Source organism: Medicago truncatula, chromosome 3 (genome assembly GCF_003473485.1).
Source record: "Medicago truncatula cultivar Jemalong A17 chromosome 3, MtrunA17r5.0-ANR, whole genome shotgun sequence".
NCBI classification, from domain to species: domain Eukaryota; kingdom Viridiplantae; phylum Streptophyta; class Magnoliopsida; order Fabales; family Fabaceae; genus Medicago; species Medicago truncatula.
Genome location: NC_053044.1, coordinates 33,247,829 through 33,319,917, shown reverse-complemented (window position 1 = coordinate 33,319,917; position 72,089 = coordinate 33,247,829). Strand labels below are relative to the sequence as shown.

General features: G+C 34.2%; 5 protein-coding genes and 2 long non-coding RNA genes across 7 annotated transcripts; 4 read left to right on the top strand and 3 right to left on the bottom strand.

The window, feature by feature from the left end:
- The first annotated feature begins 766 nt into the window (after positions 1-766).
- On the top strand, positions 767-1,105 carry LOC25489232 (F-box protein SKIP19). Its single transcript, XM_024778923.2, has one exon. The coding sequence runs from the start codon at positions 767-769 to the stop codon at positions 1,103-1,105; it is 339 nt and encodes a 112-aa protein (XP_024634691.2).
- Positions 1,106-6,748: 5,643 nt separating this feature from the next.
- On the top strand, positions 6,749-19,321 carry LOC112420084 (uncharacterized). Its single transcript, XM_039832059.1, has 6 exons — positions 6,749-10,230; positions 10,520-10,883; positions 10,929-11,290; positions 11,456-13,207; positions 13,304-13,663; positions 18,982-19,321. The coding sequence occupies exons 1-6, from the start codon at positions 6,749-6,751 to the stop codon at positions 19,319-19,321; spliced, it is 6,660 nt and encodes a 2,219-aa protein (XP_039687993.1).
- A 2,456-nt stretch (positions 19,322-21,777) lies between these two features.
- Positions 21,778-22,626, bottom strand: LOC25489231 (putative F-box/LRR-repeat protein 23). The gene is made up of 2 exons (XM_013605125.1): positions 22,475-22,626; positions 21,778-22,300 (listed from the first exon to the last, which is right to left on the bottom strand). The coding sequence occupies exons 1-2, from the start codon at positions 22,624-22,626 to the stop codon at positions 21,778-21,780; spliced, it is 675 nt and encodes a 224-aa protein (XP_013460579.1).
- A 4,240-nt stretch (positions 22,627-26,866) lies between these two features.
- Positions 26,867-28,093, bottom strand: LOC25489229 (putative F-box/LRR-repeat protein 23). The gene is made up of 2 exons (XM_013605123.3): positions 27,736-28,093; positions 26,867-27,660 (listed from the first exon to the last, which is right to left on the bottom strand). Exons 1-2 carry the CDS (start codon positions 28,077-28,079, stop codon positions 27,060-27,062), a joined length of 945 nt encoding a protein of 314 aa, XP_013460577.1. The 5' UTR covers positions 28,080-28,093; the 3' UTR covers positions 26,867-27,059.
- Positions 28,094-43,730: 15,637 nt separating this feature from the next.
- LOC25489225 (uncharacterized) lies at positions 43,731-44,455 on the top strand. Its single transcript, XR_003010349.2, has 2 exons — positions 43,731-43,871; positions 43,957-44,455. It is a non-coding gene; the product is annotated as an uncharacterized lncRNA (long non-coding RNA).
- Positions 44,456-49,178: 4,723 nt separating this feature from the next.
- On the bottom strand, positions 49,179-50,263 carry LOC25489224 (F-box protein SKIP19). Its single transcript, XM_013605118.3, has 2 exons — positions 49,983-50,263; positions 49,179-49,641 (listed from the first exon to the last, which is right to left on the bottom strand). The coding sequence occupies exons 1-2, from the start codon at positions 50,261-50,263 to the stop codon at positions 49,179-49,181; spliced, it is 744 nt and encodes a 247-aa protein (XP_013460572.1).
- A 12,974-nt stretch (positions 50,264-63,237) lies between these two features.
- Positions 63,238-64,035, top strand: LOC120579396 (uncharacterized). The gene is made up of 2 exons (XR_005645189.1): positions 63,238-63,386; positions 63,537-64,035. It is a non-coding gene; the product is annotated as an uncharacterized lncRNA (long non-coding RNA).
- The last annotated feature ends 8,054 nt before the right edge of the window (positions 64,036-72,089 follow it).

Sequence of the window (72,089 nt, the reverse complement as noted above, 5' to 3'; positions counted from 1 at the left end):
TTCTCTTTTACGTAAATGAAAATTTGTTCCTTCTAATTTTAGAGCTAATCGAAAGCATGTAAGGGTAACGAAGGTTCTTATTGCCTGAATCACTATTCTCCATCTCATCTCCACATTATTCAGTTCCCTCGATCTCCATTGTATTCAAATTACAAGGTATAGTTTCCAATTTGCATTCATCTATCTCCTTTTAACTGTTTCAATTTTGATCTGCAATTTGTAACTTTAGGTCTTATTTTCAGCTTCTTTTATTGCAATTTAGTTTGATTTGGTTTTGATCCAAACATCAAAAAATAAAAGAAAAAACTAACCAAATTTATTGGTTTGAATTGGAACATCGATTCATTTGAGCCTTGATTTGGTTCTCACACTGCTACCTTTCATAACATACAACCGTATCTTTTAGGAGCAATTCTACACTCTCTTTTAGGTGCAATTCTACAATAGAGTGTGCTCTTAATAAATTATTTAAAAAAAAATAAAATTATGGATGTTGGTGTATCACTATCACAATTTGTATCTTTTTAGGGTTTGTTTTCTTCTTTCCTAGCTCTTTATAAACTAATCGAAAGTGTGTGAATCACTTACTTTGTTGGACTGCTTCAATCTTGCGCTCTCCATCGTATACCATATTCATCACTTCATCTTCGTCATACAAATATATTACAAGATATAATTTCCAATTTGTATGCATCTATCTTTTTGGCTATTTCATTACTGATGCAATTTGTATCTGTTAAGTCTTATTTTCAGCATCGTTTGTAGCATGAAGGGGTCGTGTATCAAGAAAGCTAAAGTTGATAGCACGACAAAGCCAAACTGGCTTGAACTTCCGATAGGCTTGACAAAGAACATACTTCAGAGACTTGGTACTATTGATATTGTGACAAGTGCACGCAATGTTTGTCCTTTGTGGCGGAAAATTTGCCAGGACCCTCTAATGTGGCGTACCATTCACATAGCTAGTGGTTTCACCATTGATTGTTTTGCTTACATGGGGAAGATTTGTCGCAGTGCCATTGACCTAAGTAGCAGTAATCTGGAAGACATTACTATTAGCTGGTTTGCAACTGATGAACTTCTTGAATATTTGGCTCATAGGTAATTAATTAGTTGCATTTTGTTTGTTTCAATTCCAGTTTCATAATAATACTATATTTTGTTATCAACAGCATTGATCCTTCTTGCTATGCCATCTTGCTTAACCATGATTATACTTATACATATTCTAAATTATAATTTAATTTAATATTTTCCGTCCCATATTCTCCTTTCCAGCTAGTCATTCAGCATAATTTGCAATGCACTCAATTTACCTTCAATGTTATGCCTAATATGCAACAACTCAAATAGATAGTTGTCATACCCCAATTTTGGACCGTTTAAAATCTCTTGTCCGTATTTTAAAATGGTTCACGTTCCCTTTTTATTCGTTTTTTTTACCATTTAAAATTCGGGTTTCTTGTCTTTAGTCATTCAAAAAGTTTTTATTTTTACATTTAAATCAACGTTCGCATTTCACAACAATTAAAACCGTCTCACTTTCATTTTTATGACGCATTTTTGTTATATAGTCTTTTAGTCGTAACGATCACGTCAAAAAAAGAGAAGGCCTAATCGCATTTTAAAAGGCGCTTTTTTATTAATCTTTTCAAACAAAATTTCGGCAGGGAGGATACTTTGAAGTACCTTATGTCGGATTCCGAAGGGACTTTTTATTTTTTTTTCTTTCTTTCTTTTTTTTTAAGCTAGTTTTGTTTTTTATTATTTATTTTCTTTATTTTTATAAAAGTCACTCACGTGACTTCTTTTCTTTCCTTCTCTTTTCTTTTCTTTTTATTTTTTTATTTTATTTTATTTTATTCATTTTGTTTTTTTATTTATTTATTTATTTATCTGTCAAATCTTTTTCCCCAAGTCTCAGCTGCAGGGGTATTTTTGTCATTTGTTTGTACCAGAGCCAACCCTAATTTGTCACTATAAAAGCCTGTCAATCATTGGGAAATGGGCCAGAGAAAAAATCACTGTTCACAGAAAAATCAGCAACCACACATTTTTTCCAATCAAGTCACAAACACAATTTCCTTCTCTCTCTCCTCTTTACCAGATCAAACACAAAAATCATAAGAACAAATATGAATATCACCAACATTCACCAACAACATTCATGAACATTTGTTAACATAAACAGCACAAATTCACAAAACCAACTCAAATCAACACATAACAAAACAAAGCAAACCGAACCGGAGCAAAAGGGGCGCGCCGGAACCGAATCGGAGAGAGAGCAGATCCAAACTTGGAATCTGCGTGAGGTCGCGAAGAAGAAGGAGGAGAACCGGACCGGATTCAAACAAAGAGAGGGAGATCGGAAAAAGAGGTAATGGTTTTGTGTTTTGTATGAAGTTTTTTTTGAAACTAAATTTGTAGATCTAGCTCAAATTTCTCTACCCTTTTTAAAACTAATACCGGATTCGAGTAGAGGAAGGGAAGAGGAGTGGTTTGATGTAAAAAAATTCGAAAAAAAGCAAAAAAAAAAAACTCCGGCGCGGCGGCGCTCCGGCCGACCACCGCGCCGGAGCAGCTCCGGCCGCCCCTCCCCCACCTTCTTCTCCGGCGAGATTCCTAGAGAGAAGTGGGAGCTTCTCTCTCTAGGTTTTTTAGAAAGAGTTTTTTTTGTGAATTGTGTTATGTTTTTTTTGTTAGAACTCTTTTATAATGCTTTCTTTTTTGTTGGATCTTGTGCACGTGCGCATACTGCAATTCAGTGCTCCATCGCGTTACAGCCCTTGGATCTGGATCATTCCTTGATCTGAGGGCTCCTGTGTATCTTGATTTTGGATCAGGTGGATTTTTTTTCTGCGTGAGTATGGTGTGGTTTCTGTTTGGACCATCAGATCGTTGATCTGACAGTCACTGTGTTTTCAGTATAATCCCTTTGTTTCTATGTTGTTTTTGTGACCCTTGGATCGTTGGATCCAATGGCTATGATGAATCCAGGGGTTTGAACTTGGACCATTGATTTAATCCAATGGTCCAGAATTAATCCTGCTGAGCCATTTGTTTATTATTTTTATTTGTTATTGTTTTTACTTTTTAAATGCTGTTTTTTATTCTTTTTGACATTTTTATGTTTAGAAAAAATTCCAAAAAATGTTTTTCTCACTATTTTTTATTTTCTATCATTGTTAAAAATCCATCCTATTTTTTCCTTTTAATTTGTTTTTTTTATTATTTCTCATATGATGATCTTAAATTTTTTATTATCTTAATTCTTGCTTATTATTTCTTATGTCTCATTCATCATAATATTTCTTGTGATTACTAACTATTTAATTTTTGTTTTGAATCATAGCATGCACATTTAATTATATCATTTTATTTTGTCATGGATTTAGTATGTATAAATAGGGAATTGATGTAATTTTATTTCTTGCATTTTATTTTGGCATAAAGGCCTTAGGGTTGTATTTAGGAATTGATGTAATAATGTAGGTAACACAAGCACCGACACATGCACCGACACTACCACATTTTATTTACCGCTTTCCGTTAGTTTTTTACGACGTTACGTTAGTTTTCACCGTTAGTTTAGAAAAATCATTTTTCACAAAAAAAATCAAATATGTCAAATTCAAAAAAAATATTTTTTTCTTAGCAACATTTTCCCTTTATTTTCTTAATCAAATTTTTAATCAATTTTAATTCAACTTCAATCATTTTCAAAATTTAAAATCAATCAACCTCACTCATTTCTTTTATCTCATGCCTTGAGGCCTCTTTCTCTTCTTAAAACCATTTTCAAAAAATCTTAAAATCAACCTAACCCACCAAAGAAATTTTTGAGTGGAACTACGTCGGTTTTGATCCCTTTCCCAAAAGGGTACGTAGGCAGAGGACTTGTCCTTCCAAATCAAATAAAAATAACCATAAACATACCTCTTCTCCCTCCATTCTTTCGCTTAGACATTAGGCAATAATTTTTCAAATAAACAAGTAGTTTAGCACAAAATAATCTAGGTAAGAGGTTCCTATGGAATACCATAGACGCTTAGGATGCTAGCACCTTCCCTTCGCGTAACCAACCCCCGAATCCAAAGTCTCGATAAGGGTTTTTTTACTCATTTTTTCCCTTCCCAAGAATAAAAATCGAGAGTTCAAAGATTGACGATTCAAATCAATCAATGGTTTGATATCCGAAAATCGCGAGCACAGAAATGGCGACTTCACTGGGGACTTAGATCCTATGCGGGTTAAACCCACCTCACTTTCTTTATTTTGTGCTTTATTATTTGTTTATGCTTTGTAAATATTTTGCTTACATGTTTGCTTTATTACGTGAGTGGTGCGATAAGCTCTACACCCGAGCTTGAGGGAAACTTAAGATAGGACGGTGGTATAATCATAGTTCCATGCCAAGAGTACTCTTCGGTATTGGCACATGTGATAACCCCACTCAACGGAGGGATCTTGGAAGTATATGTTGTCAACGTGAGTACTCATGTTTGGCATGCTATTTTCAAGTGACCTTTGAAGTTGAGGACCTTTAGTCACCTGTAACCCATCTTGGCCTTTTAGGAACGTAGTGCGGTGGCTAATCGAGAGTACTCTTGAATTAGTTGATACGCGATACTACACCCAAACGAGACTTTCCGACGAATATAATTGGAATGGGAGTACTCCCGTCACCCGATAAATATTCGGAAGTGGTTAAAGACTTTGGGAACTTGGTAGAACCCTTGTTACAAGTGCAATCTAAAAACCTTAGTCCTTACCAAATGGCGTTGTTACCCTTTGACTCCAACATATGAATTTAACTTCATCATGCATACATGCATCCATCCATAAATATTTTTTCCATTCATCATTTTTTTTGAAGGACTTATAAAAGCTTTGTTGTAAACATTGTAGATATGAGGAACCTTAGGCAGTATAGTTTCAGGAGGCCAGATCTCTTGAGTTTGAGGAAGCTAGAGAAGAAAGTGGTTTGTATGGACGATTTCTACAAGCAACATGGAAATTTGATGGGTGTTGTTAAGACAGATATCGACGAAGGGCTTCTCAACGCTTTTGTTCAGTTCTATGACCCGGGCTACCATTGCTTTACTTTTCAAGATTACCAGATTCTCCCCACCTTGGAGGAGTACTCTTGTTGGATTAATCTACCAGTGTTGGACAAAGTACCTTTCAGTGGCCTCGAGGAAATCCCCAAGCACTCAACCATTGCCGCAGCTCTCCATCTTGAAACGGACGAAGTGAAAGCACATCTCATCACTAAGGGAAAACTTTTGGGTTTCTCCACCGATTTTCTTTACGAAAGGACCACATTCTTTGACAAAATGGGGGTTGTCTATGCCTTTAACTCCATCCTTGCCTTGCTTATTTATGGCCTCGTACTCTTCCCTAGCCTCGACAACTTTGTGGACATTAAAGCCATTCAAATTTTCTTGTCAAGGAACCCTGTCCCTACCTTATTAGGTGATACTTACCTCTCCATCCATAGGCGCACCCAGGCTGGTCGTGGAACTATCCTTTGTTGTGCACAATTGCTATATCGATGGATCACCTCGCACTTACCCCGAACTCCTCGCTTCACCACCAATCCAGAAAACCTTCTTTGGTCAAAAAGACTCATGTCCCTGACTCCAACCGAGGTAGTGTGGTACGATCGGGTTTATGACAAAGGAACTATTATTGACAGTTGTGGGAAATTTGCCAATGTACCTCTTCTTGGTATAGAAGGAGGAATTAGCTACAATCCTACGCTTGCCAGACGTCAGTTCGGATATCCCATGGAAGGGAAGCCGCTCAGCATCTATCTAGAGAATGTGTATTACCTCAACGTAGATGACAGTAAAGGCATGAAAGAGCAGGTTGTGCGAGCTTGGCACACCATTCGTAGAAGAGACAAGAGCCAGTTAGGGAGGAAGACAGGAGCCGTTCATGAATCATATACTCAGTGGGTGATAGATAGAGCTGCTCAAATTGGGATGCCTTACAAGATATCAAGATTTGTATCTGCAATCACTCCAGCACCACCCCTACCTATGACCTTTGACACCGAGAAGGAATACCAAGAGCGTTTAGTTGAGGCGGAACGTGAAGTACAAAAGTGGAAAGGGGAGTATCAGAAAAAGGATCAGGAATATGAGGCTGTGATGGCCCTACTAGAGCAAGAAGCCTATGATAGCCACAAGAAAGATGTGATAATCGCCCAGCTGAAAAAGAGTATCAGAGAGAAAGATGCCGCGCTTGATCAAATTCCCGGGCGGAAGAAGAAGCGCATGGATCTCTTTGATGGGCCGCATTCTGATTTTGAGGAGTAGCTCGGTTCAGAGGCTTGAGAGTCTTTCAGTTTGTTTTGATGTCTTTGTGTAGTTATAAAGTTCATCCCTTGGCTTTGTTGTTAGAAAGGGAATTATCTTGTTTTATTTTGAAAGTTTATCCCTTGGCTTTGTTGTTAGAAAGGGAATTATCTTGTAATCAACTTTGTTTTTTATGATTTGTTTAGGTTGGTATGTTTACAAAACTGCTTTTATAGGTCCTTCAATAAAAATAAAAAAAATATATATATAAAAATTGCATATTTTGGCATATAGCATATCATGCATCATATTGCATTCATAAAAAGTATCAAAATCCAAGTCTCATACTCTCCTCATTTCTGCCTCAGAAAAGCAAAGTGGCCCGGCGTATTCAGTACAAACCCGCTCGCATTCACAACACTCGAGCTCATATCAAGAAAAGGATGTTAGCGGCAGAACAGGAAAACGCTCAGCTCAGAGAGGAACTGGTTAACCTCAAGGGGGAGATGGAAAGAATGGCACTTATGATGGAAACTATGATGGCTGAGAGAGAGCAAGCAGCAATCTCCAATTCAACTCCTGTTGTGGTCGTCACAGCTGCACCTGAGGGTCCTCCGCAACCATCTCCGACTACTACTACAACTATCGGCCTCACCCAGCCTCTGATGACTGATTTTTCTTCTGGTAATATGGCAACTATGGGCAACTCAGGCTTCCGTCCTCTTGGCCCCCAGGGTCCCTTTGCTACTCCTCAATATTCCATGCCTTCAGGCTACCCTTGGGGCATGCCGATTGCAACTAACGGGGTTTTTGGTCCAGGCGCTACTGAAATGCCTTTCGCACAGGGTCAACAGACTTCGGCACATTTCCAGATGAGTCAACCGATTCCTCAAGCTACCATGACTCAAGCAGGTCCTACTGTGCATGTTGGGCCACAACATGAAGAGCAGATTTATCACTCTGACAGTATAATGGGGGATGATAAAGCAATCGATTGGGAAGAAAGGTTCGGTGCTCTAGAGAAGAAGATGAGTAATATGCGGGGAAAGGAAACAGTCGTCCAAAGCATATATGACCTTTGCTTGGTACCAGATGTAAACATACCTCCAAAGTTCAAGATGCCTGTATTTGAGAAGTATCAAGGGGACACGTGTCCACAAAATCATCTAACTATGTATATTAGCAAGATGATAGCTTACAAGAATAATGTTCCCTTACTCATTCACTGCTTCCAGGATAGTTTGACTGGTCCGGCACATACTTGGTTCATGGGGTTGAAAGGAGTCACTACTTTTGAACAGTTGGCTGAGGCCTTCATGCAACAGTACAAATATAATACCTATCTGGCGCCAAGTCGCAAGGAGTTGCAGTCCTTAACCCAGAAAGATAAAGAATCGTTCAAAGAATACGCACAACGCTTCATTCAAAAAGCTGCTCAGATTCGTCCTCCCTTGGATGAGAGGGAACTTTCAGAATTGTTCTATGAAACCCTGAGCCCTTGTTATTCAGAAAAGATGATTGTCTGTGCATCACAGAAGTTCACTGACTTGGTGGAAACAGGAATGCGTATCGAGGAGTGGGCTCGTAAGGGAGCAGCTGTTTCGGGAAGTTTTTCAGGTGGTTCTTCAGGAGTTTCGTCCAGTGGTAATAAGAAATTTGGGAATGGTTACCCAAAGAGGAATGCTCAAGAGGTTGGCATGGTGGCTCATGGAGGACCTCAGCCCGTGTACCCTAATCACCCCTTTGTTGCCAATATCACCCCACAAATGACCGCACCCCAGAACCCAAACTATCAACCACCAAGACCTCAAGGGCCTTCATTATACTATCCCCCACTATATCAACAACCATATAACCCACAACAACTCTCTCAACCACCCTACCATCCTCAACAACCCTACTATCCTCAACAACCATACCAACAAAGGCCATATAACCCCCCACAACAACAACCCCGTCCTCAAGCTCCCTACAACCAGCAAAATCAAAAACAACAATTTGACCCCTTGCCAATGACCTATGGAGCATTGCTCCCTTCTTTACTTGCACAGAATCTGGTCCAAACAATACCACCTCCTCGCATTCCGGACCCTCTCCCACGCTGGTACCGTCCGGACCTTCATTGTATTTACCATCAAGGGGCACCAGGCCATGATGTGGAGCGTTGTTTTGCTCTTAAGAAAGAGGTTCAGAAACTGATAAATAGTAAAGAGTTAACCTTCACCGACCCTGATGCTGTAGCTCAGAACAATCCTCTGCCTACTCATGGGCCTGCTGTTAATATGATTCAAGACGATCAGGAAGAGGCTCGCATTCTCTCTGTAGGTGATATCAAGACTCCTCTGGTACCGATACATGTGAAAATGTGTAAAGCAACTCTCTTCAACCACAATCATGAAGCTTGTGACATATGTTCGATGGATCCTCGTGGATGTATACAAGTCCAGAATGATGTGCAGGGTCTCCTAAATAGAAGAGAACTTGTGGTTACAAGGGAACCCGAGAGCAAGGACGTATGCGTTGTCACTCCGGTATTCAGAGCCAGGAGGCCGCTGGTGATAAACCCTAACAGTACAAAGCCCGTTGGTACTCCCTTGGTAATCTGTGTGCCTAGGCCCACGCCTACTACTGCTCAGAAAGCTGTACCCTACAAGTATGAAGGCACGATTCTAGAGCCCGGAAGTGAGACAACTTCACCTGTTGCTGTGGATAATATCGCAGAGAATAGCCGGATTTTGAGGAGTGGCCGCATCTTTCCTACGGTGGGTCCGAAGAGTGTTAGTGTTCCGGTCGATGAGCCAGTAAAAGAGCGAAACGCCGGTAAAGGTAAAGCTGGGGAGCAGGCCAAAGAGTTTGACTTTGAGGATGCCGATGAAGTCTTGAAGCTGATCAAGAAGAGTGAATACAGGGTGGTGGACCAGCTGTTACAAACTCCTGCGAAGATTTCCATCATGGCCCTGTTATCAAGTTCTGGTGCTCATCGGGATGCCCTGAGGAAAGTACTAGACCAGGCATTTGTGGATTATGATGTAACTCTGGGTCAATTCGAAAGCATTGTGGGGAATGTGACCGTATGTAACAGTCTGACTTTCAGTGATGAAGATCTCCCGGCGGAGGGGAATAAGCATAATCAAGCATTATTCATCTCTGTACTTTGCAGAACGGACTCGTTATCCAACGTCCTGATAGATACCGGCTCTGCACTTAATGTGATGCCCAAGTCAACTTTCGACCAATTGGCGTACTCCGAGGCTCCTTTGAGACTTAGCAAGGTGACAGTGAGGGCCTTCGATGGAACTAGGAGATCGGTGTATGGTGAGGTAGATTTGCCAATTTCGGTCGGCCCACATGAATTTCAGGTTACTTTCCAAGTCATGGAAATCCAGGCTTCTTTCAGCTGTTTGCTCGGCAGACCTTGGATTCATGACGCTGGGGCTGTGACATCTACTCTCCATCAGAAATTGAAGTTTGTAAGTCGTGGAAAGTTGATCACTGTGAGTGGCGAATCGGCCTTTTTAATCAGCAATTTGTCTGCTTTCTCTGTTATCGGTGGTAGTGGTTCAGACGGGCCATCATTCCAAGGATTCTCTGCCGAAGAAAGTGTCGGTAAGATTGAGACTTGTATGGCTTCGTTGAAGGATGCCCGGAGAGTAATTCAGGAAGGCAAAACCGAAGGCTGGGGTCAGCTAGTGGAGTTGCCAGAAAACAAGCGTAAGGAGGGAATTGGTTTCCTTAACAGTAAGCCTGGGATGTTCGACCCTACCAGAGGTTCTTTCCACAGTGCTGGTTTCATTCATGATTCGCCAGAGACTAATGCGATTTTAGATGATGCACCTAGAGGAGTGACACCGGTCTTTGTGACGCTTGGAGGAGTTTGCTGCAACTGGATTGCTGTTGACATTCCTTCTGTGACACCCGGCTCTAAGTAATGTGTTTGTCTTGTCTTTTGTTGTTTTTTTGTTTTTAAGAAAACTCCTTTCGTTCTTCCCAAGGCGAAAGTGAAATCATGTAGGGCTTTGTTTTGCTTCTAGTACTTTTATTACAAATAAAAATCGTCGTTTCTATCACGGCTTTTATTACTTTTTATTTTTTGTTGCTTTTTCTGGAAAAAATGGTAATACAAAAATCCAAAAAAAATCATTCTCTTTTTCTTTTAAATTTCAAAACCAAAGGTCTGCATTTACTCATTAAAATCAATCATGAATCATGTGCAGACTGAACATAAGTGAATCCGTTGAACACAGTGACCCCATGCTTTCTCCCAACTTTGAGGTCCCGGTTTACGAGGCTGTGGCAGAAGAGGATGAGGAGATCCCGAATGAGATCAAATGGATGTTGGAACAAGAAAGGAAGACAATTCAATCTCATCAGGAGGAGATAGAAATCATCAATCTGGGTACTGAGGAAGACAAGAAAGAAATCAAGATTGGGGCATCGTTGGATGTATCTGTCAAGAAAAGAGTAATTGAGCTTATCAGAGAATATGTTGATATATTCGCATGGTCATACAAAGACATGCCGGGTCTAGACCCTGATGTCGTTGAACACAGACTACCTTTGAAGCCTGAGTGTCCTCCGGTAAAGCAGAAATTGAGAAGATCTCATCCTGATATGGCCCTCAAGATCAAAGAGGAAGTGCGAAAGCAAATTGATGCAGGTTTCCTAGTCACATCAGAGTATCCTCAATGGTTGGCCAACATAGTGCCTGTTCCAAAGAAAGATGGTAAAGTCAGAATGTGTGTTGATTATCGGGACTTGAACAAGGCTAGTCCGAAGGATAATTTTCCTTTGCCTCACATTGATGTATTGGTTGATAACACTGCTAAGTGCAAGGTTTTCTCCTTCATGGACGGTTTCTCCGGCTACAATCAGATCAGGATGGCTCCTGAGGATAGAGAAAAGACGTCTTTCATCACGCCCTGGGGTGCTTTCTGTTATGTGGTGATGCCATTTGGTTTGATAAATGCTGGTGCCACTTACAGAGGGTATGACCAAATCTTCATGATATGATCACAAAGAGGTCACGTAGATGATATGATTGTTAAGTCTGGCACAGAAGAAGAACATGTTGAGTATTTGTTGAAGATGTTTCAGCGGTTGAGAAAGTACAAGCTCCGGTTGAATCCTAACAAATGTACGTTCGGTGTTAGATCTGGTAAACTCCTAGGTTTTATCGTCAGTCAAAAGGGTATTGAAGTTGATCCCGACAAGGTCAGAGCCATCAGAGAAATGCCTGTTCCAAAGACAGAGAAGCAAGTAAGAGGTTTTCTTGGTAGACTCAATTATATCTCCAGATTTATCTCTCACATGACCGCCACATGTGGACCAATTTTCAAGTTACTCCGCAAGGATCAAGGGGTGAAGTGGAATGATGATTGTCAGAAGGCTTTTGATCAAATCAAAGAATATCTGTTAGAACCTCCAATTCTTGTTCCTCCAGTTGACGGAAGACCTTTGATCATGTATTTAACAGTACTAGAAGATTCCATGGGCTGTGTTTTGGGTCAACAAGACGAAACCGGAAAGAAAGAGCACGCTATCTACTATTTGAGTAAGAAGTTCACTGATTGTGAGTCCCGATATTCTGTACTTGAGAAAACTTGTTGTGCTTTAACTTGGGCTGCCAAGCGTCTCCGTCATTATATGATTAATCATACAACTTGGTTGATATCCAAGATGGATCCTATCAAGTACATATTTGAGAAGCCAGCTTTAACTGGAAGGATTGCTCGCTGGCAGATGTTATTGTCCGAGTATGATATCGAGTATCGCACTCAGAAAGCAATCAAAGGTAGCATCTTGGCAGAACATTTGGCTCATCAACCAATCGAAGACTATCAACCAATCAAATTCGACTTCCCAGATGAAGAGGTTATGTATCTAAAAGCAAAAGATTGTGACGAACCAGTGTTCGGTGAAGGTCCTGATCCTGAATCCGAATGGGGTTTGATATTTGATGGAGCCGTTAATGTCTATGGTAGTGGAATTGGTGCAGTTCTCATTACCCCTAAGGGTACTCACATCCCTTTTACTGCAAGGATTCGATTTGATTGTACAAACAACATCGCAGAATATGAAGCTTGCATCATGGGTATCGAAGAAGCCATCGACTTGAGGATCAAGAAAATTGTCATCTATGGAGATTCCGCTCTTGTGATTAACCAGATCAAAGGAGAATGGGAAACTCGCCATCCTGGTTTGATTCCCTACAGAGATTATGCGAGACGATTGCTGACTTTCTTCAACAAAGTAGAGTTACATCATGTGCCCCGGGATGAGAATCAAATGGCAGATGCTTTAGCTACTCTATCCTCAATGATCAATGTGAATGGTCACAATACTGTGCCAGTAATCAATGTCCAATTTCTCGACCGACCTGCTTATGTGTTTGTAGCTGAAGCAATTGATGATGACAAGCCATGGTATCATGATATCCAAGTTTTCCTTCAAACTCAAAAGTACCCACCTGGGGCATCCAACAAGGACAAGAAAACATTGAGAAAATTGTCAAGCCGTTTCTTCCTTAACGAAGACGTTTTGTATAAAAGGAACTTTGATGGGGTCCTACTTAGATGTGTGGATAAGCATGAAGCAGAAAAATTGATGTGCGAGATTCATGAAGGCTCTTTCGGAACTCACTCATGTGGGCACGCCATGGCGAAGAAGATATTGAGAGCTGGGTACTACTGGATAACAATGCACGCTGATTGCTACAATCATGCCAAGAGATGCCACAAATGTCAAATCTATGCTGACAAGATTCATATACCACCATCTATGCTCAATGTCATCTCTTCCCCGTGGCCCTTCTCTATGTGGGGCATTGACATGATTGGTCGGATTGAACCAAAGGCTTCCAATGGGCATCGCTTCATATTAGTGGCTATCGATTATTTCACCAAGTGGGTTGAAGCAGCATCTTACGCCAATGTGACCAAGCAGGTAGTGGTCAGATTTATCAAGAACAACCTCATCAGCCGCTACGGTGTTCCCAACAGAATCATCACAGACAATGGCACAAATCTGAATAACAACATGATGAAAGAGTTGTGCGATGACTTCAAGATTCAACATCACAATTCTTCTCCTTACAGACCACAGATGAATGGGGCAGTTGAAGCTGCAAACAAGAACATCAAGAAGATCATACAGAAGATGGTAGTTACTTATAAGGACTGGCATGAAATGTTACCCTACGCTTTGTATGGATACCGTACCTCAGTGCGAACCTCGACAGGGGCAACCCCTTTCTCTTTGGTATATGGTATGGAGGCTGTACTACCTGTAGAGGTTGAGATTCCTTCTTTAAGAGTCTTGATGGAAGCTGAATTGTCTGAAGCTGAATGGTGCCAGAGCAGGTACGACCAGTTGAATTTGATTGAGGAAAAACGTATGGCTGCTTTGTGTCATGGACAGTTATATCAGTCAAGGATGAAACAAGCATTCGATAAAGGAGTCCATCCCCGCGAATTCAAGGAAGGAGATCTTGTGCTCAAATGTATCAAATCCTTTCAACCAGATCCTAGGGGCAAATGGACGCCAAACTATGAAGGTCCCTATGTGGTGAAGAGAGCTTTCTCTGGTGGTGCTTTAATTCTTACAAATATGGATGGAGAGGAGTTACTTCGTCCTGTGAATTCTGATGCAGTCAAGAAATACTTTGTCTAAATATATAAAAGAACAGCTCGGTAGGTCGAAAACCTGAAAGGGCGGCTTAAACCAAAAATGAGCGTCTCGGTGGATCGAAAACCCGAAAGGGCGGTCCAGGCAAAAATTAGAGACAGAAAAAAAAAAAAAAAAAAAAAAAAAAAAAAAAGGGGAAATTATCCTGATAGATCGAAAACCCGCAAGGGTGATCTATGCAAAAATTAAGGATCGAGACAAGTAACTGCATCAGATGAAACATCACTCGCCCGAGACACTTTGACTGTCAGAAGTTCTCTAATGTTGAAGCATCCAAACTGTGGAATTCAAAGTGGTTAAGAAGTATAGCGGTTATTGTGTTCAATGTACCTATCCCATATAATTACCATATTCCAACTCTTTGTAATCTGTGGTGCCATGCCTTTAGCCGGTCACCATTTCTATTAAATCAATTTGAGCATGTGCCCCTTTGTTGGAATTCTTGTTTATTCTATGTGCAAAAAAATCTTTCTTTCGTTTTTAGTATTAGTATTTGAAGCAAAAATTTTGAAAAAAAAACTTTTCTAAAGATTTTATGTTTTCTTTCTAAAAAAAAAAAAAAAAAAAAAAAAAAAAAAAACAAAAAATGACAAACATATTATCTTTAAAAACATGTATCACATAAGTATGTGTCAACAGTTGGTCCGAAACAAGCAGGTTCAACAAAGAAGAAATAGTCATTGCAAAAAAAAAAAAAAAAAAAAAAAGCGCCCTGGTGGATCGAAAACCCGAAAGGGCGGTCCAGGTAAAAATTAGGGGCATACAAAAAGAGAAAAAGAAAAATGTCTCCCCGGTGGATTGAAAATCCGAAAGGACGATCCAGGTAAAAGTTAGGGATTTCAAAAAAAAAAAAGAATAAATACAAAAAGCAATGACTATTCAGACAAGACAGTACGGTGTTGCATTGGTGAAATGGCGACTTATACCACAGTTTGTGAAGACTTACCTCAGCAGTATGTTTAAGGGCTGTACCCTAACAATGGTTGATTCATCCCCCGTGACTTTATCCCCATTGAAGGCTTTGAGTGTTCGTACAGTGATGCCGGGCCATTCTCCTCGTAGACCTGCCCAGTCCTGTCTCAACAATCTTACCATTACACCATCATATGAGTCTCATACATATTCATTCATTCATGCATACATAGCACGCATATAAACATCATCCATACATAGTTTCATTTTTTACCCAATATTTTGCTTCATTATCCTCAAAATGGGTCTAAACTCAGGTATGTTATAAAACCAATCATGTTTCAAAGTGGCAGGTCTCGCCAGTAACCAGTCTATACAATTGCCCCATCGTCTTCAGACAATTTCATTGTTCCCCTCAGGTGTATCTTTGTCAAGTTAATCCCCACTCATATCAAGCTTTACAATGTCTTTAATTTAGCCACTCGTCGGCCCATCATGTCTTTAATTTCGCCACTCGTCGGCCCGTCATGTCTTTACTTTAGCCACTCGTCGGCCCGTCTTGTCTTTACTTTAGCCACTCGTCGGCCCGTCATGTCTTTACTTTAGCCGCTCGTCGGCCCGTCTTGTCTTTACCTTAGCCACTCGTCGGCCCGTCATGTCTTTAATTTCGCCACTCGTCGGCCCGTCATGTCTTTAATTTAGCCACTCGTCGGCCCGTCATGTCTTTACGTTCGCCACTCGTCGGCCAATCATGTCTTTACTTTCGCCTTGAAACAATGTTATTAAACATCATCATTTATACTCCAGTCGTTTCAAGGTACCTCACAACAATCGTAAGCATTACCTATCATTTCTTTCCCCAGTGATACCTATCCATTTGTCTCCCAGTCAGTCTTTGCATCATCTTTACCTTCATGCTTATATCATATTCAGTCATATTATCACATTCATCAGCATCACATCTCTGGCGTTTCAAATGGTCCAAAATTGGCGTTTTTATATATTTAAGTCTCTCCGACCCTTTGGTTTAAAAAGTTCTCTTTTAAAACCTTTGTGACGAAGAAACTTAAATAGGGGCATCTGTCATACCCCAATTTTGGACCGTTTAAAATCTCTTGTCCGTATTTTAAAATGGTTCACGTTCCCTTTTTATTCGTTTTTTTTACCATTTAAAATTCGGGTTTCTTGTCTTTAGTCATTCAAAAAGTTTTTATTTTTACATTTAAATCAACGTTCGCATTTCACAACAATTAAAACCGTCTCACTTTCATTTTTATGACGCATTTTTGTTATATAGTCTTTTAGTCGTAACGATCACGTCAAAAAAAGAGAAGGCCTAATCGCATTTTAAAAGGCGCTTTTTTATTAATCTTTTCAAACAAAATTTCGGCAGGGAGGATACTTTGAAGTACCTCATGTCGGATTCCGAAGGGACTTTTTATTTTTTTTTCTTTCTTTTTTTTTTTTTTAAGCTAGTTTTGTTTTTTATTATTTATTTTCTTTATTTTTATAAAAGTCACTCACGTGACTTCTTTTCTTTCCTTCTCTTTTCTTTTCTTTTTATTTTTTTATTTTATTTTATTTTATTCATTTTGTTTTTTATTTATTTATTTATTTATCTGTCAAATCTTTTTCCCCAAGTCTCAGCTGCAGGGGTATTTTTGTCATTTGTTTGTACCAGAGCCAACCCTAATTTGTCACTATAAAAGCCTGTCAATCATTGGGAAATGGGCCAGAGAAAAAATCACTGTTCACAGAAAAATCAGCAACCACACATTTTTTCCAATCAAGTCACAAACACAATTTCCTTCTCTCTCTCCTCTTTACCAGATCAAACACAAAAATCATAAGAACAAATATGAATATCACCAACATTCACCAACAACATTCATGAACATTTGTTAACATAAACAGCACAAATTCACAAAACCAACTCAAATCAACACATAACAAAACAAAGCAAACCGAACCGGAGCAAAAGGGGCGCGCCGGAACCGAATCGGAGAGAGAGCAGATCCAAACTTGGAATCTGCGTGAGGTCGCGAAGAAGAAGGAGGAGAACCGGACCGGATTCAAACAAAGAGAGGGAGATCGGAAAAAGAGGTAATGGTTTTGTGTTTTGTATGAAGTTTTTTTTGAAACTAAATTTGTAGATCTAGCTCAAATTTCTCTACCCTTTTTAAAACTAATACCGGATTCGAGTAGAGGAAGGGAAGAGGAGTGGTTTGATGTAAAAAAATTCGAAAAAAAGCAAAAAAAAAAAACTCCGGCGCGGCGGCGCTCCGGCCGACCACCGCGCCGGAGCAGCTCCGGCCGCCCCTCCCCCACCTTCTTCTCCGGCGAGATTCCTAGAGAGAAGTGGGAGCTTCTCTCTCTAGGTTTTTTAGAAAGAGTTTTTTTTGTGAATTGTGTTATGTTTTTTTTGTTAGAACTCTTTTATAATGCTTTCTTTTTTGTTGGATCTTGTGCACGTGCGCATACTGCAATTCAGTGCTCCATCGCGTTACAGCCCTTGGATCTGGATCATTCCTTGATCTGAGGGCTCCTGTGTATCTTGATTTTGGATCAGGTGGATTTTTTTCTGCGTGAGTATGGTGTGGTTTCTGTTTGGACCATCAGATCGTTGATCTGACGGTCACTGTGTTTTCAGTATAATCCCTTTGTTTCTATGTTGTTTTTGTGACCCTTGGATCGTTGGATCCAATGGCTATGATGAATCCAGGGGTTTGAACTTGGACCATTGATTTAATCCAATGGTCCAGAATTAATCCTGCTGAGCCATTTGTTTATTATTTTTATTTGTTATTGTTTTTACTTTTTAAATGCTGTTTTTTATTCTTTTTGACATTTTTATGTTTAGAAAAAATTCCAAAAAATGTTTTTCTCACTATTTTTTATTTTCTATCATTGTTAAAAATCCATCCTATTTTTTCCTTTTAATTTGTTTTTTTATTATTTCTCATATGATGATCTTAAATTTTTTATTATCTTAATTCTTGCTTATTATTTCTTATGTCTCATTCATCATAATATTTCTTGTGATTACTAACTATTTAATTTTTGTTTTGAATCATAGCATGCACATTTAATTATATCATTTTATTTTGTCATGGATTTAGTATGTATAAATAGGGAATTGATGTAATTTTATTTCTTGCATTTTATTTTGGCATAAAGGCCTTAGGGTTGTATTTAGGAATTGATGTAATAATGTAGGTAACACAAGCACCGACACATGCACCGACACTACCACATTTTATTTACCGCTTTCCGTTAGTTTTTTACGACGTTACGTTAGTTTTCACCGTTAGTTTAGAAAAATCATTTTTCACAAAAAAAATCAAATATGTCAAATTCAAAAAAAATATTTTTTTCTTAGCAACATTTTCCCTTTATTTTCTTAATCAAATTTTTAATCAATTTTAATTCAACTTCAATCATTTTCAAAATTTAAAATCAATCAACCTCACTCATTTCTTTTATCTCATGCCTTGAGGCCTCTTTCTCTTCTTAAAACCATTTTCAAAAAATCTTAAAATCAACCTAACCCACCAAAGAAATTTTTGAGTGGAACTACGTCGGTTTTGATCCCTTTCCCAAAAGGGTACGTAGGCAGAGGACTTGTCCTTCCAAATCAAATAAAAATAACCATAAACATACCTCTTCTCCCTCCATTCTTTCGCTTAGACATTAGGCAATAATTTTTCAAATAAACAAGTAGTTTAGCACAAAATAATCTAGGTAAGAGGTTCCTATGGAATACCATAGACGCTTAGGATGCTAGCACCTTCCCTTCGCGTAACCAACCCCCGAATCCAAAGTCTCGATAAGGGTTTTTTTACTCATTTTTTCCCTTCCCAAGAATAAAAATCGAGAGTTCAAAGATTGACGATTCAAATCAATCAATGGTTTGATATCCGAAAATCGCGAGCACAATAGTAATTGGTGCATATATTTGAAACAGGGCAAGACAGTTACGACGGTTACAACTATTTCACTGCTACGAAATTTCAGATAAAGGATTGGGTGAATTTGTGAAGAGGTTTTCACTATTAGAAGAACTTGTAATTTGTCACTGTAGCTGCAGCCTATCTAAGGATTTCCTTGAACTTATTGGTCGATGTTGCCCTCTTTTGAAGTCACTAAATCTTGAGAGGTTGTCTTCCTTGAGATTTTATGGCAAGCGAGATGAAGCACTTGCTTTTGCGAAAACAATGACTGGGTTACGCCATCTTAAACTGAATGGAATTTATGTTAACTATGTTGGATTTCTTGCTATTCTTGACGGCTGCCATCATCTTGAATCTTTTGATCTGCAAAGTCCCACATCTCTTGTTGGCAAGTGTAATGAAGCATTAGCAATTGCAAAAACAATATCTGGTTTACGCCATCTTAAATTGAATGGAATTAATTTCTCTTAACTATGTTGGATTGCTTGCTATTCTTGACCGCTGCCCTCTTCTTGAATCTCTTGATCTGCAAAGTTCCAGGTATTATTATTCCAAATCCAATCCAAGTTTACTTAAATGGTGCTGCGAGCAAATTAAAGATTTCCGACCTCCAATTCTCTATGATTCTGATTTAGCTATAAGGACATTTTTGTTAAGATATATATGCTAATTATGATTGGCAGTATTAGATAAATATTGATTATGATTATGATTGATGTCTTGGCATGATTTCTTCTCAAATGTTGATGATGTTGCTTTGAAGTATTTGTGTTGCCTGCATCTGAAAGTGTATTTGAATTTCTCAAGAACCTAGTATGCAAGCTCAAGGTTTGCATGTTTTATTAATAAGATTATCTTTATTATTTTTATTCTTGAATGATTTGTGGTTTTTGATATCACACCTGTCTGAAAAAACAATTCCTTATTGTTACAAAGTTTTCCAGTTACAAATTCCGAAGTTTAAGCTACAAAAATGAAATTGATTTGCTAAATAGACATATTAATTAGTAATTCAAAAACTAAATTCACAGATTTTTTTCATGATTAATCATGAACAACAAAGAAATATGTTGAAGATTAACAATTTCAAACTACAGGGAACTTTTTATGAAAGTAGAGACTCAATGTTGTTGTTCTTCTTACTAGCATTTTCTCTTATCGTAGTATAAGTAGGCATATTTGTGTGGAATAAAAGTGTTTGCACGAAGAACCTGTAAATTTTTAATATCTCTATAAGATAAAGGATAACTTGATTGATAGAACATCAAGAACATTGTTGCAGGAGTTGTTATATCCTATACTTAAATTGGTTCCCTAGATGCAATAGGTAATGGCTAAACAAATAAATTTTTTTAATTGAATTAATTGGTATACACCATCATGTGTATAAACATTTACTACACTGTATCAAGCATGGGGCTTTGAGGCTTTGACAAGTTCAAAACAGAATTGATATGTAGTAAAAAGAAAAATAATTATAAAACAATATAGAGTTATAGACTTCTTAAACATAAATCAAATTAGGAGTAATTCAACCATAGTTTTAAAAACTGGCTCGGACCGGCCGGTCGAACCGGTCCGACCGTGAACCAGTGTGTAGTCCGGTTCGAGGCTAATATCAGATCGGCCGTGTTATTAAACCGGTCAAAACCGGTCAAACTCGCTAAAAACCAGTGACTCGGCCGGTTTTCTGAGTTAATCCGGTTTAATAAATATTTTATGTTTAATGCTCGGATTAATGCTCCATTATGCCTGCTTTAATATTAATTAATGCTAATTAATGACTTATTTAATTCCGATTATGATTCAACGGCCTTGACATTTTAATGTTAAGAAAAAATTTCGAATTTAAAAAAACTGGCCCAATTGAAATTGAACCGCAAACATTATGAACATCATAAGAAAATTAACCACTGCAACAACTAATTGATGATGTTAACAACTATAATTTATTATATATATTTAAGTATAACACATCTTTTATAAAAATTGAAGGAACGCATAGTTTTTTCTTTCTTTCAAGAAGAACACATCATTACTCCCTCCGTCCCTCAATAAATGACCTAGTTGACTCTGACACAAGTACCAATGCATATGTTTTATCTTAGATATCTTCAATTTTCTACTAAAAAAAATTATAAAAATTTAATATTTTAAAAATATTCATCGAGACGAATCCAACAACATCTTACATGATATTATTTATCTTTGTGAATTAGTAGAAAAGTATGGTCAAAGTATCTCAAGTCAATAATGTATATTGTCAACTAGATCATTTATTAAGGGACGGAGGGAGTATTAAATATAATATATCAATAATACCAATAATATACATATCATCTCTCCCCTAAAAAGAATATACATGTCATATGTTTTTGTAGAAAATCTATGTACTATGTTAATATTAATTGATTTGCATCTATTTGTTGTCAACAAAATATAGTTATACTCTTTTAGTTTTTAAGTCACCGGTTCAATTCGATTTAATCTAGTTAAATAGCTATAAAAATTTAATCTTAAGACCGAGTCATCTAACTGAGTTATCCGGTTTAATCCGATTCAGTCATGCGGTTCAACTAGTGACTCAGTGGTTCAACCATTAACCCAATGACCCAATACCCCTGCCGAATCGATGACCGAGCCGAGTTTTAAAACTATGAATTCAACCATTAAAACATAGATAATCCGATACTTAATTAATGAAAGCATTCCAAGCAAACCACATATGATTACAAAATTCTGAGGGAAAATAATCATACTACTAAAGAGGAAAACCATTAGCTAGGCTTCGGATGACATCAACGAAATTCCAATAAAACATTAGGTTATTTTCAAGGATCATCATCCTAATCTTCAGTTTGATACTATGAGATATAATCACATACGAATAAATCGATTATGGACCGCTTGTTTCAGCATCATTATCATTAAATATCAAAATCACAGTCCTCATACCAAGACCAATTAGAATTTATACTTCCAACATCCCAATAAGAATCATAGTCTGAAGAATCACAATCTTGTGTTGGAGGTACAAAAAAATTAATTTGTTCACGGCACCTTTTCTCTAAACTTTGGCTATAATAATAAGCATAACATCCTCCCAAGTCAAAAGACTCAAGAAGATGACATCCATCAAGAATAGCTTGAATACCATCATCACCAGGCATATCTCCAGATATTTTAAGATGAAGTAATCTTGGCATTGTTTTGGCAATAGCAAATGAGCACACATCTTGCCCGATGTAGTCCGAAGGCAGCAAACTGTATTTTAGTGATTTCAAAAGAGGGCAGCATCGGCCAACAACTTCAAGAGAATCATTAGACAATTGAAGGTTATGAGAAAGCTCAATCTCCTCTAATTGTGACAGTTTCTTTACAGCTTCAATAAAACCTCTTTCCGAGAGTCTAGCACAATTTGCAAGCCGCAAGCATCGCAGGTGACACGCACTGTAAAATAACACCTATTAATAAATGTTTGACAATTGAAATAAGATAGATATAGAGTATAGTCGCAATACATTAAGAAACAAGACCTCTTAAAAAATCATATAACTTATTTCCAAAAAAATAAATAAATCATATATCACACGAGAGGAAGAAATGAGGTCCTTAGAGAAATACCAATTATCAACTATATATTTAAGAAGATCATCGGTTCCTATTTCCTCAATATTAATATCTTCTACTTGACCACAACTTCTCTCAACTGCATTGCAAAAAATCTTCACCAAATTATCCCCATAGTTGTAGCGAGCATAGTATGTCACATACATCATTAAATGAATAAAACTACTCCCTCCGTCTTTAAATATAAGCAAAATTGACTTTTTAGGTTCATTCATTTAATGATGTATGTCACATACATCATTAAATGAATGAACCTAAAAAGTCAATTTTGCTTATATTTAAACATGGAGGGAGTATTATTTGCCTCAATTCCCAAGCATTGTGGGATTTTAAGCCTTTAATTTGATTGAAAGTTTGGAGGGGGCCGGAAGTCAGAGTTTTGGATGGTGCAAAATATAAGAGAAAAATGATAAATCTTTCGTGTTTTTTCAAATAGTAAAATGGTAAATTGACGCTTATGATCAATATATTTTTAATTTTAAGAAAAAAATTAAATTAAATTAGATTAATTCATATAAATCTTCAAAAAAAAAACTATCTAAGCCTTTCTCCTTTCTTTTTTTATAAAGTTCTCCCCTCCTTTTCCCTCTAAACTCTCAAACAAAGTTTAAAGTAAACATAAACATTTGTCCCTGAGTCTACGCTTATTGAGAATTCGTGGGTCTGCTACTACGTATTTAGGGATGGCAAAGCGGACCGACCTATCCCATTTAGGCCCTTCTCGTCTAATCCCGCTTAAACGGGATGAGACGAGCCGAATCAAATTAGGATTTTTCTCTTCTCACTTTTAAAATTGTTTATTCACACCTTAAAATTACGTTACTAACCTCAGACTGTCGCTCGCTACCTGCGATAGTTAATTGTGGTTGGCCCAACGACAGTCAAGTGTCCTTGCAATATTTTTTCTTTTGAAAGACATAAACTATCAGCTCACATTTCATACACATATTTTTATCCCTTTTCAATTGAAAAAAACACAAAAGTGTGAATTTTTGGTAAAAAAAATATTGGTCTTGATTCACATATTTTTATCCCTCTTCTATAAGGTTTCTACACTCATCAAACGTCAACAAACATGTAATGCATCATCTAACTCAATTGTCTTGATTCATTTCTTTGTGATTTTTACATTATGCTGACAACCTATACTCAACAACAGTTAACTGACGTTGGGTAACAGCGGTTGTTAATTATCTCTGGGCCATCGGTAGTTAAGTGCCGCTGGGACCCATTTTAAATTTTGGTGCCCTTTTTCCTTTTGTTTTGCATTGAACCATTAGATAAGTTATTAATAATTTTTTTTCTCTGGAATATTTTATTCTTTGTTCATAGTTATGGTTGAAAATGCGGTAGATGATGTTGTTAAGTCCAAACCGCCCCTTTTGTTGAAATTTTGAATGATACTTTCGTTGATGTCAAACATGTCATTGAAGCATCCGTTGAAGTGAAACCTTCAGGTGTTTCCAAGCTTAGTGACAATGAAGTAAACATCGCTTTTTTTTTTTCCACCAAGGATAAATGGCAAGTCTGAGATGATATGCTTAATTGGGTTCGTCCAAAAGCGAAATTTTTTTAGGAGATATACATGCAATACATGCTTATAAAGTGGGGGGAAAAATCGATGTATATGCTTTATAATTTTTTTTTTTGGAGAGAAATGCTTTACAAAATTTTATTAACCAACACTACAAGAAACATTACATTTTATCAGGAATTTTGACAGGGGCATGAAACCCCTGGGAAATATCCCACGGCCTAAGCCAAGGTAAATCCCTCGGAAATGGACATTGGGGAATCCGGGACCACATGCATTTTGACAGGGGTTAACCCCTCTCAAATAACCACACGCCCTGGCTTAATTTGAGCGGGAAAATGAATTCAAATTTAGCTGACAGGAACAGTAGTTGCAGGAGGTGTGCAGAGCAAAAAACCAGGACTTATAACACGGTCTGCCCCTCGCATAGCATAAAGCAGTAGAGAATCTCTGCATTTGGCAGTAGTTAGTTATCTAATCAACTGCACAAAAGCTGTACAGATTTGACATGACAGGGGTAAACCCCTCGGTTTTGCCGTGGCATTTTTTCTGCCTATATATTCCTCTACCGTGTGCATTACTAGCTGTTTGAGACTAAGAAAAAATTTACTCCTCTATTTCATCTATACATACTCTTAAACAACAATACACTTCTCTACTTTTGGTAAATTTCTCTTCACTTATTATATTTTTCTGTTTTTATATTTTACTACTTATTAACATAAAAAAATTCAAGTTGCTGTGTTCAAGTTTTTTGCCTCCTCCTATATATCAAGCTTCAACAAGTTAGTAATTTTTTACTTCTAAATACTTCTAAATTTATTAGTAGTTTAAAATATATGATGTTATAATTTTTGCAAGATCTGTTTTTAATTTGTTAAAATATATTTTGATTTTTTTTTTATAGAAGAAATTATTGTTTTGTTAATAAAACTGTTAAGGAAAATAAATTTTAAAATCTGTATAACAAAACTGTTTTTCAAAATCAGTTTAAATTTTTGTGATAAAATCTGTTTGTTTAAAATGTGTTTGTTAAAAATCTATTTTTTTTTATTTTTAATTTTTCTAATTTTAAAAACTGGTTTTAAAATAAAAATACTTCAGAAAAATAATATACTAAAAGGTTTATTGTTGGAAAACAGTTTTTTAAAATAGTGTATTAAAAATCAGATTTAAAAAAAAAATTAAAACTATGCTAAAATCTGTTATTATATTTTATCAATTTATAAAATAAAACAATATAATATAATAATGCCTATTGTTTAAAAAGGAGGGACTCAAAAATAGTATAGTACAATAAAGTTGTTTATTTAAATTAAAACTATGTTAGAATTATTTTTGTTAAATTAAAATCTGTTTTTTAATAAACTAAAAAGAGTTTTCTAATAAAAAGTAATAATAAAAAAGTAATATACTAACAAGCCCTTTTATTTGAACCAATTAATTGTATTTGAAAAACAAATTTTAAAAAAAAAAATCAATTTTTTAATTAATTTAAATACGTTTTATTAATTAAAATTAGTTATAGAATATTTAATTAATTAATAAAAATTCGGTTTTATAAATAACATTTTTTAAAAAATAGAATATACCATTTGCCAGGGGTTAAACCCCTCGCAAGTCCCTAGATTTTGCTGATCTGATTTGACCTTCCATCAGTCAATCAGTGCGTCAGTCAGAGCAGACTGCACAACAGAAAAAAGTGAGGGAATATGCCAAGGCTTATGACAGGGACAAAACCAGACCATATACCAGGGGTGTAACCCCTGACAAAATGTTTGCGACGAGCGCTTTTGCCAGTACTTCCGCCCCTGGTAAATTCCCTCGCAAACGTCCCTTTTCCCAGGGATTCTGTCCTTTTCTCAGGGAGTTTGCCCCTGGCAAAAGGTAATGTTCTCTTGTAGTGCAATTACCCTTTTAAAAAATATGTTTATTAGCCATTTTAAATATGTCAAATATTTTATTTAAAGAAGATGGTCGAAGAACACCTTAACTTATGTCATTCTCGTAGAGTCAGCACAAAGAAGGGTAATAGAGACTTTGGTGTTTGTTATCCTAATTCTGATATCGAATATGGCAAAAGACGTATTCTTCAAGATGCCTGGTGGCACAGCATAATATTGATTGATAAGTCAAAAGAACAAAGCCCAGCATGCTAGATATTAGACAGTTGCTCTCTCACATCCATTGTTTTCTAAAAACACATGAAAATGATAAAAAAAAAATCTAGTTATTATAAGTAAGAAACCGACGATAGTTAACTACCGTTAGATTTTTTATCATTTCCATGTGTTTCTAGGAAACAAGTGTCTAACTATCATGCATCTACAACCTTATTAAATAAATAGTCATTGTTTTCGACTAAACTAATGGATTTCTTAGATATCCATCCAAATTTCAATTGATGAGATTATATGGGTGTGACCCTATAATATATGGCGTTATTTGCAAGTAATGTTATAAATAATTCATATTACTCGTTTTCTAATTCTTCACATAAATAATTCTTGGTCCACTAAAAAAAATTGGTTGTAATTCTTGCAATGTTAATGAAAATTAATTTGCGAAATATATCCATCGTGGTCTCTTTTTTTCTTAATCTAACCTTTTCATTCAGGATTCATACATCTTGATATAGTAGTTTGGTAAGTACTAGTTGGATATGTTTGAATCATTAAAGAGATCAAAGAGAAAGAATTAGCAATTTAAAATTACCAAATTAATTAGCAGAACTATTGCTTATCTTCTCTGGTTCTTCCTTAAAATTAATAACATAACTGTAATAATAATCAACAAAACCTTACCACATCCAAGGTAAATCATAAACTAATACATTACCAGGCTTTCACATCTTCAACAAAATTGTATTAAAATAAAAATTATGAGTTGAGCCAACAATCCAAGTTTTCACCAAACGAGAGCTGTTGGCCAAACTACATATAATAACAAAAACACTTTACCCAGATAAAGGAAGGTTAACATATATTAAAAAACTTAAACATGACCAGCACCAAGAAACACCAACAATCTTTTCAACAACGAAAACTAAAAATCCAAATCATCAGAAAAATCCAAATCATCCGATAAATCCAAATCATCCGGACCCAAATGAGAAAAATCGTAACCTTCAAACAAATCAGAACAAATCCGATGCAACTGTAAACTAACCAAAAAAGGATCATCGCAAGTGTTATTTGACACATCCATAAAATCAGTTGGAAGACACAAGTTCTTAACCTGCTGCTTACATCTTTTCCCTATGCTTCCACTCAAATCAAGATGAAAACATCCACGTAGATCAAGTGATTCAAGAAGAGGACAACCGTCCAGAATTGCCAACAATCCATCATTCGTAAGGTTGTTATTCAACAACTTAAGATGGCGCAATCCAGACATTGTTCGTGCTACATCAAAGGCTTGTTGATCACATGTCTGACGAGCATCAAAAGAACCATAATGAAGAATCAACGATTTTAACAGAGGGCAATGTTGACCAATAATATCAAAAGAAACTCTATAGAGGAAGTGGCAATTAGAAATAACAAGCTCCTCTAACAGTGGAAGTTTCTTCACAGCTTCACAAAATCCTTCTTTAGAAGTTGATCGAAGGCATTCTTCAATCTTTAAGCATCTTAAATTACTTGCTCTGTAAAAAAATAAATCAGATCCTAAATAAGATAAAATAAAATATATAATAGTAACGCTGGAAACGAACAAATACCTATCAGCTACATATTTGAGGAGATCATCGGATCCAAAATACTTGATATAGATGTCTTCAAGCAGACCACAGCTTTTGTCAACAGCATAGCAACAAATCTTTAACAAATTAGATGAATCACAACGTAACATGTGGATATCGCTCATGTGAATGGTGCGCCACATGCGAGAGTCTTTGCAAATGTTCCACCAATAAGGACACACATTTCGTGCAGTCGTCAGGATTTCGAAGGAGTCAAGCCTTGGGAGTATGTTGGTTGTAAGGTCTCTTGGAAGTTCAAGCCAATTTGGCTTTGGTGTGCTCTCAACTTCCATTTCCATTACTGGCTTGGAAGATGACGCCATTGTATAATGTTAATAATGATTTAGTTGGTGTGATATATATATATATATATATATATATATATATATATATATATATATATATATATATAACACATTTATCAATGGCTTTCAAGTTCAAGCACTGAGGAGAAGAAGGGCCACACGGTTTCTAGTCTAGTAGTAAAGGTGGTGTAAATGTAGAGCCCATTTGGCTGCCCAAGTAAAGCTTTGGAAATAGGAGTAGGCGCAACTTGCTTGAAAATACAAGAGGTATGATGATTATCTCGATTTTCTGGTCTTAAATTTAATTTTAATTATTAAATATGACTATAAACTAAATGCTTATTTTCAAAATACTACTCCTTCCGTCCCTTAATAAGTGACACAGTTGACCCAATTACGCATACCAATGCGTAATTTTGAGTTTAAATATCTTGAATAATATATTGGAAAAAATTATGAAAATTTGATATTTTGAAAATACTCATCGAGACGAATCCAACGACATCTTATATGATATTATTTATCTTTATATATTAGTGGAAAAATAGGATCAAAGTAAGTTAGGTCAAAATTGCACATTTTCAAACAGATCATTTATTGCGGGACGGAGGGAGTATTAACAAAAAATGTATCAAAGAGCAATATTGCGGTTAGTGAAGAAATATTGAAGTCAGAAGAATCATTGAATTTGTCATGGTCAATACAACCATTATCTCATATACCATCCGGTTCTAATATAAGCAAAAATTCATTTTTTAGATGCATTCAATTAATGATATATGTGGTCTTTATACCCTCCGGTCACTAATATAAGCAAAAATTCACTTTTTAAATACATTTAATTAATGATGTATGTGGTCTTTATTATATGTCACATATATCAATAATTGAATGCATCTAAAAAGTGGATTTTTGATTATATTAGTGACCGGAGGGTGTAAGTAGGTATGGGAATAGGCAAGTTCAGGCCGGCCTAGCCTACGATAGGTCAGGTCAAGTCAGACTTTTTTGTTTAAATAGAGATGACCTAAGCATTTTTAGAAGTCTATTTAGCTTAAAAGGACCGGTCACAGACCATTCAAAAAGCCTTTTAGACCGGCCTATATAAGTAAATAATAATAATATTATTTATTAATATATGATATTTTGTACTCTGAATTAAAATAAAAAATTGTTAATTTTTTTTAGTAATTTAAGTTTATTAGCATAGATTAATTTTTTACACATTTAAATGTATTATTACAAACTAGAATTGAAATATGGTACTACCTCCGTCCATAATTATAAGACCCTTTTGAGAAAAAAATTATCTCTTTTTATAAAACCCATTTGGTATTTCCAAGTACATTAATTATTTCTTTACCAACATACCCTTCTTTATTTTGCATTTTTTTCTTCAATCAACAATAAATAGTATGTTCAAAACATAAATTAACTCTCTCTCTTAAGGATAAAATTGTAAAAACAATAGTAATTATATACAAATTTAATACTACAACCAACTTTCTTAATCTCCGTAATTTTTGCAAAAGGCTCCTATATTTAAGGACGGAGGTAGTACAATATATAGTCCACTTTCCTAAAAACGTATGTTGATTATCATAAGAGAGTTTAATCTATAATTGATATATTAGTTCGCTAGTCTATGCAAACTTAGATCAATTTTGGTCCTTCTACACCCTAGATGCAAGTATTTATTCGTCCATGCCCTCACAAATTGCTTCTTAAGGGGCAAAACGGTTACCTCGACATATTTAACAAACAATGGAAACGGTCCGCATACCTCATCTTTGAAAATCAACCATGCAATTGCAAATGAATCCTCAAGGGAAAATTAACCACATCTCTCCAAGCCCTCACTATTTTCTTAACAAGCTCACACTACTTGTCATCATCTGCTTCCTTCGCATCTTTGTCAACAACTTTTCCTTTTCCTTTCTTTGGCTTGGCATTGACTCTACAATCAGTGATGCACCTAAATTTGACATTCTTCCCAATATGAAAATAGCAAAGTACATGGTCCGTTTTAGGGAGAAATCAATGTATATATGTCTCTCTACTTTTTGTGGGTTCAATTTTCTAAGTGTAGACCCAACAATAATTTAAACTAATAAAGAATAAGTATTAAATAAGGTGTTCAAAAGAGAATGATGCTAGCATTACTCATTTCTCCAACCATATGAGTCAAAGTATTAAACCCGCGTAATTTATCATCAAATCAGTCTCAATTCTTTTTCATTTTTCTTGATTGATTATTTTGTATGAAAGCGGAAATAATTAATTGTGTACAAAATTGATAATATTTTATTTACCATGATGAAGAATAGGAATAGGAAGAGACTAGGTCAGGCTAGACTTTGCACAACTTAAGCTCGACCTGTCAAAAGTTTTCAGACTTAAATTATCATGTAACTTTTCATATATTTATTTTTTTGGCAGAAGTCTCACATTTTAAAAGTATGATATGAAAGGTTAACATGTTTAAAAGCTTATTCTTCATATGAAAGTATTTGAACAAGTAATTTATCAAAGTTAAAATAGACTAAGCATCTAATAAACCAATTATATTAAACGTTCTTTGGATGGTTAAAATGACATTTTAGGAAATTTGAGTATATAATTTTAGGGTCTGTTTGGGAAACCAAAAAAAAAAGCTTTTAGTTTTTAGTTTATAGCTTATAAGCTCGTTTGACAAAAAAAGCTCTGTTTGGTAACACTTTTCATCATGAGCTTATAGCTTATTTCACGAGCTTATAAGCTATTTTTCAGAAGCTATTCCAAGTAGCGTTTGAGCTTATAGCTTATAGCTTCTCACTTTTTCTTCTAATTTTACCCTTATTATTTCATTTAAATTGTATTTTTATAATAATCTACGTAATAAAGACTACTATCCCTTTATTCCAATTTTTATATATATATCAGCTGATCTTTTTTTTTTTTTTTTTTAAAGATATATACCTTCGTTTTTTTTTTACGAAACAAAATACTATTATTCTATTAGTGTTACTTTTTATTTTTATTTTTTTGAGGTAAGTGTTATTTTCTTTATTCCCTGTTATTATTATTACTCTATTAGTGCTACCTTTTTTTTTTGTTTTTGAGGTAAATGTTATTTTCTTTATAAAGTAGAAACACTTAAATGATAATAAATATAAGATAAAATTTTAGTGAATAAAATTTAATTTAATTTATAATACATAGGATATATTAAATTAATAAATTTAAAGTATTTTTTTAAAGAAAAATTAGTTTACAAAATTACAAATACTTAAATTAATGATATAATTTTTATTATGAATTAAGAATACCTTTTATGTCATTTTACATTTATCAGCTAGTTGAACCGCTATTTTTACCAAACACTTCAGTTAGCTTATCAGCTAAAAGCTATCAGCTAGCTTATCAGCTATCCGCTATTTTTACCAAACAGAGCCTTAGTTTGTAATAATACATTTAAATATACTAAAAATCAATGTAGATTGATAAGTTTAAATTAATGAAAAATTTAACAAATTTATAATTAAATCTAAAGTATAAAATTTAAAATAATAATAGTAATAAAAATATTTTTTTATATTGGCGTCAGACAGACACTTCGTTCTTTTTATGGCATATGACACCATTAATATATCACCATTATATGAAAATTTGTTTAAGGGTATAATTGAAATAGCGAAAAATATAGCATGAAATCTATCATTCCTTTATATATTGTTATGGATAATATTGTTCCAATTATAATGAGGTGATTCCTATTATAACGATATTTAACTATTTTTTTAATTAATAATTTAGATAGTATTATTAAAAGAATGAAATAGTAAATAAACTATTTTAAATGAAGGGGTTAAATTGGAAAAGGAATATGTAAGTCCAATTTCATGTATTTTTTTTTTAAGGAATGTATTTTATTTATATACAGTATAGATTTAATTAGATAGGTGTCTCGTGAGCCTAATTAGTTGTTGGACATTATTATATATAGGGGTCGGGGTTTGAATCTCGGACACCCCACTTTCACCTTATAAGGTGAATTCTAGTCAATAGACTACCTTACCAAAAAAAGATAGGTCGTTCTCGTGAACTTAACTCATTTAGTAGGAACATTGTATAATATATGTAGGGGATGTTTGATTTAAAAAACTTTTTCTATAAGATGTGGTCTGGCCTCTTTAGTTAAACATGTTTGTAAATAAGACTTTGGCATGTCATGTTTATCAATTCATAAGAATCACTTTTAATTAAACGTGTCTATAAATAAATCAATTCATATTTAACTCACTTTTAACCAAAATCAATTCTCTCAAATTCAATTTTATCAAAATCCCCTACATACTAAGCGATGAATATCAATAGAAGTGTAATTCTTAAAGTTACTAGGAAAGCAAAACAGGTCACCCTAGTGTCTTCTAATTGATTCTCAACTTTGCATTCGACTGTCTTATCTGTCTATTATCATTATTAAGTGACAATTCAACCCCTCACTATTCTCTCACCCGTTTTAAAATAATAATAACTGAATTAAACCATTGAATGTGACCAGACTTCCGTTTTACTAAAACAATAATTTTTTTTTGACGGAAACTAAAACAATAATTTATTACCATTGTTCTTAAACTATGGCTAAGCTATCCAATAAATTAACCTACGTAATTTATATCAGTAAAATACCCTTCATACACCTCACATTTTTTTTTTTGGAAGAATACACTTCACATCTATGAAGCTGACATAACTATATGAATCTGAAACGGCACCAATATGTTGACACGGAATTTTTTTAAAATTCAAGATACAATATGACCGAGATACTTTAATAAAAAATGTAAATTTAAATTATAGATTAAAACTCAACATATAAACAATAGACTAAAATTCAAAAGCAAAAAAACTAGGCGTAAAACCTAGACCAAATAGACATGGAACAACAATAAGGCACAACAATATAATTGTCCTTACGTGACAATCGACAATACCAACGATATCAAAACAACAAAAAGAGACAAAAACAGATAATGAACAACAACATAAATATAAAGTAACATTGATAATAATAAAAGTGACAATTAGTCAATTACATATATGATATATCCAAAAAAGAGAACATTATTACTTAGTTCATTACATATATCCAAAAAAAAAAAAAAAAAGAAATACCATATATCCCACGCGTATCGATTTTCCACCGCATATATCCCACGTATCACCATTTGCAAAGTATTGGACAGTGCAATAGTTAACCGCACAGCTGTAGCTGGACTTGTTTTATCCTAGAGGCGGCGTGGTTGATAGTCTTCCTAGCACAATTTTGGACAGTGTCACGAAACGTCTTAAAAAGAGCGATCTGGTCGTGACTCAACCTAATAACAACTTCGGTAGATAATAGAATTTGGAAATCTAAATACAACAGTTTGGAAATCCAAAAACAATAGATCACCAGGTAACGGCCACTATCATATTCAAAATTTATTAAGACCATTCAAAATCCCTCGAGGTGTATCTTGTACTTCATTTTATTAGCAAATCAAATGCACCCATTAGGTGATGCACATCATCTCCTCAAATTTCCTTTTGTTAAACCCCATGTTTTTGTGACAAAGCCCTCCATCAAGTATGATACAAGCGTTGTTTGACATTTCCATAATTGCTAAAAAAATATTGAAATCTTATTGCTTGGTTATTGATATAGGTACTTGTAAGCCTTTGTCTTTACTTTCCTCACTTTTCTCTTTAGCTGCGGCCTTGTTGCTATCTGTTGCCTTCCTTGATCGAGGTGAATCAAGTCAATTTCCTATTGTATTTCTTCAACGTCTCTCATTGTTTAAGGATCTCGTTTGCAAGTTGCAACCTTGAGGTGAATGCAACATCTAGATTTATATGCATGTTGCATGAATTGAATTTGCAGTATTTGTTTTTGCGACTCGAGCTTTCTACACGGATGGCTTCTTGAACTTAATCTGTTCTTCATTGAATTCGGAAGCTGCACCCTCCGTGACGGGAAGATACACCCCCTTAATGAGGGGTATATAGAGAGAGGAAGAGAAGTGTATGTGTATTGGATTATTTCTCTTCAAAATTAAAACTCAGCCGAAGGCTATTCCCCATGTTGAGACTTCCTGGTGTCATTGAGTTTTGCCTTGTACCTTGTGATTCTTTCAACAATATGAATCCTTTGGAGGATGTTTCTTGTGATTTCTGTAGGAAGTTCGAGCCAATTTGGACTATCCCCTTCCACTTCCTTTGTTGAAATAGAAGATGATGACATCATTACAAACAACAAAGTTGTACAATTTTATTCTCATATCGTAACCCTTTATAAACACAAGGTGATACTCTATGAGGAAAAAATATTCATATATTTTTAGTCTCCAAAACAATTATTTTTAAACTGCTAGATAAAAAATCAAAAACAAAACTACATTCATTGAATTTAATGCCATTACTTTCATAATACATTAATGTTAGCGTACTTTCATTAAGATGAAGAAACAAAATATTTTTAATAAACTGAAGCTTCAACACATAAGGGGATATTATATAATAGACTAATCAAGAGGGATAGAGAATACTGCAATTAGTACTGATTATATATTTTTTATGTTAAGAGGGATAGATAAGTGTGCTTCCACACATCAAGTAACTTTCGTATCTACGAAAAGCCGTCCACTGTTGGTTTTCGGCAGGGCCGTTCTAAAGTTTTACGGGCCTTAGGCATAATATGAGAAAGGGTCCCTTATATAATATGTCATTAATTTTTTTTAGCTCATTGTTGTGATTTTATTAGCTCTTCATTTTGTTTTTCTTTTTTCCGCTTTTCACTACTAAATAATTTTTTGTAGGCAATATTTGAAAATAAATCAAATACTTTATAGACACCAAAACAAACTAAAATACCGTAGAAGAGAACAATAACACGTGCAAATGATCATGAATACGTCTTACATCGGTTTCATGATCATGAATGCGTCTCACATGATCTTGCAATATTAAATTCAATTTTGCAATCCTTTCAATCAATTCAAGAAATTTGACATTACAATATTGATATAATTTATTTTTTTGGAACCATAGAAAGACAAGATTAAGATTAATTTCGTAGGCTCATTTTCAACTAAAATATAATTTGTTTTGTTATGAAAATTATCCCAATTTCTTAGATAATAAATATCACCAATATTTTTAATATTAGTGAGGCACATTATTAGTAACAAAGGGCCCGTAAAAATATCTTCAATTTCTTTAATAATAAATATTTTGGCAGAAAAATCAAATTTTTTATAGGTAGGGTGTATATAGAATTTTTTTATAGGTAGGGTGTATATACAACACATTTGTTGTCCATTCACATTGAAGCTTATAACAAGTTAGCATTGAATTCCAGTAAATCAAAAGGAGAGAACACAACACATTTGTGTTCATTGTCGTGCCAACTAGGTCCATCAGTTTGCCCCTCTGAGTTCGTAAATCTACAAGTAATTTGAAAGTTGTAAATCTTTAATTTTCTCACGGAACCTTTTTTCCAAACCAGGACTGAATTTAGAACAACGATAACCTCGTAGATTAAGAGATTCAAGAAGAGGGCAGCCATCAAGAATAGCAACCAATCCACCACAGTTACTAAAAAATCCATTCAATTTAAGATGGCATAACCCAGACATTGTTTTTGCAATAACAAATGCTTTATCATCCTCGTCATACGAGTTCTCCAACCCAGCATTAATTCTTCGAATGAAAAACAAGTTCTCAAGATTTAGTGACTTCAAAAGAGGGCAACTTCGACCAATAACTTCAAGGCAATCCTGAGATAGGCTGTTGCTACATGAAAGCTCTTCTAATAGAGAAAACCTCTTCACAAATTCACGCGATTCTCCATGCAATTATGCACAAATCTTCTCCATGCACGAACTACTAAAGTTAAAACGACAAATCATGTGAATGGTACGCCACATTAGAGGATCCTTGCAAATATTCCGCCACAAAGAACAAACATTACGTGCACTTGTCACAATTTCAACAGTATCAAGTCTTTGGAGTATGTTCTTCATCAGGTCTATTGGAAGTTCAAGCCAATTTGGCTTTGTCGTGCTCTCACCTTTAGCTTTCTTCGTACAGGAAAGCTTCATGCTAAAATCGAAGCTGAAAATAAGAGTTACTTTGATAAAAACAAAATAAAAAATTGATCAAAATAAAATAAAATAAGTGAGCTACAGTTACAAATTGCAGACCAATGATAGTACTGAAATAGCCAAAAAGATAGATGAAAATAAATTGGAAATTACACCAACCTTGTAAATTGAACGGTGAAGATGAAGTGATGAACTGTATACCTGTATGTATCGATATAGAATGCAAAACTGAAGCAGTACCTTGAAATTTGAAATATATATAACCGATTTAGTGGTTTCTATTCATGAAATTAGGTAATTTAAAAACAAACTTTATCCTTTATTTAAAGAAAAAAGAAATTAATGTAGCTCCTTTATTTAATATATATATATATATATATATATATATATATATATATATATATTTTATAAGTAGTTTAGTGGTTCAAAATTAACCTTTTTAAGATGAAGAAGTCAGGTGTCGGAGTTCGAAGCCCATCCTCTACATATGTTATACAATGCCCTACGAGTTGAACAAAGCGGACAAAATAAAATAAATTATAATCATACTAGTTTTGAAATTTCACTTATGCCTTCCTTTTATATAAGGTTTTATGTTTCGGTTATGTTGCTTTGTGTGCACCAAAAAGATTCATATGATAGTTGAAGGATAATTTTAGAGCAATAAGCCATAAATGGAAATAAAAAAAAGGATTTAAGAAGAAAACAAAGACTAAGCACAAGAGCATGGAAACTTCCATGGCATCTACAAAAAGGAATAATTGAAGCCCAATTGGAAGATTGTTGAGAATCACCAAGTTATTAGAAGCTCTAGCGCGAAGTTTAGCGAGAACGTCTGCCCTCATATTACCGTCTCGAAAAGTATGTTGAAGTCGCACGGTCCAATCCTTGGCTAATAATTGACGAATTATTTCAATCTCATTCCCATAATGGTGATATCCAACCTCTGTCGTTTGGACCAAGCGAATGGTTTGAAGGGAATCTGAATAGCAAATAATGTATCTGAACCCTGCTTCCTAACAAAGATGAATGTCGTGAAAGAAAGCCACGTTATATGCAAGAAGAAAGTAATAGTAACCAATGCTACCATAATAAAAACAATTTCAAAAAGATTTTTTTGTCTGAATTACTTTCTTCATGCATTGTTACTATTATCATGATTAAAATAATAACCAATGATACCATGATAAAATCTTCTATGCATGAAGAAAGTAATAAATTATGATCAGTTGTTAGGAGAGAACCAACATTGTGTTTCCATCAGATTTCTCGACATAGATTTAGTCGTTGTTAAAAGTCGATCAAAACGTCGTACTAATATCATGATTCATTAAAGAAAAGATTGAGATCGCCCAATAGATGAGTGTGTATTCAAAGAGCTTGTTAGAAGATGCGGTCTTAAGGGGGTTTGAGATGGCATCAGGATGAAAGTTGTAAGATAGGTGAGAATGTTGGAAGGGGGTTTATAGAAATGGCATGCAAATTTTTGAATTGTAGTGAAGGAAACACAATGTGAATTGTAGTATTACTTTTCTCATCGTACCCTCTTCTTATACGCTCTTTTAAATTTTGAAAATACCCCTACTCATATTATTTAACTCAAAATGTGGAGTTTTTTCATTTTGTACCTCTTCTCTAGACTGATAGCCTCATATATTGAAAAATTTTCAATTCGGATTATATAATATAAATGCGAAAAACTTACCGGATTAGATAATTTAAAATTTCCTTATGTATAGGTTTGCCTAGAACTTGACATAAGTTCACCACATTTTTAATCAAACACTCTATACACCTCAAAAATCACCTCATTTTTTGCGGAAAAACGTGATTTGGAGATGAAATCTAGTCATCAAGGAATGTCATACACACGATTTTATTTTGGTTTGAATGCATAGGTAATGTGACTATGAAACTTTCTTGATTCAATTTTATGAATTTTCCTTTGATTCACTGTCAGCCGATATGTACTAACGACATTTAGGATGTATTCTGAAAATAACAACAATGTATTTTAGATTATTCAATCTGATCAATGTTAGTACAAAAATCGTCCATTTTTTTTGCACTGTTTGAGTTATGGATGCTCCCATTGAAACCCCCAACTTTTGGATCTAACATTGCTCCTCTAATCTTGTTTCCAACAGTTTCAAGAAGTTTTAGAGATTTCTTAGTTCCTCAATGTCGATGACTTTAGCGAAGTTGCTTCCATTCAGTATATGTTTGTTCACTTGTCAATTCCATAGACTGAGACTTTGATAACTTACTTGTTAAAATGTTCAATGTATTCCCTAAACAACTTTTTTTCATGGGAAAATGGTTTCCATAGTTGCTACCGTTTTTCGAAGAGATGTTGTGAAACATGCAGTAAATTATTGACATAATTCTTCCCACAAATTTATAGATTCCCGGAGAAGGCTATCGTACAAGCTCATAATGCCTTTCCCATGTCATGGTGAAGAGCCAACATTTGACAATGCTTCAAACATTTCAATAGTTGAGGATATTTTTAATATTTTCAATATTTTCAATGTGGTCGTCTGAATCATTGGTTTCGTCATACGAATTCATCGATGGTGGATCCTTAGACCTTGTAAGGATGCATAAATTTTGAATCTTTCGTGTAAAATGGTTGGGTGGTTCCCTCTCCATGTTGCTAGGACTATATGATTTGGAACATCGAGGTTGTTTTCTACGTGGTTGATAGGATGGATGTTCAATAACATCAGGTCGCAAAGACCTTTTAGGATGAACCACCTAAGAAGGTCACGAAGACCTGATCTTTCGGGGTTTTCGTTCTTCTCCACCTATTTCATTGTGGCTATGGAGTATCATTACACTGATTTGATATGACTAAACACTTGCTTTGGGAGGTATCGCTTGGTCGTATGGATGACTTCCAACTGCTTTCTATTTGTTGAAGTAATTAATTTTGGTCTACAAAATTTCTTGTTATTTAATGTGTATTCTTGAGTGATTAACTAAGACTTGAACAAGTATAAATCAAATCAAGAAGCAAGTAATCATAGAACATTAAAGCTTATGAACCCAGTCAGAGTTCAGAAGGTTCGAGATAGTTCATAAGGTTGTTCTTATGGTTTATCAAAAACAAGTCTAGAAATGTATGAACATTATCAAGAACATCCAAGGCTCACGTGACATAAATAAAAGTTCAGAAAAGTATTATGACTTTAGATCAATCAAGGATTAAAGACCTTTATTTGGATAAAATTCAAAATGCATATTCATTGTTCATTAAAGACACGAATGAAGTACAAAACATTAAGAATATTCCTCTCACAATATCATCCTAGATGTTATACATATTGCACTTCATTAACGTTTTACTATTAGGATTTAATTACATCAAATGGAAGTCTTATAAAAGATTCTAAGTTAAACAAATTAACATTATGAGTTCAGAAGGTTCGTTTCAGCTACATGTTTTATTTGACAAAAAGGTGCAGCAAGTACAAAAGCAAAAAAGCAAAAAACATGCTCAAGTCTTATTCAATTAGAATTAGACACGTATGAGAGCAAGTATTGTACAAAAACCATTAAATCCCCTAAAGCATGAGCAAGAAGTGACACTTCCACTTTCATCTCTCCTACATAAGTTCCAAGACAGATCTGCAAATGAATGGGTCCATGAACTTTATGAAGTTCATACGAAGAACAAAGTTCATATGATGAACCCAGAAATTCACATGATATTCATACATATGAACCAAGGAACATTCTGAAGTTCATACTAATGAACATTCTGAAGTTCATATGATGAACCAATAAACTTTCTAAAGTTCAGAATGTTATTCCAGATTTTAAAGCAAAAGTTACTAAGTACCAGGACACATGGGACAAAGCTATTGAACACGTCCTAACAACTACATGAGGTTAAGAAACTCTATAAAAGGAGCAGAAGACTCAGCATTGAAACACACATCTAAAAAGCATACTTAAAAAAATGATTAAAAGTGTTTAAAACTTCAAAGCTAAATTGATTACACAAATCAACTCCAAAGATTCATAAAATCTTAAAGAGTGTGTAACAATCTTCTCTTATCTTCTATAAGATAATCTTCTTCCTCTTCTTTTTCTTCTTGTCCAATTTCTTTCAAACTTTCAAATAATTGTAAGATAAAATCTCATCTAGCTTTAAGTGCGTTAAAATGTTAGTTGAGCAAAAAGAAAGTGTAAATGCACGTATGCCTTAGCAAGAAAAGTTGTAAGCCTGTTAAGGCTTAGAGAATACAGGTTGTAATTGTTCTAAGGGAACAAAGGTGTAAGGTGATAATGTTGTCTCAAACATTATAGAGGAAAATCTCATAATTGTGAGGAGTGGACTAACCCACATTGGATATGAACCACTATAATTTATGTGTGTTCGATTCTTCTATCCCTATACTCTTTACTTATAGTATTCACATCACACACAAAATTATTTGTCTTTGATATTTTGTTTTATATTAACACTTCAGAACGTTCTAAAGTATGTTTTAACTTTGCTCTTCCAAGTTTCAACTTGAGGGGTATTTCTAAGTACATGATTAAATTTTAAAAAAGGTCACAATTCAACCCCCTCTTGTGACTATTATATCTACTTCAGACTATTGTGTATGGAGAACATGCATTGGGAGAAGAGAATCTACCTTGTGTTCCCCTCAACTTCCTCGACGAAGATTAATCACTGTTAAACGGTGGTCAAGAATTTAATTGAGGAAATGAGTTTTGAAGTGGGATTGTTATGGTTCATTTCCTATAGTGCTGAATTACATTTTCGAGGCATAATTAAAGATGAAGGGATTTGCAGCTCTCAGCCTGAAGAAATGGAATTTGATGTGTTCAAGAAGGATAATGAAGGATTGAGGGGGAAGCATTGAAGCATTTTGTTTCTGACATGGCAATCTACCATAAGGAAAAAATTCATGTATTTTTAGATCATATTCTGGAACTTGTTGGTCATATAGTAGCTCCAGCACCAAAATCGCAGAAAGATGTAGCATCAACTTTGGAAGCTACAACTTCAAAGAAATGAGTTGTTGATCGAAAGAATGAGGGTATACTGATTGTGCCTGTTGAGCTTAAAGAGGAGCCTTCTCTAACAGTACAATAAGTGAGGAAAAAAGAAGAAGAAGTTGTAGCATAAAAAAGAAGTCACAATCCAAATATGCAACATCCAAAGAAAAAGAAAATGAAGAGGTTGTAACTTAAGAAATCAAGGTTGCATATTTACAAAAACAAGTTACAATCTCTAACTTCAAACCTGAAGGAGGAGGACACTCAAACCACTAAAGCATTTAAAGAGAAGACCAAATCTTACACATATCTCTAATATGAAAAGACCTAAAAGCTATAGAGAGTTGCATGTCAAAATGGGCTAGGCCCATCGATCCTTCATTTTTGTGTGGATCGGACCTTGAAAAATACATGTAAAACACGACCCTGCCTTTTTGGCGATCCTATCGGACCTGTATTTTACATGGGCTGACCTGGGCTGGGCCACTGGGCTTGCGGGCAGACCCTTCAAGTATATTAAAAAAAATATAGTTTATAAAATAGTTTTATTATGTAAGATTGAATTATTTCATTAAGTAAGACTGAATTATCGTCTTCAAGGTTGTACTTTGTGCGTGTTGTGATAAATACCCTCTAATTTTGCATTAATATTTTTGTGCTATTTATCCCTTATGGATGTTGATTTAATAGATGTTTTATATATCATTTAACTTAGTTTACGAACACATTGATTTATTTGATGGATAATAATTTACGAGATAGGTTTCTATTAAAAAAAATGTGATAGATAGTTGTATTGTTCATTGCATATTTCTTTTTTATATAAAAAAATAAAATAATACATTTTTTCGGCAAAATTTCGGCAAAACATGAATCAAGTGGGGTGACTGTCTCTGACCCATTTATACGAGCTGGCTTACCGGACTGAGGCGGCAGTCCGGACCGGCCCAATTGACAGCTCTAGCTGCATCGCTGATAGGGAAGTCTTGCGTCTACCTTTGTCTTTTAAATTCTTGCGCTGATTAACAATTTTAGTTTGTTGTTATTATATCTTTTAAATACTATAGTAATAGCCACAACTTCCAAATTCAAACCTTGAGTTTGAAAGGTGCTTACGCCATTCATTTCCTAATTTGGTAGTGTGACTAGGAGTTGTAGGTCCAAGTAGTTTACTTTCAGTTCTTAGCTGTAGCATTGTATTTTGAACTATAGCATTTTATTATGGCTTGAGTTGGAGGGGGTGTGTTTTTCCATCTGCAAGATTGATGTAGCAGACCACACTCTTAACGTGGTTTCACTCATTTTTAAAATAAGGACCCTTGATTGGGTGGTCGGAGGGTTCATTCCTTGAGTATCGATGCTTGACTCTTGTGTATGGAGAATATTCGTTTGGGATGAGAGAATCTACCTTGTGCTCCCCTCAAGAGTCAAGGTTTGAATTTGGAAGTTGTGGCTATTACTGTAGGTAAAAACATTGAGAGAATCTACCTCAAATACCTTGAGAATCGACGGTGGAAACTTCGTACCTATATCATGATTCAGTAAAGCAAAGACTGAGGTCGACCAATATATGAATTTATGTTAAATTATTATCTTTATTAATGGTGTCAATGAAAAAAGATAAATATGGTTTGTTATAAAAAAAAATTGAGAGAAGGATTTGTTACAATTTGAAAGTCACAAACATCAATACCCATAACATTAAACAAAATCAAAATACCATAAAAAATTCTATTCATGTTTTACATACTTTAACGCGGTAAAAACATGAGTAGTGATATTTGAACAACTATTTGATACAACTTTTGTGACAACTTCTTTTTTCTCTCTTTTCATTGGTAAAAAACAATGGATAGAGAAAAATGAAGAGAGAGAATAAGAGAATAATGTGAGTATGAAAGAGAAAATTATCAAAAAATTATCACAAAATAATTGTATAAATATCATTTCTCTAAAAACATTGGCCATACGAGAAGTGCATGTTTGAAAGTTAGTCAATTTCATTTAACTTATTAAACATTATATTACTTAAGCTGTGTTAATTTCAACTATACCAACTAAAAATTATGTTAATCTTTTAAAATTTTATTTATCTCATATTTTACTTACACTTAACGGAGATATTTATAACAACCCATGCGATGGCACGAGTATTCGCCCTATACTTAATTATGACGCTTTTTGAAATATTCAAATTTAACATTTCTATATTTTTTTATTAGATATATAATGTTTTTTTTTTATAATTTATTATATTAAAATTTTACACTTTAAAAAAGAAATCATTGATATTTAACTTTCCATGCATACTTATGGGTACCAATGCTAATGATTTTATATATAAAAATACTATATAATATATTAAAACTTTCCTATATGTCCTCTTTCTATCATCAAAGGTTGACCAGTTAATTAAAAAAATAACGGATTCTAATGATTAACAATATTTTTACATGTCATAATAATCATTCAGAGCTTTTTAAAACTCCTTTATATATAAAAATATTTAATTGTTTTCAGTGCAACATGCTCTTTGTACACTATAAAATAATCAAATCATATTCTATTTATTACATATAAACGGAGAAAAATATGACTAAAATTTTCAAATTTATACATGCTATGATTTTATTTCTTTCCCTATTTCTTGTTGCTGAAAGTTATTTCGGTAAGCAATTTTTCTAATCCTTTTAAAATTTTCATTCTTTAGTACTGTATGTAATTTTTATTTTATTCTATTTTATTCATTACAGCGGATATTCTATGTAAGGTTCATGAAGATTGTCCACAAAAATCGACTCACAAGTATTACTGCATTGACGATGAATGTTTTTTGTATTACTGGGAAGCTCCTTGAATACCAGAGTGACACAATAAATTGCATGAGTACCATTCTTTAGAGAGTATACTTATGCCATATAATGTGTTTTTACACTAAAAAATCTACGCAATGTAACTTGCTTGATTATCAACGGTTTCAATTCATCTACTGTGATCATGGAGCCCAATAATCAGTGTATCTTTTTTTTTTTTTTTTTTTTAAGCAATAACCTTATAACATTTCATTAAAAATCAAGTCATGGATACATGTCAGTACATCATCAAAAATACGGAAGCTAGTCAAGGAAGTGGATGCCTTTGCTAATTCATGGGCAACCACATTCGCTTGCCTCCTAATAAATTCAACATGAGAGTTTTTTAAATTGGAATGACAATAATGAATATTACTATCCATAATGTTTCCAAACTCAAGTGATATCTCTATTGATTCGGTTAAAATAATCTGCTACACGTTTCGAATCAACCTCAAAATCAACATTTTGAAGTCTTAGCTCATGAACCCATCGAATAGCATAAAACAGTCGCAAAGCTTCACCAACATCTATCGAACAAATCTGAGAAAACCACATTGTTTTTGCGCATCGGTTAAACCGCGGTGTATCTTTTATTTATTTATTTTATAATTTATGGACCTTTCCTTGCAAGTAATTATGGCTTATTTTTAGCATTCTCATTCTCAAAAATAAAAATTTCATCATCTCCACCAATTTTAATTCGTTGTGGGGTTTCTTTGATCGATGCATTTTCAACCTCTGCAATTATGTAGAAATCGATAGCGCAAGATAACAGTAGTTAGTTGGATTTTAACCGGATGTTGTGATCCACTACTAAAAAAACAAAAATTAGTGAGGGAAATTTTGTGAGAGAAAACGTGAAATCCCTCTTTAATTCCGTCACTAAATTTTGCGATCATAAAATTTGTGAGGAATTTCATTTTTTCCGTCACTAATTTCCCTCGCTAATTTTGCTTTTTTTTCGTAGTGTGACATGCAACCAGTAAATATAACAAATTTATTTTCATTTTAAGACTATTTTCATTATATAAAATAGACAAGGTAAAGACTATTTTTAAAAATGGTTAGATTTCGAGGCATAAAGAAAATCTTTTATGTCTTTAAGACTGATCTATCTAAGTAAATATAACAAATTTATTTTCATAAATATCATTGTTGCTATATTAGAAGATTTTGTACTTTCTATTAAACATTTTCATCTTTTTTTTCATTTACATAAGATGGTTTATCTATTTAAGTAAGGGAGCTTCTACGGAGAAGTCAGAAAAATGACTTTTTCGGTGAAGTCGTTTGAATGGACCAATCAGATTTCAAGTGATGACACGTCGGATACCCTGCATTATGTTATAGTGCAGGCGGTTTACAGTACCGTAAGTAGAATGAAAACTTTATTTCATGATCTTAATGGTTAGATTTACTTAGTCTCTATGTTATTGTGGTATACTGTCTACACATGATTAATATCAATTCTCTCTCCTCTTTATTTCCCTTTATTTATTTATTCATATTCTCTTTTTCAGATTTTTATTAAATTAACATCTTCATCTTTCCTTCACCATATTCATCTTTCCTTTATCATCTTCATCAATCATCTTCATAAAAGAAAGAAAAAAACTAGAAAAAAAATGAAATTATATTTCGATAAAAACACTTCTAATTTCAATTTCTCATTATTTACATCACAAATCATCATAAAAGATTCAATTTCTCAAACCTTCAAAAAAAAAAGTACATGAAATAAATCTAAATTGTCTAAGTGAAAGTAACTACATAAGATTAATTTCTTTAGTATATCTTCCTCTTTCATCTTCTTCCATTGAAGATGAACAAATTCTTCCATTCAAGAAGAACAAAGCCAGCAATCGAAAAAAGAGAACCGTCACAATTAACTAGAAAAGTTAACCAATTACTAGCATCATATTTGAAAAGATTCCCATCCATCAAATAAATGTCAGCAAAAACAAAATTCATGGAAGGTGCAAATAAATCAAAGTCCATAACATTAATCAAAACAAAATAAAAACCCAGCAAATATGATGCAAACGTAAAAAAAAAAATGATTCAACTTCATTTCAGTATATAGTGTAAACGTAAAAAAGAATATGAATAAATTGATTGCGGTTCATTGGTAATAACGTTGTACGTGTACCATAAGGCCCCCTGTTCGTTCCATATATTGATATTGATTAAACTCACTTTTTAACTTTTTTAATCTGCGTTTTTCTTTTTAAGCAAAACAAAAATAAAAGCAACAATGGTGGACGTTCATGAAAGAATAATCAAAATTAATTAGTTAGGATCTAAAACAATAAATAAATTGGAATAAATGTGTTGTTGAAATAGAAGGAAGAAAAAGTCAAAAAGAGAAAGGAAATAATAAATATAGTGTGAAAATCAACACAATAATACTAGTGAGGTGTTTAATCTGATAGTTCAAAAAATCTAATAAAACTAGTCTACGGTGGAACATATCGAGCAGATGCACATCACATACTATGCAACAATCAGCACACATGACATATGGCACATTATTATTGAATTTAGGGTAACTTCACCGAAAAAGTCAATTGAACAACTTCACCATAGAATTTCCCTTTAAATATAACAAATTCATCTTTTGCTATAGAAGATGGTTTATCTATTAGACTATGTGCAATGGGATGTTGAATTTGCAATTCAACATGTTGAACCATTGTAGGGGGAGTTGTTGAATTGGGAAAAATATGAGTTGGAGGAGAGAGGTGTTGAACAAATTCAACATGTTGAAAGCATGGCCCACATAGACACTTGGCATGTTTTGATTGGATGCTTGGATTTTTATCTTCTTAATAATTTGGACTCAATTATTTTATTGCAAATAATTTTTTATTTTATTTTTTATTTTACCAAAATTCGTAATTTTTTTCTCTCTATAAATAGAGACTTGGATCATTTGATTTGGATACAGAAAAAAAATCAAGTTTTTCACTCTCTTAATCTCATTATTAGCTTTTCTTTTGAAGTTTTAGTCTTTATTTGTTGTATTGCATTTTATTTATGTTAAGAAAATAAAAATAAATTTTGTTTTTACAAAAAAAAAAAAATTCTTAAGTGTTTCTTCATTTTAATTTAATTATAATCGATAATTGTAATTTTATGTAATTATAAAAACAAAAATATAAAATTAAATAAGAATAAGAAATAAAAGGTGGTGGAGTAGGGTGTTGAATGAAAAAACCATTGGAGGGGTAAAAATTGAATGGGTGTTGAATTAAGAGAGAGAAAATGATGTGGAGTGTTGGGAATTGAAAAAGTGGGTGTTGAAGGTTGTTGAATGTATTTTACCATTGTAAATGGTCTTACTTAGCTTGCAGTTTAAGTTTGTGTCAGCTGTTTATAATGCAGACCTACTCTAATATATATCTAATGTCATATTACTTGAACAACACAAATTAAGCAAGCTCATAGTAGTTTAGTGTGTAGACACTTGATTTTGCAGATCTTTGTTGGGCTCAAGGCAATCCAATGCAGATCTTCTGAAATAGAACACCATGATGATCATGACCTTCTTATACATGATTTAATGTACTCAATCTAAGCATGCTTATACCAAGTGTTAGGCATTTAATTGGTCATAATATTTTTTGTTATTTTCTCAACGGAAGAGTGCAGCAAATATTTCCTCGAGTTGTGCAGGGTTCTGCCATCTGTCATCGAGCAGTTCATGTCATTGTCATCAATGAACTCCAAATTGACAGGGATTAAAAGGCGTGTATAAGTTGACAGGGATTACAACCACTTCTCTTTCTACTTGCAAATGATAATAGAGCATAATCAATTATAGCTTATGGCATGCTATAAGTTCTGAAACCTTATTCTTATACCAAGTTTGTGCGACTAAATATGTCATTAATGCTGAGCAGACAACTTTTAAGATGAGAGTGTGTTCAAAGAGCCTGTTAGAAGATGTGGTCTTAAGGGGGTTTGAGATGACATCAGGATTGAAAGTTAATTTTTATAAAAGTTGTTTGTATGTGTGAATTTGTTGGAAGAGAGTTTATGGAAATGACATTTAATTTTTTGAATTGTAGTGAAGGATGGATACCTTTTATCTATTCGCGGCTACCAGTGGGGGCTAATCCGAGGAGTATCTCAACTTGGGAACATATGTTTGATCAATTGAGAGGGAGGTTAAATTCTAAGGGCCACAAATATATTAGTTTTGGAGGTCATATCGTTCTCCTTAATTCGGTGTTGAACTCAATCCCAATTTTTTATTTATCTTTTTTGAAGATGCCGACAAAGGTGGTGAAGCAAATAGTGAGGATTCAAATAAAATTTCTTTGAGGAGGGCCATGGGAGGACGTGAGATTTATTGGGTGAAATTTGGAGGGTGAGAAACGATAAGAGAATGAATGTTGAAGAGAGTGTCTTTGGCATTCATCTCATAATTTTGTATACTCTTAAACAAACTACAGGTTCATCATAATTGGTACCGGGTATGCATTTAGTTAATGTGAATATGGACCATATTCCTCTATTCACATAAGGTGTATGCACATTAACTATTGAGAAGCCAATTCCAGTTTCTTAAACTATTTTGTTAACAACTTACTCCTTTCTCCCCTTGAAAGTTAAACATGTTTCCTCTAAAAAAAACTTGATATATCTTCCGCCAAAGGATTTTCATGATTATAAGATTGATATTTACATCTCTTTGTCCATTTGTCTCTTTCTTTCCTTAGCCGTTAATCTATCCTTCCTCTTCTTATCAAACAATTTGTCTAAGTGTTTGAATTTTGAGAACTTGTTGTACATAGTTCTAGATTACAAAAGCAGAGAACACTGAACACATTTGTGCTTATTGATGTCTTGTCAAACAGGAGCGTACGTAATAAAAAAGAACATTAGGAATCATTCAGAAACAAAATAAAAAGAAAATAAGATAATCTGATCAATAAAACATGTAAATCATGCTTGCATACAAAGACAAAGAAATTCAAGCAAACGACTCCAAAATAAAATATCAAACTTTCGGATGTCTTCAAATGCAGGAAATCAATTAAACAAACTCATTGTTCTTCAACACCAAGAATTAGAAATTTAGGATCAAAATAAATTATCTAATACCCCCATATTTATTAGCTTATGGACATAATCAACATCCAAATCATCTTCAAAAAAGAACTTTGGAAGTCGTAAATCCTTGAGTCGCTCATGGCATCTTTTTCCCAATTTTGACTCAAACGAGGTAAAATGTACTTTCGCAGATCAAGAGATTCAAGAAGAGGGCAACCATTAAGAATGGCAAGCAACCCATTATCGTCAAGAAAATGAATTCCAGAAAATGAAAGATGGCGTAGCCCGGGCATTGTTTTTCCAACAGAAAATGCTGCATCATAACCACTATATGAAACCCTCTCAAAATGTAGCGACTTCAAAAGAGGGCAGCATCGACCAATAACTTCAAGAGAATTGTCAGAAAACTCATTGAATGAAATGTCAAGCTCCTCTAATAAGGAAAAGTTTTCCACAGAACCAATCAACACTGTTTCTGAAACTTCATTACAGTTAAAAAGTTGTAGCCTTCGTAAGTGACTTGCCCTGTAAATTATTATGAATATAAATAAGATGATTAAAATATATCAATCATAGTTCTACCTTACAAATAGATGCACAAATTACTTCTTAAAAAAAATAGATGCATCAATTACTATCAATTTGAGCTGTTGAATGTGGGGAAACATTCTTATATGAAAGTAAATGCATCACATTGCAGATTATACCAATGACTGAAAAGGAAAATATTATTGAATTAAATGATAACTAAGAGCATGTATATATAAGCATCATTTATCAATATGAAGGATCAATGTTGACGACAAATTATATTATTATTATTATAACTCTAGAATTGAAACAAACAAAATGAAACTAATTATTACCTACCAACCATATAGTTGAGGAAGTCATCGGTCCCAAATAACTCGATATCAATATCTTCCACTTGATCGCAACCTAGATCAATGGCATAGCGACAAATCTTCTCCAAACAGCGAAAATCAAATGGAAAAGGGCTGATATTACTCATGTTAATGGCAAGCCGCATTTGAATATCCTTGCAAACGTTCCACCAGAGTATGTTCTTCGTCAATTCTATTGGAAGTTCAAGCCAGTTTGGCTTTCTTGTGCTCTCATCTTTTGCTATCTCTGTAAACGCGTCCATCTGCATGCAACAAAACGATTCCTATATGTATGTTCATTTGCATATGATGGCAAATTCTATGGTATATTCAAAAATTTGAGTGTACCGGTACACCAAATCATCTAATTCATATTGAAACGAGTTGTTTTTTCGAAGAAAAAGAATTGTTTTCTATCATTAACAATTACAATAATTAGATCTTAGTTACCGAAAGTGTCGACGAAATAAAATTTTACATTTTTTGAATTTTTGTTACATATAACAAAGAATATTTATTATTTTTTATGAGAAAATGTTAAAAATTTAATATGATTCTTATAAACAATGAAATGATGTTTATTCTTATAAAATGATGTCTTATAAAATATAAAAATTGATAAATAACTCTTTATTTCATAAAATAATCGTTAAATTGTAAATATTTAAAGCAGGAGTACCGGTACACCTCAATTTGTGAGGTGTACCGTAGAAGTTCCCGCATATGATTCATTTTATAAATACAGTCAACCGTTTTGAACATTGGAATGGCAAATAGTCACATGCTTTCAAGTAATACCTCCGTTCCTTTTTAATTGTCACATTTTGACATTTTACACAAATTAAGACAATCAACAATTGATACTATTTTTGATGCAATAAGCTATACTTTTACTATAATGACCTCTATTCATTTAATATCTCATTCATATATTTCTCTCTCCGCAATAAATAACTAAGGACAATATTGATAAAACAACATTTAATATTGCATTGAACTTTGAAAATGACAATTAAATAGGAACAAAAACTTTCTCAAAAAATGACACTTAAAAAGAAACGAACGGAGTAACTTTTAGTGAGTCGTGCAAAAATATTTGGACGGTTGCTTTGAAAATATGTAATTTTTTTTCCTTGAAAATTTTACTTGACATTCAGCATTTATAACAGGAGGCGTTAGTTTAAATAATTTAAGGGAAATATTCACAGGTCACTCCGAGATACTCTTTAAGGTTTAAAATAAATTTGATATATTATGAAGCACAAACACCTCTAGAAGAACCATGCGTGTCGCAGTGTTCAATACTCTTATTACTAGGGATGGGAATAGGCCAACCAACCTACATGGTCCTACGGCCTATAGAGAGTTTAATGTATTATTATAAATTTTTTGTATATTTAAATGTATTATTATAAACTAGAATTGAAATATAATACCATATATAGTCAAATTCCGTAAAAACTCATGTTGATTATCAAAAGAGAGTTTAATCTAATTAATATATTAGTTCGTTAGTCTATTTAAACTTAGATCGCATTGCTTATTTAAAGATGTTCATATGAAATAGGTCTTTAAACATGCTTGCAGACCGTATCAGACTTTCAAAAGGTCAGACTCAAGCATAAAAAGTAAGTCTATGATAGGCCGTAGGCCAGACTTAGACCTTCAAAAAATTTGGCAGCCTTGCGAAGCCTAGCTCGGCCTAACCTATTCCTACCCCTTTATGGCACTTGTACAACACGTGCCAGGTGGGCAATTCAGACATGTGTCCTAAAAAAATTGTTTTCTTTTTACTTCGACTCTCCTTGGACGGATGCCCGACACTTATATTACATTCATACGAGCATGTGGGACAACTCAGACAAAAGTTTGAATTTTTTTGTCTACTACGACACATCGCAAATTCAAGAGTTAAATATATCCAGAGAAATGTTGTTCAAGGAGGGGTTATAGACATTAAAATTGATTCTAACATTTTTAGCTTTTACGATAGCAGATGTATAAATAAAGCTCAAATAATATTGTATCTTGTTCTTTTTCAAAACATTTTCTAGGCGAAAATTTATATAAACCGTCAAAGCATTTTTTTTCTTACCAATTGCAAATTCTTGTTCTTTTTGAAAATCTTAAAACGATAAACCGTCAAATTTATCAAATTTAAGTTCCTTTGTCTTAGGATAGGTGGCCATTGTTTCGAAAATTATAGTTTTAAGCGAGTTGGGGGAGAAAGGGATTGACTGTGTCATGCAAATCAAGTGTAATGGTGATGCTAAAAAAACTAAATTGACAAGAAAGAAAGAAAGAAAGAAAAAATAGAAATAATAAAAAATAAAAAGAATAAAAAGAAAAGGAAAGAAAAAATGAATAGGTTTTCAAGTGTAGTCAAAATTATTTGAATCACCAAAGTGACGTCAGTATAGAATGTAATACCGCGTTTTTCCTATATAAAAATTTCTAAACATTTTATCAGAGTATTCAGCATAAACGGGATATCACATACAAAACATAGTCCAAAATTAGTTAAATAACAATTTAACTTTAACAAATATTTCAAACGTTGCAGCGGAATTTAGTTCGTAATCCATAAATCAGTTTGGCACGTAGGCCCCATCAAAAGATCTCAAATGAGTTAAATCAACTTCACAAAACATCATAATTGTTCAACGTCATAAAACATAAACATGATAGTCACGTAAGAGAATGAAGCATGCAAATAACCCCATCCCGTTACGTATCAGAGCGACCTAGACGACACAGTGAAGGCAAGGCCACTCACGACGCCAACTGCACACTAAGCATAATCACTTGCAAGTTACCCATACGAAGGGCAACATTTTCAAGCAGAAGGGGTGAGATTTCATAACAAAATAATGTTAATCAAAGTAATTCGAATCATAATTAACATTAACATCATAATCATTCATAAATAACTTTGCATATTCCAATGACAAGTATCACGTATTCACATATTCAATCGTCATCAACAACATAGCATCATGGACATGACAATGTGACAATGCTCTTAGACTCCTTATATGCATGTGGTACCAATCGTCATCATAAGTATTAATATACTTTAATCGTGCGGAGGACAAAGCTCCTATAAATCGTGCGGAGGACAAAGCTCCTAATAATCGTGGTGAGGACTAAGCTCAATGAAATGCTATGCATGGACTCTTATGAACAAATCACCGTAATCAACATATCAACATTCATCCAATAATTTGGAGCTAAACGTCATCATTTCATCATATAAATACACTATGCACTTAGTTAAACAACAGCAGCAGCATAAACAAGTCACATAACAGGATGATATCATTCTATCAATAACACATCAATTGTATCATAGTTAAACCTTCATATCTTACATAATTGCACAATACATTAATCATACTCAATTAAATTTCAACATATCTTAAACAGCTTTACAGACTGCATTAAACGTCATCATTAGGTCTCATTATCTTAAGGGGGTTCACTCTTGATCCAAACGTGCGACACAGATCGCACAACACTCAAGACACTCAAAGCTGGAAGTGCTCGCGAGGCGAGAGTTCTTACTCGCCATGGCGAGTGCCAAACAATTCCCAAACTAAAGTTGTTTTGGGTTCAATCTTGCCCTACATTCATTCCTAATCACTACTAGGTATGTTCAGGCACTCAAAGGCACTCAAGGTCCAACTAAGAAGGTCGGAACACAAAATCTAACATGCTCTCTGCCTTAGCTCGCTATGGCGAGTAAGGTTGCTCGCTATGGCGAGCGATACCAAAGGAACTCGCGAGGCGAAGGGAAAGGGCTCGCGTGGCGAGCGATGAAGATCATCACTCGCGAGGCGAGGTTCATAGCTCGCCGTGGCGAGCGATGAATGTCGCTATGGCCAGGCTTCCTATTTTCACAAAAATCCGACGATTCACATGGTTCTAAGCCTAGTATTGATTCCAAAGTTTGTCCTAAACATTTTCTAAGGTCCAGGAACACTTTCTACAGCAATTTAATTAATTCCTACCGTTTAATTATCAATTTTAGGAATTTGACCTAGTTTTCGTTTTCTCCAATTAAATCCTAATTCTTGCTAACTAATCATCATAATTACATTCAATTAACAATACTGAGTTATTAGTCTCACCCTTACCTTAATTTGCAGAATCGCAGCTCTCCCTCTTGGTTTCTCTTCTCTTGGCTTTTTCTCCCTTTTCTCCAAAAACGTACGTACAACAATGTTTTTCTAAAGCTAGGTCTAACCCTTTTATATCTCCTCTTAATTACTTATCTTATCTCACTTCCTCCCCCAAAACTATCTAAAATATCAAAACAGCCCTCAACTAAATATTTATATTATTTCCAAATCTTTATTTTATTTAACAATAAAATAAATCCCTTAATCTTATCAAATCTTCCAAAACTCATAACTTATCACAATATCAACTAAACCATCAATATAAACGTAAATCATTCAAATCATACCATAATCATGCATATATTATATAAATATAATATAATTGCCTAAACTCGATTTAAATAAACAATTAACGAAAGTGGGCGTTACATAGAACGCAACGGAGGTCTTCCAACATCTCTGACCGAAGCAACAACCAGTTTGTTGACATTCACCAACTCTTCAAACTCTCTTTTGACTGTGCCTATCATAGCATTGCTTATTTCTCTCCTGTGATCACATTAGCAGACATGGTTTGTTCCGAAGTGCAGGAGTAAGCAGTTACCTAAATGTTATCTAGAAAATAAGGAAAATCCTCAAAATGGTCAACTTCCATCGCAACTTCAAGGATTTTATTGTGGTTGCCACCCATGGGAGGATCCACATTGAAGCATGGTGTGGCAAGTGCCACACCAAATTATTCCCCATATTTTTTTTTTCATTTAATAAACCTAAACTATTCATTATATATAATATATGTTGCTAATATGGCATGATTGTTCACATGGCCCAGCGGTTTGAGTTTGCGTAGATGAATGGTTTGTATGCGGTTCAACACCCAGCGGGTAACCCTTTTTAATGTTTTTATTTTATTTTAAATATTAACATAAAATAGTTAATCACAAAATGTGAGTTGCTGGGAATCAGACCTTTAACCATTCAGATGAAATGAGCATGTTTAAACCAATTTGCTGAAGCGTTTTAGATGTCAAAATTTCATCTTTTTAGTGTTTATGTGTGTGTATATATATATATCCCATATAAACCAACAATTTCTATATACACCTTCCAACCTAAAATTCTTTTGTGCCCCCCACCGGCATGGGCCCTAGGCCGTCGCACCCCCGACCTTTGCCTAGGGCTGGCCCTCCAGGATCTCTCTTCTTCTTTCTTTTCTTTCACCCGTCTAAATCCATCCATTCCGAATGAAAACCATACAAACCACAATGAAACAAACTGAGCCTGTAAACAGACGGAGATAGGTTAGCACTTATGGACCGTCAGATATGTTGGATTGAGATTTTGCGGCCAAAACCGATCACAAGTGCCACGATCACACAACCGATGATTGTATCCAAAATATTGACATGAAATATTGACATGATAAAAGGTTGAGTTGAAGCCTGTTAATGCTTCAGTGCTTCCAAATCAGAAGATCAAATTAAAGGTTGGAGTGCCAGTGATGCTTTTGAGGAATATTGATAGAAAAAAATTAGGATTATGCAATGGAACAAGGCTAATCATAACCAGAGTGAGAAAATTTGTGTTTGAAGGAAAAGTGATATCTGGAAGTAATACTGGTGAGAAAGTTTCCATACCCAGGTTATCTCTTTCACGTCTGACGTTAAAATTCCTTTCAAGTTTCAACGAAGACAATTTCCTTTGGTTGTCTCATTTGCAATGACTGTTAATAAGAGCCAAGGACAATCACTTAAAAATGTTGGATTTTTTTTTGCCAAGTCCTCTATTTTTGCATGGTTAGCTCTACGTTGCAATTTCAAAAGTCACTTCAAATTTCTTTTTCAACACTGATATTAGACCTAAAAATACTCATTCAAATTTCTTTTTCAACACTGATATTTGTCAATTTACTGTTGTTTTACTCTGAATCTTTACTCTCTTTTCATCTGCATATTTTTACTGTCCCTGTCTCGAAGTATGTTCAATCATGATTTTCTTGCATAAAACTATCCAAAGTGTCTTTCTTGCATTACAAGTCATTTGAAAACTCTCTGAATCATTGCATTACTTTTCTTGCATTTTATTTCAAAACATTTGCAAAAAAATCATACAAAAGGGTATTTTGGTCATTTCCTGCATTGGAGCCCATTTTAGTCCTTGTGTCTGTCTTTGAGTCTTTTTAACTTGTCTGTACAAATCACTGTTGAATATCTGTTTAAAACCATTTCAAAAATTGCATCTGAGTCAGTTTAGTCCCTAGGGGCATTTTGGTCTTTTCCTGTCAAAATTTCGGCAGAGAGGTATTTTAAAATACCTCATTTTTGTAATTGGTTCATTTTAGTCCTTTTTGTTGATTTTATTTGTGGTTTCACTTTACGTTTTGTTCAATTTACCAATTTTAGTCCAATTTTATTTTTTATTGCATTTTAGTCCCTGAAACAGTTTCTAAAATTGCATTTTAGTCCAATACTTTTTAAAATTGCATTTTTCGGTCCTTTTTCTTAATTGCAGTCCAGTCCTTCAATTTTCTTATTTTGCAGAAAGGTCCCTAAGTTCCAAAACAGGTGTCATCATCTCATTGATCCAGAATCACACATGGCAGCCTATAAAAGGTGCACAGTGCCACACAGATCCACACATCACACGCCACCTCAACAAACAGAATCACCATTCTCTCTCTCCATTCAGTTAGATCAAAAACTCAGAAAATCACCAAGAACGTGAAGAACAAAACTCAAACCCTAAATTTCCAGAACCACAATTCAATACCAAATTCAGTGAATCTTTCGCAATTCTCAGAGATTCATCACTGAATCTTCATCATCGAATCGGTTTCCTTTGCAATTCAAGGTGCGAATTCGTCATTGGCAAACTCAAGCACCGATCACGAAGGTATCAGTGAGAAGAAGAAGAGAAAGAAGACGAAGAAGATTGAACCAGCGAAGAAGAAGAAGAACCGATTTATTTTCGGATTCAAATCCAAAAATCAACAAACAGAATCAAGTTCAAGTGTTTCCGAAGATCTTCGCTCAAAATCTCCAATTGAAACCACAGGTAAACACGCAAACTTCCTCTTTCTCGCTTAAGAACCATAACAAGAACGAATCAATGTAGATCTTTAAAGTTTCAAAGAGTTTCATTCGAAAAATTGAAAACCTAAAAAATACTTTCAAAACCGTAAAGGAGTTTTTTAGATCTACGTTGATTCAAGCCTTGCATGCAAAAAATAAGTTCAGATTCGTGTTTAAAACAAAAAAGGATATCCAAATATGTAAAAAAAATTGAAATCGGAGAAACTTGCTCAACTCCGGCGGCGGCGCCGCCACCCTTGGGCGGCTGGCCACCACGCCGGAGAAGCAAGGTTCACCGGAGAAGATGAAGTTCATCTTCTATTTTCCAGAAACCGGCGAGGGAGGAGAAGAGAGAGAAAGAACATAGAAGAATGAAATAAAACCGGCGCGCCTCCTTTTATAGGCCAGTGAACCGGACCGGTCCAGGACCGGTCCAATTCCCTTCATTCCTGGCCGTTGGATCTAGGGTTTGATCTCCTGGATCAATCCTGTGGTTCCTGTGCATCCGGATCTTTTAGGTTTTGGGCTTGGGCCTCCTTCTGCGCAGATCCTTTGTTTCTTGTCAATTTCTTGCTATTTGCACCTTACTGTCTTGCTATCTGAACCTCCTGCTTGTCCAATTTTCTTGCAAAAAATTCCTAAAAATTCCTATATGTTTCTTGATTTATTTTTAATACTTTTGTGATGTTTTTACATGTCAAAAATTGATAGAAATATATGTGTATTTTTTTTATAGTTTTTTTCCTTTTTAGTGGAATTTTGTGCTATTTTTACCACATTTTTGTTCATAATATTTTGATATATGACATGGACGATTGATATGCAATTTTGTGTTGAATATGCTACTGTTTATGTAATTACTTTACTGTTTTTGATGTGATTTGTTAGTTTCTTGTGTCGCAAGTATTGTATTTCTTTTCATGTTTTGGTTATTGTTGTCATTTTTACCGTTTCGCCTTGTAATTCTTTGTTTACTTTTTCTTACCATTTTATGCCTTATATTACTAACCATTTCATTTCATGTTTCATCCATCTCATGAGCATCTTCCCTTTTTCATCTCAATTTCTCATAGTTTAGGCATTTTTACCTTTTAATTTCTATGTTAAAATGGCATGTAATATTTTAGGTAGTTTCAATTTCTCTTTTTAATTTCTTGCAAGACCATAGAATGTAAACTAGGACCAATGTAACGGACAATGGACTCAAATGATGTACATCGACACAAGCACCGACACGCACACACGTTGTATGTTGATTTACCGCTTTAGATGTATGCTTAGGAAACGCGATACTTAGAAAAATATCAATTTTCCAAAAATAGGTAAATTCCATCACTTGAATTTTTTTTTTCTTCCAAATAAACCTTGGAGTCAAAACTCCATTGAATTTTCCCTTTATTTTCTTAATCAAACTCAAATGAACTCTAATTCCAACTTAGACCTTTTTTAATAATAATTGAACCAACTATTCACCATTTTTTCTCTCATGCCTTTACGGCCTCTTTCTCTTCTTCAAAACCATTTTCCAAAAAAACTAAAATCAATCAAACACACAAAAACATTTTTGAAAGAGAACTACATGGAATTTTGATCCCTTAAAAGGGTATGTAGGCAAGAGGTCAAAACCTCTCCAAGTCCAATAAAATAAAATCCAAACACTCCTCCCCCCATTCTTAACATAAACAACTTCCTTTTTTAATAAATAGCATTAAAAATAAAACGTAGACATAAAATTAGGAAAACGGTTCCTATAGAGTACTATAGTCGTTGCGGGTGCCTAACACCTTCCCGTAACGAAAACGACCCCCGAACTTAGAATTTTTAAGGGTTTTCTCAATTTTGCCCTTCCCAAGAAAAAATAGAGAATATCAAAGATTGAAAGGTTCAAGCCTAATTAATGACTTGATACCCCGAAATCGTGATAACACGACGCATTCTTGGTGAATTGTCCTTGAGATGGATACAATCATCGGTTGTGTGATCGTGGCACTTGTGATCGATTTTGGCCGCAAAATCTCAATCCAACATATCTGACGGTCCATAAGTGCTAACCTATCTCCTATGGTTTTCATTCGGAATGGATGGATTTAGACGGGTGAAAGAAAAGAAAGAAGAAGAGAGATCCTAGAGGGCCGGCCCTAGGCAAAGGTCGGGGGTGCGACGGCCTAGGGCCCATGCCGGTGGGGGCACAAAAGAATTTTAGGTTGGAAGGTGTATATAGAAATTGTTGGTTTATATGGGATATATATATATATATATATATATATATATATATATATATATATATATGGGGCAAAATTCACTAAAAGGCCCAAAACACTAAAAGGCCTAAAATATTGACATGATAAACGGTTGAGTTGAAGCTTGTTAATGCTTCAGTGCTTCCAAATCAGAAGATCAAATTAAAGGTTGGAGTGCCAGTGATGCTTTTGAGGAATATTGATAGAAAAAAATTAGGATTATATCTCTTTCACCGTCTGACGTTAAAATTCCTTTCAAGTTTCAACGAAGACAATTTCCTTTGGTTGTCTCATTTGCAATGACTGTTAATAAGAGCCAAGGACAATCACTTAAAAATGTTGGATTTTTTTTTGCCAAGTCCTGTATTTTTGCATGTTTAGCTCTACGTTGCAATTTCAAAAGTCACTTCAAAAGACAGGTTAAAGATACTAATGTCTGATGATTAAAGTTAAACTCAATCAATAATGAGACTACTTCATCATTAATATGTGATCATTGCTGTATAATATCCATGTTTAAATTTTATCATACAACTTCTATTGGATACTATATATATTAATTATGTTGCAACTTATTCCTTTTCAATATAATTTTTTTTTTCGTTTTTTTCTTTAACTTGTGCCTTTAAGAACATAAATCAGTATGACAATTATTTCTGTAAGTTACTTGAGAAGTTTGGTGGAAATCATGATTTTGTGTGTTGAAGTCATTGGGCTACATGATTTTGGTTGCTATTGTTGAATTCATGACTCTGTATCCTTTTATTCACATAAGCATTTTATTCCTAATCTCATAATTTAATAGAGATATCAAAACCAGAATAACAAAATATAGTGTTTATAGTTTACACATGTTAGAGCAATAATGAAGTGGACAAAGCAATATAAAAATGGACATCCTGTTGCACTCTAGTATGAACAAAGGTCATTTACAGTTGAGTTTAATAATTTCATTGGTTTGGTCTGATAATTCGGTAGTCAACATAAACATACGTCAAATTATTTAATTAAAATGTTCATATGCAATGTCTTTAAGTAGATAACTCGATTAGTAAACTAAGGGACATTGAAAGAGTTTTACGGAGAATGTCCTAGGTTCAATCTCTAAATAATTACTATGGGTCAGACTTGGGTCTTATTCCATCCGTCTCAAATTAGGTGTATTTTGAGTTTTACGCAGTTATTAAGGAAAGAGTTAAGTATGTTTTTTGTCCTTATAAAATTTTCAAGTTTTTAGTCTCGATAAAAAATTTCATCAATCTTTGATCCCTCAAAAATTTTCAAACGTCAGTTATAATCCATGTTTTTAAATTAAATCATGTGTATATTTCACATTTTTAAATAAATTTTTATATAGTTTACACAAAGCAATAATGAAGTGGATAAAGAAATATAAAAACGGACATCCCGTGCTTGTATGCACTCTAGTTTGAACAAAAGGTCATTACATGCCTTTAAGTAGGTAGCTGGATTAGTAAACTAATTAGGGAAATTGAAAGAGTTTTAAGGAGGACGTCCTAGGTTTGATCTCTGAACAATTATTATGCGTCAAGCTTAGGTTTTACTTCATTTGTCTTAAGTTATCGTTGATTTTAACAGTAAAATATGTTTTATTTACCAAAACATTTATTAATCATAGTTAGTAAAATAGTTAGATTACTAAAATAAAATAAGTAAATGTATATTGATGAAAATAAATAAATGTTGTATTAGTATAATGCAAAAAATATATATTATAATTTGAGACAGAAAAAATACTAATAAATATGTTACATAATTTGAGAGAGTACATCATACACTTGTATATTTTTTTTGGTAGAAGGAGAGTACATACCAAAAGCCAACGGTGGACGGCTTCTCGTAAAAACAAAAGTTACTTCATGTGTGGAAGCACATTTGTCTCTCTTTAACATAAAAAATATAACTATAACGAATGCTTACATACATTATATATTTTCTCTTCATTGAAGCCAAAAGTTACCATGCTTTTTCAAAACTCGGTTATTTTTAACCCTTCGGTATTCAAGGGAACGTGGCTGTAGTAAGTTAGAATTCGATCAGAAGGTAGAAAGAAGGTAAGTAAAGTTTAATACTCCATCCGTTTGTTTTAAAATAAGTGCCGCTTTAGTAAAAAAAATTGTTTTTACTTATAATCAAAATACAAAATTAATTTGCAAAATCAGAAGTTTCATAAGACTTTAAACCATCCGAAAAACCAAATTTCAAAAGTTAATAAACCTATCCAAAAAATAAACAAGTTAATTTTTTCAAAAGTTCAATCCTTCTAAAGTTCCACAATATCATTATCATCGGTGTTTTCTTCTCCAGGTGATAAATGGTTTTCAATATTAAAACCAAATACATGGCTTGAACTCAATTCAAAATTAATTTAAGTACCTTGACCTTGAAAAAAGAATTGGGTTTTGAAAGAAAATTGACCCAAAAAAATGGCCCAAAAAAATTGTTTTTTTAAACGTAAACTCGGTCAATTTATTCAAGTTTACACGAGTTTACCAAGTTTAACACGTGTTAACTCGGTCAAACTCGTCATACATTCTGATTTCACAAAAACCAAATTTATCTCCGAATTAATACATTTTTGACACCTAAAAACGTAAATACAAACGAATTTACGAGTTAACACTCGATTTATGGAACACTATTTTCAACCCGTGTGATGCATGAGTCATATTTACTATATTATGTTTACCAATGCCTTACTAAAGAAACTTTCATAAATATAATGAAAAATAATTTATAAAAACACATGATAAAACACAAAACATAGTTATCCGTTACAATAGAAACAACCATATATAATATAAAGTTATAAATATAATGAAAACATCATATATTTCGGAAAACTTTATGATAAACAATGTTCAAAGTGATAGTGGTATCTTCGCCATCTTTATCAATCAACAAAATGTTTAGTCCATGTCTCAAAATAACTCCTGAAATTGTAACATCTAATTGACCATGGGAGAACACTAATGTAGAAAGATATATTACAACATGTTCAAGTGATTATCCTTAACTTTTATTAATACGCATTGCGAATGAAACAACTAACGGGAATTGTCTCCGCTGAAAATTGAAAGGAAGCCTTTTATAGGAAGAAGTTACTCTAGGTATAGAAATCTTATCGCCTACTCCCTACGTCCATTTTTATAAGACTACTTTACAAAAAAAAATTATTGTTAAATATAAGACCATCTACCAATTTCTAGATGCATTTGTTACTCTTTTTTCAAATACATCCCTCATTAATGTTATCAATATAGCGAAGGATTTGTCCCGAACTTATAAAAAATGAGGTGTATTAACTAATTGGCCATTATGTTTATTTCCATCTCACCCATGTTTTCCGGTAACCCATGAGATCCAATGGTACCAAATGATTTGGTACCTTCGTGATAATTGATAATATCTCTCGCTTAAAATAGCAATGCTGATAAAAAATACTATATAATACAGTAAAAAAGAAATTTCCCATATGCCCTCTTTCTATCATCAAAGGTTGATTAGTAAATTAAAATAATAACGGATTCTAATTTGATTAGCAATATTTTTACATTTCATAATAATCATTCTAATTTTAGAAAAGCTTTTTAGAACTCCTTTATGTATAAAATTATTTAATTGTCTAGAAGTCCTAGCTCAACTGGCAAATGCCGAAATTGCAAGGCCGGACGTCATGACCCGGGTTCGAACCCGGGACCTCACAGTTGTGTGTGAGTTTATTTTCAGTGGATTACCACTTCATCTAAGACCTAAAAAAATAAAATTTATTTAATTGTTTTTTGTACAACTCGCGCTTTATACACTATAAAATAATCAAATCATATTCCATTTGTTACATGTAAAGGGAGAAAAATATGACTAAAACTCTCAAATTTATATGTATTATGATTTTATTTCTTTCCCTATTCCTTGTTGCAGAAAGTTTTGCCAGTAAGCAACTTTTATAATCCTTTTAAAATTTCATTCTTTAGTACTGAATTTTGTTTTGTGAAGGATTCTTTAGTATTGTATGTAATTATCTATTCACACTCTTTTATATCGTTTTATTAACATTATTTTATTCTATTTTATTCATTACAGCGGGTATGCCATGTAAGACTGATAAAGAATGTCCAAACACTTCGACTCACAAGTATAAATGCATTAACGATGACTGTTTTTGCTTTTATATCTATTGGCCATTGGGAAATTCTTTGGTTTAGTTATACCAGAGTGACACAATAAATTGCATGAATATCATATATTTCGAGAGTATACTCAAGCCATATAGGGATTAATAATGTGTTTTTACACTAAAAAATCTATGCAATGTAACTTTTGCTAGATTATTCTACGGTTTCCATTCATCTACTGTGATCATGGAACCTAATAATTATATCTTTTATTTATTTATTTTGTACTCTATGAACCTTGCAATTAACTATGGCTTATTTTTAGCATTCTCATTTGCTAAGAATCTAGAAGTGGCCTCTTGGAAGATTCAACTTAAGGATCTTCCCTCCTCGATCTGGACAACTTTCATGAAATCAATCCCTGCTCGGAGACCTTTCTTGATTAGATATGTTTTCATTTTTTCTTACACTCCTCGGATTTGAAAAACTTCTTTTTTGAACCTCTCGATGTAGTCTCGAAGAGATTCATTATTTCCTTGTATGAAGGCTTCGAGGGAAAAAAACCATTTTAGGTTGAGTCGTTAAAGCTGTGAAATGCACAGGGAACTCGTGGCGAAGTTTATCCTAGGAGTCGATGGAGTTCCTCTTGAGATTCTTGTACCACATCATTGCTCCTCCGCGGAGTGTGGTCATGAACAACTTGCACTTGACGAACCTTCTCTTATTTCTATAGTTGAGCACCACCTTGATCTGCTCGTCTTGATTGAAGGTTTTGTCGTAGGTCTCCATTCGTTGAAGTTTCTCTAATCTGGTGGGGATTCGAGTTTCCCTTGTCCTTTTGGTGAAGGGCATGTATGCTTCACAATCAACATATAAATAAGATGAGGACCACGAGCGTTTGGACGTACACCTTCTTTCATGTTGTGATCTTCAAGATCTTCTAGCATTTTCTCTATAGGATGTCAAGGAGATATGGATCTGTCTAGAGTTGGACTCATTCTCCTTATGTTACTATGGGGAGTAGGAGATCGAATAGTTGTCATAGAGGTCGGAGACCTTCCACGCATTTCCCTAGATCGAGATTCTTCCATCTCCCTGATGCGCCTGTTTTGATCGTTGATCACTTGTGTTTGTTGACACAGGTTCTTGATAATGTTGTTAAGCAAAACCTTTGTAGAATAGACGTTACTCGTTCCTTCCTTAGGAAGTGGAGGACCGAATAGTGGTGCCTTGCGGATAGGGATTACCATTTGTTGTACATGGTGTTCCGTCTCCTTCCTTGGGATGTCAATCGAAGCTGGAGTTGAGGTTTGTCTGTCACAGTTGACGGAGAGGACCTCAATCATTAGTTGGACGCATCATTATCCATTTTGTAGTATGAATAGTTTTTTTTTTTTTTTTTTTAGTTTTCTTATTTTGTAAGGAAAAAGAAGGGGATAACTTAGTTTCCCACACACGACGCCACTAATCTTACTTTGTGAGCAGAATGATGTCTGATTCGGTGAACTAGCTGTTTATACGACCTTGGAATTATGGAGGGTGGGGGTGGGGGGTACATGCATACACTCTGATGGTCAAGTCAGTTTGTGAGCTATAATAGGGGTTAAAGATTGTAAAAAATCATGCATTTGAGGACTTGTGAAGTTCCCTTATATAGAAAAGAGGTGCATAAGTCATTGTTAATGGAAAGAGTCGTTGCTCGGCTTTTATGATTCCATGAATCGTAACCGTCGAGCGTTAAAATGTGGCAACCATGGGGGCCGTTATGATTTTGTGTTTGAATCATTGCCCCGTGTTGCTACGAGCATCCTCCTCGCGGAGAGGCAATGTGAAGTAAGTAATTGACCCAATACTAAGTTTTATTGGGCCCAAACTGAAAAATATATGAATTTGTGTTAAATTATTTTCTATATTAATGAAGTCATTGAAAAAGATAAACATGATTGTTTTTTTTTTTTGTGGTGATCGGGATTTGAACCTTAAACTTTGCATATAATATATATTGTCCATATCAACTGAACTAAGCTCACGAGGACAAATAAACATGATTTATTATAATTTAAAAGTCACAAACATATATACCCTTAATATTGAACAAAATCAAAATGTCATACAAAATAGTATTCATATTTTACATAATTTTGCCCTGTAAAAACGGGGGACATACGAGGAGTGCATGTCTTAACATTATGTTACTTTTTCAACTAACTTAAATCACTTAAGTTGTGTTAATTAATTTCGGGCTAAAATATAGTTTTGATCCCTGCAAATGTGCATCGTTTTGGTTTTAGTCTTTGTAAAAAAAAATGTTGTTTTTGGTCCTTGCAAAAAATTTTCAAAAGTAAATTATTTTGCAGGGACCTTTTTAAAAATCAAAAGATTTTGCAGGGACTATTTTTCTAATAAATAGGTTTAGTCATCATGTGCCACGTGTTCAAATCATCACAAAAGTGGAGCCAGGGACCAAAACCACGCATATTTGCAGGGACCAAAAACAACAAAAAAATATTACAGGGACTAAAACCAAAACAAGACATATTTGCATGGACCAAAACCATATTCTAGCCTTAATTTCAACTATACCAACTAAGTGTTATGTATTTTACTTATGGGTTTTTCTATCATGTGCAAATTTGCACATGATAAGAAGTTTAAAGTAGTAACTTTAACTTAGAACTTGTGTTTTTTATATTACATATATAGCTTTTAATAAATAATTGTTGATATTCAGTGAAAAGTTACTAGACTTAATGATGTGTTTCGTCCTTGCAATTAGGCGTCATTTTAAAATTAGTCATTGTAATCGCTAATCCTGGCAATTTACCCTTGCATTGTTTAATCATTTAAAATTTTGTCCTTTGACCAACTTAATCACTACCAAGTCATAAATTAGCAAAATGGCATGGAAATGGACAAAAATACCCTCGTCTTTATTATGAGAAGAAGATGAAGACAGGGATAAAAATGTCATTTCACGAATGGATGACGAGGGTATTTTTCTCCATTCCCATGCCATTTTGCTAATTTGATGACGTGGCAGTGATTAAGTTGGTCAAAGGACGAAATTTTAAATGATTAAACAATGCAAGGATAAATTGTCAGGATTAGTGACTACAGGAACTAATTTTTAAATGACGCCTAATTGCAAGGACGAAACACATCATTAAGACAAGTTACTAATTTCAGTTGTCATAACATGTGCAATATTAGTTCGCTAGTCTATTTAAACTTAGATCGCATTGCTTATTTAAAGATGTTCATATGAAATAGGTCTTTAAACATGCTTGCAGACCGTATCAGACTTTCAAAAGGTCAGACTCAAGCATAAAAAGTAAGTCTATGATAGGCCGTAGGCCAGACTTAGACCTTCAAAAAATTTGGCAGGCCTTGCAAAGCCTAGCTCGGCCTAACCTATTCCTACCCCTTTATGGCACTTGTACAACACATGCCAGGTGGGCAATTCAGACATGTGTCCTAAAAAAATTGTTTTCTTTTTACTTCGACTCTCCTTGGACGGATGCCCGACACTTATATTACATTCATACGAGCATGTGGGACAACTCAGACAAAAGTTTGAATTTTTTGTCTACTACGACACATCGCAAATTCAAGAGTTAAATATATCCAAAGAAATGTTGTTCAAGGAGGGGTTATAGACATTAAAATTGATTCTAACATTTTTAGCTTTTACGATAGCAGATGTATAAATAAAGCTCAAATAATATTGTATCTTGTTCTTTTTCAAAACATTTTCTAGGCGAAAATTTATATAAACCGTCAAAGCATTTTTTTTCTTACCAATTGCAAATTCTTGTTCTTTTTGAAAATCTTAAAACGATAAACCGTCAAATTTATCAAATTTAAGTTCCTTTGTCTTAGGATAGGTGGCCATTGTTTCAAAAATTATAGTTTTAAGCGAGTTGGGGAGAAAGGGATTGATTGTGTCATGCAAATCAAGTGTAATGGTGATGCTAAAAAAACTAAATTGACAAGAAAGAAAGAAAGAAAGAAAAAATAGAAATAATAAAAAATAAAAAGAATAAAAAGAAAAGGAAAGAAAAAATGAATAGGTTTTCAAGTGTAGTCAAAATTATTTGAATCACCAAAGTGACGTCAGTATAGAACGCAACGGAGGTCTTCCAACATCTCTGACCGAAGCAACAACCAGTTTGTTGACATTCACCAACTCTTCAAACTCTCTTTTGATTGTGCCTATCATAGCATTGCTTATTTCTCTCCTGTGATCACATTAGCAGACATGGTTTGTTCCGAAGTGCAGGAGTAAGCAGTTACCTAAATGTTATCTAGAAAATAAGGGAAATCCTCAAAATGGTCAACTTCCATCGCAACTTCAAGGATTTTATTGTGGTTGCCACCCATGGGAGGATCCACATTGAAGCATGGTGTGGCAAGTGCCACACCAAATTATTTCCCATTTTTTTTTTTCATTTAATAAACCTAAACTATTCATTATATATAATATATGTTGCTACTATGGCATGATTGTTCAGATGGCCCAGCGGTTTGAGCTTGCGTAGATGAATGGTTTGTATGCGATTCAACACCCAGTGGGCAACCCGTTTTAATGTTTTTTTTTATTTTAAATATTAACATAAAATAGTTAATCACAAAATGTGAGTTACTGGGAATCAGACCTTTAACCATTCAGATGAAATGAGCATGTTTAAACCAATTTGCTGAAGCGTTTTAGATGTTAAAATTTCATCTTTTTAGTGTGTGTGTGTGTGTGTGTGTGTGTGTGTGTGTGTGTGTATATATATATATATATATTAATATAATTTGCTTCATAGTTTTATTTTTGCCACACTGATATTAAATGTCTAAACCCGTCCCTGTTGCCACCTTTGACGACAGCTTCGTTGGTTTTTCAATCAGGCGACGTGTTATACCCTGATTTTAGACCTAAAAATACTCATTCAAATTTCTTTTTCAACACTGATATTTGTCAATTTACTGTTGTTTTACTCTGAATCTTTACTCTCTTTTCATCTGCATATTTTTACTGTCCCTGTCTCGAAGTATGTTCAATCATGATTTTCTTGCATAAAACTATCCAAAGTGTCTTTCTTGCATTACAAGTCATTTGAAAACTCTCTGAATCATTGCATTACTTTTCTTGCATTTTATTTCAAAACATTTGCAAAAAAATCATACAAAAGGGTATTTTGGTCATTTCCTGCATTGGAGCCCATTTTAGTCCTTGTGTCTGTCTTTGAGTCTTTTTAACTTGTCTGTACAAATCACTGTTGAATATCTGTTTAAAACCATTTCAAAAATTGCATCTGAGTCAGTTTAGTCCCTAGGGGCATTTTGGTCTTTTCCTGTCAAAATTTCGGCAGAGAGGTATTTTAAAATACCTCATTTTTGTAATTGGTTCATTTTAGTCCTTTTTGTTGATTTTATTTGTGGTTTCACTTTACGTTTTGTTCAATTTACCAATTTTAGTCCAATTTTATTTTTTATTGCATTTTAGTCCCTGAAACAGTTTCTAAAATTGCATTTTAGTCCAATACTTTTTAAAATTGCATTTTTCGGTCCTTTTTCTTAATTGCAGTCCAGTCCTTCAATTTTCTTATTTTGCAGAAAGGTCCCTAAGTTCCAAAACAGGTGTCATCATCTCATTGATCCAGAATCACACATGGCAGCCTATAAAAGGTGCACAGTGCCACACAGATCCACACATCACACGCCACCTCAACAAACAGAATCACCATTCTCTCTCTCCATTCAGTTAGATCAAAAACTCAGAAAATCACCAAGAACGTGAAGAATAAAACTCAAACCCTAAATTTCCAGAACCACAATTCAATACCAAATTCAGTGAATCTTTCGCAATTCTCAGAGATTCATCACTGAATCTTCATCATCGAATCGGTTTCCTTTGCAATTCAAGGTGCGAATTCGTCATTGGCAAACTCAAGCACCGATCACGAAGGTATCAGTGAGAAGAAGAAGAGAAAGAAGACGAAGAAGATTGAACCAGCGAAGAAGAAGAAGAACCGATTTATTTTCGGATTCAAATCCAAAAATCAACAAACAGAATCAAGTTCAAGTGTTTCCGAAGATCTTCGCTCAAAATCTCCAATTGAAACCACAGGTAAACACGCAAACTTCCTCTTTCTTGCTTAAGAACCATAACAAGAACGAATCAATGTAGATCTTTAAAGTTTCAAAGAGTTTCATTCGAAAAATTGAAAACCTAAAAAATACTTTCAAAACCGTAAAGGAGTTTTTTAGATCTACGTTGATTCAAGCCTTGCATGCAAAAAATAAGTTCAGATTCGTGTTTAAAACAAAAAAGGATATCCAAATATGTAAAAAAAATTGAAATCGGAGAAACTTGCTCAACTCCGGCGGCGGCGCCGCCACCCTTGGGCGGCTGGCCACCACGCCGGAGAAGCAAGGTTCACCGGAGAAGATGAAGTTCATCTTCTATTTTCCAGAAACCGGCGAGGGAGGAGAAGAGAGAGAAAGAACATAGAAGAATGAAATAAAACCGGCGCGCCTCCTTTTATAGGCCAGTGAACCGGACCGGTCCAGGACCGGTCCAATTCCCTTCATTCCTGGCCGTTGGATCTAGGGTTTGATCTCCTGGATCAATCCTGTGGTTCCTGTGCATCCGGATCTTTTAGGTTTTGGGCTTGGGCCTCCTTCTGCGCAGATCCTTTGTTTCTTGTCAATTTCTTGCTATTTGCACCTTACTGTCTTGCTATCTGAACCTCCTGCTTGTCCAATTTTCTTGCAAAAAATTCCTAAAAATTCCTATATGTTTCTTGATTTATTTTTAATACTTTTGTGATGTTTTTACATGTCAAAAATTGATAGAAATATATGTGTATTTTTTTTATAGTTTTTTTCCTTTTTAGTGGAATTTTGTGCTATTTTTACCACATTTTTGTTCATAATATTTTGATATATGACATGGACGATTGATATGCAATTTTGTGTTGAATATGCTACTGTTTATGTAATTACTTTACTGTTTTTGATGTGATTTGTTAGTTTCTTGTGTCGCAAGTATTGTATTTCTTTTCATGTTTTGGTTATTGTTGTCATTTTTACCGTTTCGCCTTGTAATTCTTTGTTTACTTTTTCTTACCATTTTATGCCTTATATTACTAACCATTTCATTTCATGTTTCATCCATCTCATGAGCATCTTCCCTTTTTCATCTCAATTTCTCATAGTTTAGGCATTTTTACCTTTTAATTTCTATGTTAAAATGGCATGTAATATTTTAGGTAGTTTCAATTTCTCTTTTTAATTTCTTGCAAGACCATAGAATGTAAACTAGGACCAATGTAACGGACAATGGACTCAAATGATGTACATCGACACAAGCACCGACACGCACACACGTTGTATGTTGATTTACCGCTTTAGATGTATGCTTAGGAAACGCGATACTTAGAAAAATATCAATTTTCCAAAAATAGGTAAATTCCATCACTTGAATTTTTTTTTCTTCCAAATAAACCTTGGAGTCAAAACTCCATTGAATTTTCCCTTTATTTTCTTAATCAAACTCAAATGAACTCTAATTCCAACTTAGACCTTTTTTAATAATAATTGAACCAACTATTCACCATTTTTTCTCTCATGCCTTTACGGCCTCTTTCTCTTCTTCAAAACCATTTTCCAAAAAAACTAAAATCAATCAAACACACAAAAACATTTTTGAAAGAGAACTACATGGAATTTTGATCCCTTAAAAGGGTATGTAGGCAAGAGGTCAAAACCTCTCCAAGTCCAATAAAATAAAATCCAAACACTCCTCCCCCCATTCTTAACATAAACAACTTCCTTTTTTAATAAATAGCATTAAAAATAAAACGTAGACATAAAATTAGGAAAACGGTTCCTATAGAGTACTATAGTCGTTGCGGGTGCCTAACACCTTCCCGTAACGAAAACGACCCCCGAACTTAGAATTTTTAAGGGTTTTCTCAATTTTGCCCTTCCCAAGAAAAAATAGAGAATATCAAAGATTGAAAGGTTCAAGCCTAATTAATGACTTGATACCCCGAAATCGTGATAACACGACGCATTCTTGGTGAATTGTCCTTGAGATGGATACAATCATCGGTTGTGTGATCGTGGCACTTGTGATCGATTTTGGCCGCAAAATCTCAATCCAACATATCTGACGGTCCATAAGTGCTAACCTATCTCCTATGGTTTTCATTCGGAATGGATGGATTTAGACGGGTGAAAGAAAAGAAAGAAGAAGAGAGATCCTGGAGGGCCGGCCCTAGGCAAAGGTCGGGGGTGCGACGGCCTAGGGCCCATGCCGGTGGGGGCACAAAAGAATTTTAGGTTGGAAGGTGTATATAGAAATTGTTGGTTTATATGGGATATATATATATATATATATATATATATATATATATATATATATATATATATATATATATATATATATATATATATATATGGGGCAAAATTCACTAAAAGGCCCAAAACACTAAAAGGCCTAAAATATTGACATGATAAACGGTTG

Coding starts and splice junctions, on each gene's coding strand:
- LOC25489232 (XM_024778923.2), top strand. CDS start 767: ATGAAGGGGTCGTGTATCAAGAAAGCTAAAGTTGATAGCACGACAAAG.
- LOC112420084 (XM_039832059.1), top strand. CDS start 6,749: ATGTTAGCGGCAGAACAGGAAAACGCTCAGCTCAGAGAGGAACTGGTT. Junction 13,208..13,303: donor GCTATCGATTATTTCACCAA/GTGGGTTGAAGC, acceptor TGTTCCCAACAG/AATCATCACAGACAATGGCA. Junction 13,664..18,981: donor GCTGAATGGTGCCAGAGCAG/GTACGACCAGTT, acceptor TTGTCACTGTAG/CTGCAGCCTATCTAAGGATT.
- LOC25489231 (XM_013605125.1), bottom strand. CDS start 22,626: ATGTATGTGACATACTATGCTCGCTACAACTATGGGGATAATTTGGTG. Junction 22,301..22,474: donor AAATATATAGTTGATAATTG/GTATTTCTCTAA, acceptor GTTATTTTACAG/TGCGTGTCACCTGCGATGCT.
- LOC25489229 (XM_013605123.3), bottom strand. CDS start 28,079: ATGGCGTCATCTTCCAAGCCAGTAATGGAAATGGAAGTTGAGAGCACA. Junction 27,661..27,735: donor CTCAAATATGTAGCTGATAG/GTATTTGTTCGT, acceptor ATTTTTTTACAG/AGCAAGTAATTTAAGATGCT.
- LOC25489224 (XM_013605118.3), bottom strand. CDS start 50,263: ATGGACGCGTTTACAGAGATAGCAAAAGATGAGAGCACAAGAAAGCCA. Junction 49,642..49,982: donor CTCAACTATATGGTTGGTAG/GTAATAATTAGT, acceptor AATAATTTACAG/GGCAAGTCACTTACGAAGGC.